General features: G+C 40.3%; 4 protein-coding genes across 12 annotated transcripts; 2 read left to right on the forward strand and 2 right to left on the reverse strand.

Annotated features, from left to right (window-relative positions):
- The first annotated feature begins 7,568 nt into the window (after positions 1–7,568).
- Positions 7,569–8,120, forward strand: LOC144710062 (dehydration-responsive element-binding protein 1E-like). The gene has a single exon (XM_078583729.1). The coding sequence runs from the start codon at positions 7,569–7,571 to the stop codon at positions 8,118–8,120; it is 552 nt and encodes a 183-aa protein (XP_078439855.1).
- An 11,134-nt stretch (positions 8,121–19,254) lies between these two features.
- On the forward strand, positions 19,255–20,029 carry LOC144710063 (uncharacterized). The gene is made up of 2 exons (XM_078583730.1): positions 19,255–19,785; positions 19,868–20,029. Exons 1-2 carry the CDS (start codon positions 19,255–19,257, stop codon positions 20,027–20,029), a joined length of 693 nt encoding a protein of 230 aa, XP_078439856.1.
- An 18,713-nt stretch (positions 20,030–38,742) lies between these two features.
- LOC144710753 (F-box protein PP2-A13-like) lies at positions 38,743–43,390 on the reverse strand. Of its 7 annotated transcripts, none has more exons than XR_013583395.1 (8): positions 43,240–43,390; positions 43,037–43,134; positions 42,824–42,931; positions 42,105–42,718; positions 40,271–40,389; positions 39,767–40,152; positions 39,060–39,152; positions 38,743–38,838 (listed from the first exon to the last, which is right to left on the reverse strand). XR_013583395.1 is itself a non-coding variant. In XM_078584611.1 (6 exons), the coding sequence occupies exons 3-6, from the start codon at positions 42,411–42,413 to the stop codon at positions 39,121–39,123; spliced, it is 843 nt and encodes a 280-aa protein (XP_078440737.1). In that variant the 5' UTR covers positions 42,414–42,718; positions 42,824–42,931; positions 43,037–43,357; the 3' UTR covers positions 38,743–39,120. The 7 variants fall into 7 exon arrangements, 2 of the variants coding, with proteins under 2 accessions (XP_078440737.1, XP_078440736.1); XR_013583396.1 differs by having other exon boundaries at positions 43,262–43,378; XR_013583397.1 differs by having other exon boundaries at positions 43,037–43,150; positions 43,240–43,374.
- A 1,757-nt stretch (positions 43,391–45,147) lies between these two features.
- On the reverse strand, positions 45,148–52,930 carry LOC144710534 (E3 ubiquitin-protein ligase BIG BROTHER-like). 3 transcript variants are annotated; one of them, XM_078584341.1, is made up of 7 exons: positions 52,283–52,535; positions 51,258–51,452; positions 50,692–50,747; positions 50,558–50,593; positions 46,296–46,417; positions 45,864–45,972; positions 45,148–45,321 (listed from the first exon to the last, which is right to left on the reverse strand). In XM_078584341.1, exons 2-7 carry the CDS (start codon positions 51,424–51,426, stop codon positions 45,286–45,288), a joined length of 528 nt encoding a protein of 175 aa, XP_078440467.1. In that variant the 5' UTR covers positions 51,427–51,452; positions 52,283–52,535; the 3' UTR covers positions 45,148–45,285. The 3 variants fall into 3 exon arrangements, with proteins under 3 accessions (XP_078440467.1, XP_078440468.1, XP_078440470.1); XM_078584342.1 differs by lacking the exon at positions 45,148–45,321 and adding an exon at positions 52,643–52,930 and having other exon boundaries at positions 45,864–46,004; positions 46,296–46,431; positions 52,283–52,543; XM_078584344.1 differs by lacking the exon at positions 45,148–45,321 and adding an exon at positions 52,643–52,899 and having other exon boundaries at positions 45,864–46,004; positions 52,283–52,543.
- Between the last annotated feature and the right edge of the window lie 5,995 nt (positions 52,931–58,925).

Genomic DNA, 58,925 nt, shown 5'->3' on the forward strand with positions numbered 1-58,925 from the left:
GGTCTGCAGGTGAGTTTCCTTCGTTACTATGTGATTCATTGTTGTTTCTTCGTGCTTCGTCTTCACTCTCTGCTTATCTCACTCTTGATCCCTTGTCTCTCTCCCTATTTCTCTCTCTCTCTCTCTATCGCTCTTCTCTTTCTCTGTCGCACTCTTCTCTCTCTCATTCCTTATCCTTTTTCTATCACTCTTCTCTCTGCTTAGCTCACTCTTGGTCCCTCATCTCTCTCCCTCTTTCTCTCTCTCTCTCTCTATCACTCTTCTCTTTCTCTGTCGTACTCTTCTCTCTCTCCCTCTCATTACTTATCCTTTTTATATCACTTTTCTCTCTGCTTATCTCACTTTTGGTCCCTCGTCTCTCTCCCTCTTTCGCTCTCCGTCTCTATCGCTCTTCTCTTTCTCTATCGCACTCTTCTCTCTCTCTCTCTCTCTCTCACTCTCTCATTCCTTATCCTTTTTCTATCACTCTTCTCTATGCTTATCTCACTCTTGATCCCTTGTCTCTCTCCCTATTTCTGATGTAGCCCAAAAGCCCATCTTCTGAGGCCCATTAGCAAGCTATGGCCCAAGAAGGAGATTCTTCTAGAACTGACAGGATTATCTCTGACAGGATTTCCTCTAACAAGATCTTGTGACAGGATTTTCCCTGACAAGATCTTCTGACAGGATTATCTCTGACAGGATTTCCTCTGACAAGATCTTCTGACAGAATCCTCTGCCAGATTCTTCTTTTGCCAGGATCTTTGCTCTAACTTGTCAGATCTGCATATCTTCTGTTTTGTCACATCAGGATCTTCTTGAGCCACACAAATATCTCCTGACAGCTTCTACAGGCCCTAGAATCTGCAAGATATCTCTGCTCAGGCCTGACAAGCTGCTTATCCTCTGTTTTAGCTTGTCAGATTTGTTTTTCTCAATGTTTTGACTTGTCTTGTCATGGGTACAGTCATTAAGGATGACCCTACACTTCTTGTGGCCTATATAAGGCCCCCATGTACCCCTGACTGAGCATTATTGAAATCTATTGTCTTGTTGAAACTGTTGTTTCTCCCTTCAGAGTGTTCTCTTTGTTAGAGAGCGCTTGTGTGCTTGTGGATTCAAGTACAACCCGTTGTGGACTCAAGGTTTGGAGAGGCTACTTCTGTGGAATCAAGACTTAGCTAATTCAAGTAGAGCAAGGCTTGTGGACTCAAGTCGTGTTCCTACATCGTTCGTGTACTAAGACTGCGTCAATTTCTCTCTCTCTACCGCTCTTCTCTTTCTATGTCGCACTCTTCTCTCTCTCATTCCTTATCATTTTTCTATCACTCTTTTTTCTGCTTATCTTACTCTTGATCCCTCGTCTCCCTCCCTCTTTCTCTCTCTCTATCGCTCCTTTCTTTCTCTCTCACACTCTTCTCTCTTTTTCATTCCTTTTCCTCTTTCTATCACTCTTCTCTCTGCTTATCTCACTCTTGATCCCTCGTCTCTCTCACTCTTTCTCTCTCGCTTTCACTCTTCTTTCTCTCTCTCATTCCTTATCCTTTTTTATCACTCTTCTTTCTGTTTATCTCACTCTTGATCCCTCGTCTCTCTCCCTCTCTCTCTCTCTATAACTCTTCTCTCTCCGTCTCACTCTCGGTATCTTCTCTCTCTTTATAGCCTCTCTCCCCCTCTCACACTCAGTCGGTCTCCTCTCTCTTCCTCTTTCCTTCTCTGTCACTCTCCTCTCTCTCCTGTTTACTCTTCACTCCCTCTCGAATATGTAGCTTGTTCCTCTCTCCCTCTCTCTTTCTTTATCATTTTTATCTCTCATGATGGCTCCTCTCTCTCTTCCTCTCTCTTGCAATCATTTGTGCAAATTTGTGCGATTTTGCAATGCAAATTTGCACTGAACAGGAGGGTTTGTGTAAAAAAAATTCACACTGCACTACACAACCTTCTCTTGGAAATGGAGAATATGCCAAGTATTAGAATGATTTGATACATGTTGATGGGTGATTTGACCTACATAAAAAAATATTATAACTTTTTTGGTGAGATTAAGAAGAAGAATACTTCTTATCCAGTTAATCTGTGAATTCTAATTCATAAGAGCTGTGGAAAGAAAAAAAAACCCAACATTCAGAATGTGAAGTCTAGACCATGGGATGCGGCATGAATCATATATGCAAGGTCAATTTTTCTGAGGTAGGGATTTTATGGATATCCAAATTAGAAATTTGGATACCACTTTTACCATCCTTAGTAACAAACTATTTTTTTGCAAACATGATATGAAACTAAAGAGTAAAAATACTGTTTTTTTAAATGAAAAACCAGCACATCCTCATTGGATGAGGTCTCTGTCTTGAAATTATTTAGATGTATACCAATGAACATAATATGTCTGGTAGAGATGACAAGACAACTAGATCATATCTTTGATGAAATGATTCAAGTAATTTCAACAAACGATTTATGAGAGATGTTGATCTCTAACGTATGGAGATCTTATTTTATGTCTAGGAATTATCGAGAACATATGGATTCTGAAATTTGGTCCACATACCTAAGTAAAGTTTGGAAATTAGTAGACACTATGAGGGGTTTGTCAAGTGTAATGAGATCTTTAATAAAGATATTTGTTAATGGACAAATTGAAATTTCAAAGGCAAAGTTCATGGAGAGATTTTCACTAACCATTATGATAAAGTTTACCCCAATCATTCTCACGATTGAAGCACACCATAATTGTGGAATCTGAGAAATGGATCAAGGTTCATATTGTTGGTTTCTAGAGGCCTTGATATGGATGGATAGATCAAAACATTCCACGGCAGAAGACTTGAACAGAATCAAATGATATCAATAAAATCATGCAACGAAGTACCTTTGCATGGATTGCTTTTGTGATTTCTTGGGTGAGACGATTTGAGCTGCTCAAGTGTGCAGCCTCTAGATGTATCCATACGATCCTCAGCACGTTGAATCTCCTCCTTCTCATCGACGAGCCCTGTTCAATTTACGTCATCATCATTACATCATCCCGATCGCATCAGGGATGGAGAAGGGGTGTGGGGAGAGTGGAGAAGAAGCGGAAAGGCCCCTGAACAATTATGGCCTTGGTGAATTTCATTCAGGGCCTTTTCCTATTTATACTAAGTGGATATTTTTCATAAAAACTCCCAAAACCTAAGTATATCTTCCGACGTCCAAAAACCATTTGCTTGTGACCCTATAGGCCCATGTATCAGTCTACTCAACAAATCCAGCGGCCCAATAACCTTTATTGACCTTCCAAATTAATTAACTATATCAAAATATAGATTAATTAATGTCAGATCGACTTAACCCAATCTATAGGTCGAGTCTCCAACACGTGGGGTGCCAAGCTACACCTCGTGATCTAGAAGATACAAAGGAGCGTGTATCAACATCAGTTACCTTGCACGTATAATCCCTCATCCACTTGACGCTCCTTCGATGACTTAGGGCATGGTTAACTGTCAAACCCTAATCGGTCATCTGAGTTAGTACTGATGCATTCGAAAATCATCAGAGAACACTTCTCCAATATTTCACTGCCTTGTCCAAGGACTTCATTGCATCATCTTCCTTGAGTTGTTACCTCTTATACCGAGGGTAGGCGATCCCATCTTAACCATTCAATCGTCTTCGTGAACTTCTTGATGCACCCCAACTAAGACCGTTTAGAATCCCATGATTAGAGACTCGTTGGCCATAGTCAAAGTACAATCGTCCATCCACAAGACGTCTTTGATGTCTAAGGTCTAAGGATCACTTACACAACCATGAAGTGAATCGACCTGATTGATAGTTTGGTATAATATCATTCATAGATTCGTGCGGATAAATTCAGTGAGCTCTTTCCACTAAAGAGCACCCACTATATATCCTTAGTGTCTCCACACTAATGGCTATGGGACCTACCATACTCATCATATGACTGAGGCCAGATAATGCTTTTCTATCTAAATACTTCGATGTCCTTCTCGTGTATCCTTTGAATAGGAATTTTTAGACCACATGCTTTAAGACTAGTGATATATGTATTGTGATCTCATCATGATTCACTAAGTCCGATCATGTATTCATGGACTTCATTTTAAGCATCACAAGTGCAATATAATGAATATGTTTTATTAATAATAATGGAATGCGATGTGGAATGTGTGATTGGCTTGCCGGTCACATATATTTCCATCACATATGATACTACCTAAAATTCTAAAAGTTTTGAGGGTCCAATTATGAACTAAAGCAAGTTTCTCTAAGTTGGAGTATGAGTTCTGATACAATGATCAAATCTCATGTCTTTATTGAGAATGATGGTGAGCCTTGGGTGCATACATGAGGACCAGTGGAAGCACAACTAGTATCATAATTATTGATCTATTGGACATTTTACTCGTTGAAAACGATGTAGAAGATTTTCTCTTGAATCTCAAATATCTCAAATATTACTTTTTTCGTAGGCAAGGCTCATAGGAGGTATAACCTATTGTTCAGGCTCATAGTAGGCCAATCACAAAATTGACGAATAAAACAGTAAATTAATGCATCTGATGTCTCCAAGAAGAAAGGACCAAGAAGAAAGGGTGATTTAAATCTTCATCACTAAACTTGGATTCATACCTTTGACAATTGGCCATTGTCACGAGAGATCAAAGATTCTATTGCACATATGTGAACGAGTCGATGTCTCATTAGTGGTTAACAAACTTGCTTAGACACTTCACCTGATCAGATATCATCTATAACATAACTCTCATAAGGGATGCTCCATTACAGGACAATATACCATATCAATTAACGAACCTATTAGCTCAAAGTCTTTTGAGCACCACCATAAAACAAAGAGTTTGTTCACTACGAGTGATTGGCTTTTGTCCAAGTGGGATATAGATGGAAATATATACAACCAAAAAGCCAATCATACATTTCTTATCTTGTTCCACGTTCATTTATACAATCTATTAATTGTAGCGTACATGTGTTGCTTATAATTAAGGCCCATGAATGCATAATCCGAGTTAATAAATTATGATGATATCATAATACATACATCACTCGTGTTTAAGCATGTCCTCTAAATATTCATATTCAATGGATATTTGAGAATGACATTCAAGTATTCGGGTAAAATAACAGGCCCATGTCGTTTGATTGGGATGGACCACTGTTCTACCCATTCAAAAAGCCAGATCGCCTCCATTTCCTCAAATAACAATAATAATTTACATTAATGATAATTCCCTGTGGAATCTGTAGAACTTTTATCTTCCCATCGCGGCCAGGAAATAAGAAAGGGAGATAGACACAGAACTGGTACTCATTATAATAACAGGAAACAAAGAAAACATGAATAATTGTGCCCAACGCCACCATTATTTTTCTTTCGCGTAAGAACTACCATTACGACAATATCAAATTTAATGAGAAAGATGGTTTTGTTGCTTGATGTTTATTCTATATGCGTTCGTCGAAAGTGTATTCAAGAAAGAGATGGAACGTTACGGAAATATAATTCATGTTCGTCGAAAGATCTGACGTTACAAACCATTGACGCATGATTAATATTTTTCAGGATGGTGTTTGCCATCTTTAACCAGCCTTTACTGTGTGATCTCGAAACAGATTGGACTTTAAAGAAACATTAATGATCTTAGCAACTTTACGAGATACGTTTCCTCAAAAGATATAACGTTTGAGTAACACTTGGCCTTGAGAAATGTATTCACTACGCTGTAAACTAATATATAAATGTTAGTCGAGAATTGGACGTCACCATATCCTTCGGAGACATAGGCGCCAGAGTGTTCCAAGTAAGATCTACGGTAATTTTTTTTCAATTATTTTAAACTTTAATTAGTTAAGAGTCCTTTTCTAAGTATGTCTGCAAAATAACTCATGCCCGCTTTCCTTTTTTTCTCACCAAAGGGTCAGGGGCCTTGATTTGGTGATTTATTAATATGCATTTTCATCATCTCCGAAGTTCTTTACATTTTCTCCAAAAAATGGCGTCTTTTTTTCTACAGGAAGGCATGGACAGAAAAACTGAAACAGAAATGAAGGAACGCCTGAAGCAACTGAGAAAAGAGATCAAAGAGAACGATGGAAAGATCGCAAGTTTAGATATAAAAATGGCGGCTATGGAAAAAGAGATGGAGCTAAGAAAAGCTTTTATGGATGCCATGGCTGTAGCAGACCAAAACCCGACTTACGAGAATATGTGCGCGGCGTACCTGGCCGAGCGTAGGCTTGAAGAATTTCTTGGGAAGTGATTTTCTATTTGCATCTACTAGATATTATGCAAGAAGTTTCTCTGTAGTTCGTATTTGAAAATAAAACGGGCTTGGCCTTCGGATGAGCCCGTCTGCCATCTGGACGTTTTTCATATTTCATAAAAAAATGTTGTGGCTTTTAATTTCAGATATTGTGAGGCTCCAATCTTGAGCTGAGAGAGAGAGAGATATATATATAGATAGATGGATGGATGGATAGATAGATAGATAGATAAACAGAGGAAGATATATATATATATATATATATATATATATATATATATAGATAGATAGACAGATATAGAGAGGGCGAAGGAGAGAGAGGGAGAGGGATGGATAGATAGGCAGAGAGAGAGAGAGCCAACTTTAGCGCGACGAATGATAAGAAGAGGAGATTACTGCTCTAGGATCATTCTCGGGTGGAAGAGAAAGGTGTTTATATCTACTGGACAGTTGATTCATCGTGAAATAAGCTTTAATTCTTCATCAATATTACCTAGCCAGGTGGTGATTTTGAGGCTATTTCAATGGTTCAATCAGGGTTTGAACTTTTTGGCCTCATCTCTGGCAAAATGGTTATTTCCTTCCCTATATAATTCCAGCGTGAAATCACTAGGAAAACATCAAATTTCCAGAGTTCTTCCTCGACCTCTTTTGGAAATTTTGTTCAAATAACGGAAGCATATAAACGGAGTAATGAAGGAATTTTCCAGTTTGGTGTCTTTCTTGCACCAAAGAGACCTAAGATGAATAATACCCTTTTGACAAAACAAGAAAAAAATTTATTATATTGAAAATTATCTCAAGTGAAAGAAAAATGAAACAATGACACAGCTTGACCAACAGTTTGGCTACGTAGGGAGACTCAAAGGCGTGTCCGTCTTAGTATTGTTGTTATTTATTTCTTTAAATCGGCTCTTGATATGTGGACATAGTTGTCATCCCATTGCACAAGAAATTTAGTAGACATGAAACAGAGTATAGTCCTTGATAAATGCCATATGTATGATGTAATTAGCAGTTGTGTGATTTATTAGTCTCAGAAAAGAACTTCCCCAAAAAATACAAAAAAAAAGCTTAAAAAAGATAAACCGGGGGCGGCCCCCAGCTGGACCCCGGCTGGGGAACCTCTGGATAACGCGCTTCTACTAACACACTACAGAACCGCTGAAACCACGCGGACAGCCGACGTGGCAACATCCGAGCCGTCGCTCCGGCGAGATCGCCCAGCTGGCGGCCGCGTAGACAGCGACACGTGTAACTCGATTTATATCCCCTTCTTCTTCTCTCTCCTCATCGAGCATGGACAGTGCGAAGAGCGACGGCGGAGCGGCGGCGGCACCGCCAAAGAGGGCGGCGGGGAGGACGAAGCTCAACGTGACACGTCACCCCGTTTACCGGGGCGTGCGGCAGCGCGGAAGCGCGAAGTGGGTGTGCGAAGTGCGCGAACCGAACAAGAGGTCGAGGATATGGCTGGGCACGTTTCCCACGCCGGAAATGGCCGCGCGGGCGCATGACGTGGCAGCCATGGCCTTACGTGGCGACGCCGCGTGTCTCAACTTTGCTGACTCGGCGTGGCGGCTGCCGGCTCTGGCCAGCTCAGCGTCCCCCGGGGAGATCCGACGTGTCGCCGCGTTGGCCGTGGAGGCCTTCCGCCCCGCGGATGACGTCATCGACCACGTGGCAGTGGCGCCGCCCGCGGCGCCGCCGGCCGCGACGGAGGACGACGGGTTTTGGTTTTCAGACTTTGGCGTGGTGGAGGACGATGGGCCCCACCTGGATGACGTGGACGCCCAGTCCGACGTGTACCTCTGGAGCTTTTCTGTTCAAACTAGGAGTGGGCCATCCACATAAACGACGTGGCCAACGTATCGGATATTACGTAGGGCCCACATAAATGACGTGGTAAAGTGTCAGAGATGACGTGGATCTATATCCGACGTGTGTATCTGGCGATTCTCTGTTTAAACTGGGAGTGGGGCACCAGAGAAATGACGTGGGCAATGTATTAGAGATGACGTGGTTAGATATCTGACGTGTTCCTCTTTGTTTATACTGAGAGTGGGGCCCAAATAAATGACATGGTAACTTCGTCAGCGAGATGCGTGGCTGGAAATCCGACGTGTCCCAGGCGCTTCGTTTTTGTTTAATTACATAAAGAACGTGGTGATTTATGATAAGTACACATGGGCGGAAATCCGACGTGTCCTCTGACACTTGTGTTCAAACAAGGAGTGGGGTCCACATAAATGACGTGGCAAGTGTATGTGCGGCGTCCCTCTGGCGTGCCCTCTAGCCGGGTAGAAATCTGACGTGTCCCTCTTGCGGTTGTGTGTTCAAACAAGCAGTGGGACCCACATAAATGATGTGGCATGAAGTCCGACGTGTCCCTGTGGACAAATGTAATGATGTTTAAACATGAGTGGGGCCCAGATAAATGACTTGACAAATGTATCAACTATGACGTGGTTGTATGTCCGACGTTGGCCTTCAGAGCTTCATTTTTAAACTTGGTGTAGGGCCCAGGGGAATGACGTGGCGACAAACTATGAAGGGCCCCACAAGATGACGTGGGTGGAAATCCGACGTGTCCCACTGGCGCTCGTGTGTTCAAACCAGGAAGGGGCCCACATAAATGACGTGGGTGAAGGTAGTGCGACGTGTCCCTGTGACGCTTGTTGTTTAAAAAGGAGTGGGGCCCAGATAAATGACGTGGCAAGTGTGTCAACGATGACGTGGTTAATTTTTTAAAGGGGAAATACTATGTATCATCACCAACTCTCTGTTTTGTTCAAAAAATAGCACCAACTTTCTGTTTTGTTCAGAATACAGCACGCGCCAACAAGAAGATGCCAAGTGGCGTCTTCTTTTTTTGCCAGCGATGGTCAAAATGCTGACGTGGATTCCACCGTGGTATCCAGGTGGACTCCACGATGGCATCCACGCCAGGTGGACTCCACGTCAGCATTTTAACCATTGCTGGCCGTTGCCGCCGCTGCCCGTTGCTGCCCGTCGCGGGCAGCTGCCGCGGGCACCCGTCTCTGGCCGCCGCTGCCCGTCGCCGGCCGCCCGTCTTTTTCTCGCCCTCGCTCACCCTCTTCCTCGCGATGGTGAGAAAAAGACGGGTGGCCGGAGACGGGCGCCGACGACGGCGGAGGCGGCTGGAGACGGACGGCGGCGACGGCGGAGGCGGCTGGAGACGGACGGCGGCGGAGGCGGCAGCCGGCGATGGGTGGAGGCGGCGGCCGGCGATGGGTGGCGGCGGCCAGAGACGGGCGCCCGCGGCAGCCGCCCGCGACGGGCAGCCACGGTGGAAGCCGCCCGCGACGAGCAGCGGCGGCAATGGCCAGCGATGGTCAAAATGCTGACGTGGAGTCCACCTGGCGTGGATGCCATCGTGGAGTCCACCTGGCTACCACGGTGGAATCCACGTCAGCATTTTGACCATCGCTGGCAAAAAAAAGAAGACGCCACTTGGCGTCTTCTTGTTGGCGCGTGCTATATTTTTGAACAAAACAGAAAGTTGGTGCTATTTTTTGAACAAAACAGAGAGTTGGTGATGATACGTAGTATTTCCCCTTTTTTAAACTAGGTGTCGGGCCCTAGGAAATGACGTGGCGACAAACTATGAAAGGGCCCCATGAGATGACGTGGGTGGAAGTCCGACGTATGCCTCTGGAGTTGCGCTCTTTGGAAGTATATACATATATTTTTAAGTGAAAGTCAAAACCTAAGAAAAATCTAAGCGAGTAAGCCAAATTATAGTTCAATTCGTTGGAATGTGGCTCAAAGGGATAATATGGATGCGCTGTTCGACAGCTCATCATCAAATGGTCAACGGAGTTTCATTTTGATGTTCACATACAAGTCAATTATACATTAGTGTGTGTCATGGCATTTCTCGATTTTCTATTTCTAGTTTTGCTTAAATCAATACTTAAAGAAAAAAAGAGTAAAAGATCCAATAATAGTATGACACAAAGAAGTATTGCATATGAATGTGAGAGAGGAGGAAAATATGTCTTTTGAATAATTTATTAGATTTTAAAATCCAATTCAGAAGAATAATCAGGTATGCATGTAAACATTATTATCAAAGCCAAGATGGTGAAAATCATGACAGTCCATATTCAACGACCGGTTGAGGTACAATTGTATGCAGTAATCTTGGTGTTGACTTGAGGAGAATTTATCATTAAATAATAATGATTAAAGGAAGAATGAACGAGAGAGGAAAAAAATAGAACTGAGCAGAAGAGAATTAAGAGATCAGTTTATAAAGAGATACAAAGAGAGTAAAAAAATTATTCTGGACAGGATTTAAAAAGAGGAAATAAAAGAGAAATTGTGGATTTAAGAAGCATTAAAGGAAGAGGCTAGTGGGCTCTATTTAAATTTCTGTTGCGCTAAATCTTAGATAGACTTTGGGTGCTTTTTGGGCTCAATACAAAGAGGATTTTCCTTGGATTTGCTGAAGGTTCTACTTGGGAATTTTGAGGAAATATAACCATATTATTTGAGGAATCCTATTGAGGTCAACTTAAGTAACATTGATAATATTATTGGGATTAATTCTAAGGAATACTATTGAGTAATCATAGGTCATTTTTCAGTGGATTGTGGTGAGGGAACCTTGGTCAGCTACTCATAGATTCCTATTGAGCCAAGTTGGTGAATAAAGTAGAATCTTGAAGCGTGACCAGATCTGAGAAAGCAAGGAGTAAGTTGACTAAGATAACAAAAAATCAAATATCCCGAAACACATGATTTGACATTATGTTTCTATCTTAATCATTGCTTTTTTATTTCATTGAATTATGTCAAGTAGTTTAGGAAATATTGAGAAATTTTTTAGACTGGGCTAGGGGGCTAATCCAGTGACCTGTGTGGTCAAACATTGAGGTTATGGTAACACATGTAACCTCATTCACTGTGCCTATGATGGGCGAGTGAAGTGGAATTTTGTGGTCAGAAGAACAGGAGGTGATGTCGGACGTCGTCGATGGCATCGTTCGACGGGTAATTCACTAGATGAAAGTAACTGTGTGGATGCGTATTACCTAGGTGAAAGTGTACGTGCAGGGCCGACGAGAGGGGATTCGTTGAGTTCCGAGCTCTGGAGCGGGCGACCGATGACAATGATGATGACCTTCTAACCCTCGTCGGAGCAACGACAGCGAGTACAACGTTTAACGGAATAATTCCATAGGGGCTCGCACGTAACGGTCGGGCTCGGCCCGTACCTTGGGAGATGCTCAAATTATAGTTTTCTTGATAATTTTCTCTCACCTGATCTAACCTGGCACAGTGGAGCGCAGTCAAAAATATACTGAAAGACGTAATGTAATTGACGAGCAAGGGAACGACGAACCTCATCGTTGGCGGTGTCCATCATTGATGTCTTTGCTGGTGCAGCGACTTTCACAGGCCAAGTTGTGGATAGGTTGTGCTGAATGGGTGCGGTAAGATTTGACAAGCGGTGGGCACAGCAAAGGAGCGTAAAGCTGGAGCAGACGAGGGTCGAAGGCGAGAACGATGGATGGGCAGCAACAAGACCACAGCAACACGGGGCACGTTCTCGTGCGGCTTGGTGGCAATAAGGCGGCGAAGCGACAACGATGCAGCGAGTGGTGTGGGTGTGGCGTCGACGCGTCCGATGGTTACAACAGCTGCGAGCGGCGTGGGTGCTACACAGGCACGAGCGCGATTGGGCGGTCGGGAGTGACGCTAAGGCGGGTGCGTGTGACGACGGAGATACGTAGGTGGCGCAAGCACCAAGGTTGCAGCAGATGGTGCGATCGGCACAAAGGTGATTCAAGTAACCAATGGACAAGAATTCACATGTCGTGTTGGTCGGGCTGCGGCCAGCTCCACTGTTGTCGACAAAGGGGACATCAGAGCTTGGAGCAACAAGACTGACTAAGGGTCACAGCTGGTCGCCATAGGGGCCCTGACGATCGCCGTGCAATGGATTCAGGTATGGAGTCTGGTGTATCCGTGGAGGGCAACGTACTTGCAGCCACGGGATTCGTGGTTAGAGTATGCTGACTCGTCGCGGTGCAATGGCGTACAAGGCGATACCGTTGGTTGACCAAGAGTACGCGGTAGGGACTCGTCGCACGTTCGGTGCAACACACTGTCGTCTGATGCCTGTTCGCTATCCGCGAAGTGGACTCGTCCGTGGCGTGAACAGAATAATCAATGCAGAGTTGTAGGCGGCAGTGTATTAGATCCACAAATCACGATCCAAGGCTTCGTTCTCCAAGGGCACATTGGATCGTCTCACCAGCAGAGTAACTCCGGCTGCGCGATGCAATCGCGTTGATCGGATTATGGCAATCTCCCAGCATCCGAAGAGCGAATGACGCTCAATGTTTGGCACTGGTGGGGACAGGAATCCGAGGGGTAGATGCTGGTGTCGCGTCCTAGGGCAATGGCGTGTTGGCGTAAGGGTAGGGTGACGATATCACGTCCCTTTCTCTTCCCTTTTCTCTTCTCCTCCCTCTCCTCTTCTCCACCATCTTCTTCTTCTCTCAAGGTGATACCTGGATGTGGGGTAACTGCAAATACAAATTCCAGATCTAAAACAGGATGTGTTCCCATCATGGCCTTATATAGGGCCATGATGGGCCCTTACAAGGAGTCCAGAAAGAGAAGTTCAATAAGAATCTACCCCCCCCCCCCATTTACAACATAAATAAGAAAATAACAAAATAAAATGATGTGAAAAATGAAAACAATACGCAACGGATACAAAAACACGGTGATACGGGTGCATCACGATGAGTATGGGGCAATCGTCGTGACGAACACAAATAGAAATCAAACGACTGAAAATAGATAATTAAAACACAGTGATACGGAGGCGGACATGCTCAACCTGGGGTATTTAAACCCGAGTGTCTTCACAGATGCTTTGGCGTGCCGGTCGGGCTGGACACGGACCGGTGGTGATGCTGAAGACGGTGAGGATGACTCCGATGACGATTTGTCGATGTCATTTGGGCACGCTCCATCAGGAGGCATAAAAGATGTGCATCCAGCAAGGCTAAGGGGCAGAGGAGTGGCAATTTCTTTGCCAACTTTTATATTATTTCATTATCTTTGCATAACCCTATTTCCGAGCATTTTCTTGGGGGTTTTGAACTTGGGATAGCTCTTTATTGAACTTCGAAAAAGGATATCCCCAGGACAGGAATAAGGGACTACACCTAACCTGTATAAAAATCATTGTATCAGTCCTTCATTTCCATTCTATTGGATATTAAATCAATCATATATAAATTATCTTACAAAACTAGAAAGGACATTTCGAATACCTAATTCACCCCCCTCTTAGGAATGAACCTAGCCATATCAGCCAATAATAAGGGATATTTTACGACAAAATAAATAAGAAAAGGTATGGTGAGATGAGAAGGTAATAAAGAATGACTTTAGATAAATATGAGAATATACAGATTTATTGAAAGATCAGAAATAAGTTATAGAATTCAAGGGATAAGAAAGATGATAAATAGGGATAGAGTTAGGTATTAATTAATGTGTATATATAGTTATATATGGAATACAGGGGCACAATGGATGATGATAACTGGTGACTTGGATATGCATCGATGGATGTGAATGGATGATTTGGATGTAAGGATGTGGATGGATGGATATGGTGTTGGGATCTGGCGCCTTGATTCAATTATAGAAAAGCACTGATCAATTTGATCTCTAAAACATATGTACTTGTTCCACCTTTGACTTTCTCCCTTTTAGATTGTTCTGAAGTTGTTCATGGTCCCACCTCTAGAAGTATCCACACAATCAAAATTTTCTTTGATCTCCACATATTCTTGTCCAACTCTTCTTGAAATCCGTGTAGACCTTCTCACCATGAAGACTCTCTTCTTGGAGGAGTGGAGAAAGGCCAGAAAGAAGAAAAGGGGGGCACCCAGCTCTGGCTGGCCTGGGTGCTAAAAAAATGTTTTGAACCCATGGCTAGGGACTCGCAAGGCATACTCAAAACATAGTTGTCCATCCACGAGAACTCTTTGGTTTCTAACGTCAATAGATCACTTATACTACTGTGACATGAATCAAACTGATTGACATTTAGATATAGTACCATTTAGTGATTCATAGGATTAATTCAGTGAACTATTTATCCAAAGAGCGTTCGTCATCTATCCTTAGTGTCTCCACACTAATTGTGCAAGATCAACCATAATTATTGTATTTGTAGGATTAGATGTGATATTCTATCAAGATAATTTGATTTCCATTTAGACTTTCCATCGAATAGGAATATTTAAAATCCATGTTTCATGATAAGTGATTACTCTTTATGATCTAATCATAATTTACTAGGTCATTGGAAGTATTCATAGACTTCATTATAAACATCACGCATGAATATTAATGAAAGAATATTTCATTCAATATAATTAATTAAAGAATATTTATGGTAGTGTGATTGACTAATGAAGAAATATTTCATTCATGATTTGCTTGACGACCACATAATATCCATCAATATCCCGCTTGGACTAGAGCCAATCACCTTTATTCGACAATCCCATTATTTGGTAGTGACACTAAAAAACTTCATAAGCTACTGGCTTTGTTAGTGGGTCTGTTATGTTGTTGGTTGGTGGAACCCTTTCTATCAGTATCTCCTCAAGCAAATGATCTACCTAATTAAGTGAATCACTTTAGAGCGTACTTTGACTACTGATTAGACTATGGCGTTTCCACTATTGTTGTTACACCATTACTGTCACACAATAATGGAATTGGTTTTGAAATTGAAGGAACAATGCCAAGCTCCATCATGAATTTCTATCTGATTTTCTATATGTATACTTAGGTCCTTCTCGAGTATCATTTGAATAAGAATATTTAGAAAACATGCTTAAATACTAGTGATCTTTGTATTGTGATCTCATAATAATTCATTAAGTCATATCATGTATTCATGAACTTTATCATAAGTATTACACATGCATTATAATAAATATATTCTATTAATTAGTAGTGCACACGACATGTAATTTGTAATGGGATTTGCAGACATATATACAATCTAGGATCTTTATTTCGTACTTTCCATATAGATCATGGGGGACATATAAAGTATATTTTTTTTGAATAAATGAATGACATAAATAGGATTATAACACACTTGAATGACATTCCAAGTCACCAATAAAAATTCTAAGCCACCATTTAATGTATCTCTCTCCATTTCCTAAAATTATTAATCCCTTAATGATGCTAACATGACAAATTTCAGATTTTGGTGGTCTCATGTTACCCAACTATGCTAACACAAATATTAGTTCAGTCTTACCATTGTTCACTAAATAAAAAATGATGGTGCTAACCATTACTTAAAACTCCCTTGAACTTTGGTGCTTTTATCTTTTTTTTCAACAACATGTAAACATATTGATAACTCTGTAAATCACTCTCATTATAAAATTAGTATGATAGAGTCTCTGGTATTTACTATTTATTCAAAGCTCTATGTCAAGTGTGAATTTCTATAATATTAATACAGAAATAATTGATCGGATCTGACCTTTAAATGTGAATAAAATTTATTAATAAATATATGACACAACATATATGATTGCTTCAGATTTTAGGAATACATTAAATCATTCAAATTTTCTGAAATCCCTCGAATAATTTATACGATTATGGAAACATGATTTCTCCTTCTCTTGGGAGTGTGTCATGAAATTAAGTAATGGTCAGTAACTAAGTATATATATGTGTGTGTGTTTGTGTGTACTTAAGCGAAGAAACCAAAGTGGCATTATTAAAGCTAATAATCTGTAAATAAAAAAAGATATCCATTTATGTTTTCATATATAAATTTTCAACTTTTTTGTTCATCTTTTTCATTCCCTATCATGACATCAGCTTACATTAGAAAAATGGGAGTAAGGAGTCAACATTGTGTAAATGAAAGTCATTAGAGGTATAAATATTCAGATTTGACTGGGTAGTTGTTTATTGTTTTCTATTGTTCAGTTGCCTAAATTACTTCTATTTGGATGATTCCTAGAAATTTCCACTTCTATGAGAGTTATTAAGAAGCTACCAGCTTCACATAAAGTGACGGAGATTTCAGTTTATAAATCATGAAGTTTTTCCAAAGAGAAATAGCAAGCAGTCAAAGAGGGAGAGGGAGAGGGGGAGAGAGAGGAGAGGGAGAGGGAGAGGGGGAGAGAGAGGAGAGGGTGGAGAAAGAGAGGGAGGGAGAGGGAGAGGGAGAGGGGGAGAGAGAGGGGGGAGAGAGAGAGGGAGGGAGAGGGGAGAGAGAGAGATCAAGGGAGAGAGGAGAAAATGGGAGAGGGGAGAGAGGAGAGGGGAGAGAGAGAGAGGAGAGAGAGAGGGGAGAGAGAGAGAGGGAGAGGAGAGAGAGAGGGAGGAGAGGGAGGGGGAGAGAGATGGAGAGGGGAGAGAGAGGGAGAGGGGGGGAAGAGAGAGAGGGAGGAGAGGGGAGAGAGAGAGATCAAGGGAGAGGAGAGAGATGGAGAGGGGAGAGAGAGGAGAGGGGGAGAGAGAGAGGGAGGGAGAGGGGAGAGAGAGAGATCAAGGGAGAGGGGAGAGATGGAGAGGGGAGAGAGAGGAGAGGGGAGAGAGAGAGGAGGGAGAGGAGGAGAGAGAGATCAAGAGAGAGAGGGAGAAAATGGGAGAGGGGAGAGAGAGGAGAGGAGAGAGAGAGAGGGAGGAGAGGAGAGGGGAGGAGAGAGGGAGGGAGAGAGAGAGGGAGGGAGAGGGAGAGGGGGAGAGAGAGGGAGAGGGGGGAGAGAGAGAGGGAGAGGAGAGGGGAGAGAGATGGAGAGGGGAGAGAGAGGAGAGGGGGAGAGAGAGAGGAGGGAGAGGGGAGAGAGAGAGATCAAGAGAGAGGAGAAAATGGGAGAGGGGAGAGAGAGGAGAGGGGAGAGAGAGAGGGAGGGAGAGGGGAGAGAGAGAGATCAAGAGAGAGAGGGAGAAAATGGGAGAGGGGGAGAGAGAGGAGAGGGGAGAGAGAGAGAGGAGGGAGAGGGGGGAGGGAGAGAGGGAGGGAGAGAGAGAGGGAGGGAGAGGGAGAGGGGGAGAGAGAGGGAGAGGGGGGAGAGAGAGGGAGGGAGAGGGAGAGGGGGAGAGAGAGGGAGAGGGGGGAGGGAGAGAGGGAGGGAGAGAGAGAGGGAGGGAGAGGGAGAGAGAGAGAGAGAGAGCAAGAGAGAGAGGGAGAGGAAGAGGGAGAGGGAGAGAGAGAGAGAGAGCAAGAGAGAGGGAGCGGGAGAGAGAAAGCAAGAGAGAGATCAAGGGAGAGGGAGAGGGAGAGGGGGGGGAGAGAAAGAGGGAGGGAGAGAGAGAGAGAGAGAGAGAGAGAGAGAGAGAGAGAGAGAGAGAGCAAACATGATATGCGTCATTTATCCGCTTCTGTTTTTTCTGTCTTGATGCTACACAGTTGTGACATCTTTTTTTTTCCAATTCATCATGAAATCGTCTCTTCTAATATACTCTGCTGACCCTGGCTTTAACAGCTGCCTCCATTCTAATCCAACACCTACTCCTTGACATGCGTTCCCCACGCGCCACTTTACACACACACACTCTCTCTGTCTCTGTCTCTCTGTCTCTCTCTCTCTCTCTCTCTCTCTCTCTCTCGGCCAAAGTACACATCACCTCCTCTACTCCCAAGTCACAACTATGACATGCATGTTAACGGCTCCTCAGAGAGCTGAAGTATTTTTCCTTGGAAAGTGAACCAGTTTCATCTACCAACTCTGAATATACTCCTCACAGCAAAACCAAATTTAAGCCAGAGAAACAACTCTCTCTCTCCCTACAAGGTCTGAAGCAAATCCGCACCGCCTTCGCATCTCCCTCTCTCTCTCTCTCTCTCTCTCTCTCTCTCTCTCTCTCTCTCTCTCTCTCCCTCCCTCCCTCTCTCTCTCTCTATCTATCTATCTATCTATCTATCTATCTATCTATCTATCTATCTATCTATATACTCTTCATCGCCAAAGGCCGTCTAGCTCCCAGAATCATCTCTCTCTTTCCCTCTCTCCCTCTCTCTTTCCCTCCCTCCCTCCCTCATTCTCTATCTTACCCACTCTCTCGACAAGTTCTGAAGAAATTCCTCACCGCCAAAGCAAGTGTAGCTCCGAGAAGCCTCTCTGTCTTTCCCTCTCTTTCTCTATTTCTCTCTTTCTCTTTCTCTCTCTCTCTCTCTCTCTCTCTCTCTCTCTCTCTCTTTCCATCTCTCTCATTCTCTCTCTCCATCTCTCCCTCTCTATCTTTCTCTCTCTCTCCATCTCTCTGTTTCTGTCTTTCCCTTTCCCTCTCTATCTTTCTCTCTCTCTCCCTCTCTCTCTGTTTCTGTCTTTCCCTCACCCTCTCTCTCACTCTTTCCCTCTACCTATCTCCCTTTCTCTCTCTCCATCTGTCTCGTTCCCTCTCTCTCTTTCCCTCTACCTATCTCCCTTTCTCTCTCTCCATCTGTCTCGTTCCCTCTCTCTCTTTCCCTCTCCCTCTCTCCCTTTCTCTCTCTCCATCTCTCTCTCTCTCTCTCTGTTTCTCTCTTTCCCTCACCCTCTCTCTCCTTTTCTCTTTCTCTCTCTCCATCTCTCTCTCGTTCTCTCTCCCTATCTATCTTTCTCTCTCTCCATCTCTCTTTCGTTCCCTCTCCCTCTCTATCTTTCTCTCTCTCTTTCCCCCCTCTATCTCTCTTCTCTCTTTCCGTCTCTTTCCCGCATCACCTATCTCTCTTTCTTTCCAGCTCTCTCTCTCTCTCGCTATCTTTCCCCCTCCCTTTCTCTCTCTCTCTCCCTCTCTCTCTTTCCCTCTCTCTCTCTCGCTATCTTTCCCCCTCCCTTTCTCTCTCTCTCTCTCCCTCTCTCTCTCTCCCTCTCTCTCTCTCGCTATCTTTCCCCCTCCCTTTCTCTCTCTCTCCCTCTCTCTCTCTCTCTATAGCACAAGCAACAAGATGCCAAACATGGAGTTCTTCCTGCAAGGCGGGGGAGCAAGGAGCGTGGTATACGCCGGGCTAGACTCCATCGTCACCTCCCTCTCCCTCATCTCCTCCATCTCCGGCGGCCGCGGCCCTTCCTCGGCCTCCCCCTTCACTGCAACTGACATCGTCGTTCTCGGCTTCGCCAACCTCGTCGCCGACGGCATCGCCATGGCCTTGGGCGACTTCCTCTCCACCGCCACGGCCCAAGACATCTCCCCCAAGCGCGAAGACCCCCCCTCACCGCCATGGAAGAACGCTCTCCTCACCTTCCTCTCGTTCCTCGCCTTCGGCAGCGCGCCTCTCCTCGCCTTCGTTGTTTCCACGCCGTTCGACGTGGGCGTGGCGGGGAAGTTCATCGCGGCTTGTTCGCTTGCTGGGTTTGCCTTGGCTTTGCTTGGCGCTGCGAGGGCGAGAGTTACTGGCCGGAGTTACGCTACTTCGGTTTTTGTTACTGTTTTCACCGGTGCAATCGCCTCTGCTTCTGCTTTCTCCATTGGCTGGATTCTAAGGAACGTAGCCCACTTTGAGTAATACTGTGAGAGTTTTAAGCGCATGGCTTGGGGATATTTTGTGGAGTTTCATCGCTGCTTGTTAGCTTGTTGGTTTTGCCTTGGCTTTGCTTGGCTCTGCGAGGGCGAGAGTTACTGGCCGGAGTTACGCTACTTCGGTTTTTGTTACTGTTTTCACCGGTGCAATCGCCTCTGCTTCTGCTTTCTCCATTGGCTGGATTCTAAGGAACGTAGCCCACTTTGAGTAGCGTGTGAGAGTTTTAAGCGCATGGCTTGGGGATTATTTTGTGGAGTTTCCTTTCTTACCTGAATGAACCAGTAGGCGAATCAATCGTTCCAAGCACGAGTTCGAATGAAGAGAACAGATGAGTAATTTTTGTAAGAAAGAAACTGAGTTTTGAGAGATCATCAGTTAAGTTATGAAGATGATATGATACGTTCTATCGGTTAGCTGGACCATCAAATGGGTCATGAAAGCTGAAAGGAAATAGGCTAAAATACCTGTGATTTGGATTAAGAAATGATGGCGCGCGTGGGGATCTTCACAGTAATGAACTTTTGGAAACCAGAATATATACATAAATTTTTGTAAGAAAGAAACTGAGTTTTGAGAGATCATCAGTTAAGTTATTAAGATGGTATGATACGTTCTATCGGTTAGCTGGACCATCAAATGGGTCATGAAAGCTGAAAGGAAATAGGCTAAAATACCTGTGATTTGGATTAGGAAATGATGGCGCTCGTGGGGATCTACACAGTAATGAACTTTTAGAAACCAGAATATATTCATGTTGGGGTTTGTCAGCCCCCCCATTACGAGAATGTGGAGGGGGGGGGGGGGTTGACTAGTCAAGCCCCAATAAAGAGGAGGGGGATATGAAAAGGCTGAACCTCCCTCTTGTCTCTTTGTGGGGAAGATGAAAGGGCTTGTTTTGGGGAATATGAAAAGGCTCAAGGCTTTTCATATTCCAGACCTTTCACATTCCCTGAACATGTAATTGGCCCTCTATATATAGAGAGCAAACCTGTTCTCAAAGGCAATTCATATGAGTTTTCTGTTCATTCTTCTTGTCTCTTCCTCTCTTCTCCTCTCCCTCTGGCCCTTGGTTTGTCTTTGTCACTCCTTGGTGGTCACTCCCTTGGCTTGGGAGTTGAAGGAGTTGCTCTGCAGCACCACACGAGAAGCTAGTGCCCTGCACCGAGAGCCTTGGACGTTGACGTCACGCCGGTGACGTAAGAGGTTCCCATATCTGCCTCTATTTTACCCGACTTATCTCGTCCGAGTTGACTCCACATTTCCACCGTAGCATTTTGGGTCGTCGTTTTCTTCAACGAGTTCCAACAATACATAATTTTTTGTAAAAAAGAAACTGAGTTTTGAGAGATCATCAGTTAAGTTATTAAGATGATATGATACGTTCTATCGGTTAGCTAGACCCTCAAATGGGTCATGAAAGCTGAAAGAAAATAGGCTAAAATACCTGTGATTTGGATTAGGAAATGATGGCGCGCGTGGGGATCTTCACAGTAATGAACTTTTGGAAACCAGAATATATACATAAATTTTTGTAAGAAAGAAACTGAGTTTTTAGAGATCATCAGTTACGTTATTAAGATGATATGATACGTTCTATCGGTTAGCTGGACCGTCAAATGGGTCATGAAAGCCGAAAGGAAATAGACTAAAATACCTCTGATTTGGATTAGGAAATGATGGCGCGCGTGGGGATCTACATAATAATGAACTTTTGGAAACCAGAATATATACATAAATTTCATTTTATCAAGACAAAATGTATAGGTTTCGCATGTGATCATATTAAAATCATGATAATGTTATTCACTTTAGTTTTTTATGATTTATCTGGACTCGATGGAATTTTCCCAATTCTTATGATGCCCTTTGATATCTAGGAGTTGAAATGGGAAATTTTGGACTCTTCAAAAACAGGGATCCAGATTGAGTTCTACGCTTTCCAAGATTGATTGCATGAAATTAAAACATTACAAATTTTTGTGGCAGATACGACAGTCAGTTTAGAATATTTTGGGGATCTGTTGAATATATTCCAAATTTCTTACAAGAGATGTGACAGAGTTCAACAGATAGCATTCTCAAAGATCATACCCATGGGCACGTAGCAAACTTTTCCCTCAACACGTGGCTCCATATTTAGGCACCACGTGCCATACAACAACACCCACAATTGGCATTTCATGAAGGCAGTGATTCATCATAACATTTCGTAGATTCTCATCTCTAGTACTATAATAAGAATTCATGTACCCTTCTAGACTCTGATTGGCTGACAAACGAGTGAGAGAGAAGAGAGAGAGTGAGAGATAGAAGCCTTTGTTCGGGAGGTTACGTCGTACACAAGAGAGAGAAGCATCAAAGGGGATATGAGAAGAAAAATGGAGGTTCTGCACTACATCAAGAACTGAAGAGAAATAGGGACGCATACTCTCGGAATGATGATCGACAGAGATTTAGGGGAAGAACGAGGCAGGCGGGAGTGAGCAATGCTTAGGAGTGGTAAAGCATTTCATCTGTTCTCTCTCTCTTCTCTTCTCTCTCTGTCAACCCACGTTTCATCCCCGTTGCTTGGATCCCCTTCGAAATTAAAGCATTTCATCAAAGTGTGTTGTTGAATCAACGGATTTGCTGAAAATGGATCAACGGCAGATGCTGTCGCCACGACGCACTGCTTAAGTGTCGAGGTAATTCTACCCTCTTTGGTGTCAGTGTTCTTCCTCTAGTGTTCCTCGATTGTTTTTCCACCGCCGTCAGATTAGTTGATCAGGCTTTTGACCTCCCCTGATTAGTTGATTAGGTGTTTTGATCAAATTATTTAAACCAAATTTTGAATGTATTTTAATGAAATTAATGAGTGTTGAATCTATTTTATGCTGAAAATGGATCAGCGGCAGATGCTATTGAAATTTGAATCTATTTTCTGAAATTAATGTATTTTAATGAAATTCAAATTTTGAATCTATTTTCTGCTGAAAATGTATTTTAATGAAAATTTGAATGTATTTTAATTAAATTAATGAATTTTGAATCTATTTTATGCTGAAAATGGATCATCTCCCTGTCTCGCTCGCCCTCTCTCCTCTGATACTATCTATCTCTTCATCTATCTAATTTTGCTCTTATGCTATCTATATTTCTATCTTAATCTCTGTCTCGCTCTCAAAATCTCTCTCTCTCTCTCTTTATTTCTCTCTTAATCACTCTCTCTCTCTATTCCTGTCTTAATCATGCTCCCCCTTTCTCTCTCTATATATCTCTCTTAATCATGCTCTCTCTCTATTTCTATCTTGATCATGCTCTCTTTCTCTCTCTCTCTCTCTATTTCTCTCTTAATCACGCTCTCTCTCCATTGCTCTCTTAATCACGCTCTCTCTATTTCTCTCTTCTTCATGAAATTTTGAATGTATTTTTATGAAATTAATGAATTTTGAATCTATTATCTGCTGAAAATTGATCAACGGCAGATGCTGTTGAATTCTGAAAATGGATCAACAGAGAAAGAGACAGATAGAAAGACATTTCTTTGTCGCTCGCCCTCTCTCCTCTGATGCTATCTATCTCTTGATCTATCTAATTTTGCTCTTATGCTATCTATATTTCTATCTTAATCTCCCTGTCTAGCTCTCAAAATCTCTCTCTCGCTCTCTCTCTCTCTCTTTATTTCTCTCTTAATCACCCTCTCTCTATTCCTGTCTTAATCATGCTCTCCCTTTCTCTCTTAAGCACGCTCTCTCTCTCTCTCTCTCTCTCTCTCTATTTCTATCTGGATCACGCTCTCTCTTTCTCTCTCTCTATTTCTCTCTTAATCACGCTCTCTCTCTCTCCATTGCTCTCTAAATCACGCTCTCTCTCTCTCTCTCTATTTCTATCTTGATCACGCTCTCTCTTTCTCTCTCTATTTCTCTCTTAATCACGCTCTCTCTCTCCATTGCTCTCTAAATCACGCTCTCTCTCTCTCTCTATTTCTATCTTGATCACGCTCTCTCTTTCTCTCTCTCTATTTCTCTCTTAATCACGCTCTCTCTCTCCATTGCTCTCTAAATCACGCTCTCTCTCTCTCTATTTCTATCTTGATCACGCTCTCTCTTTCTCTCTCTCTATTTCTCTCTTAATCACGCTCTCTCTCTCCATTGCACTCTAAATCACGCTCTCTCTCTCTCTCTATTTCTATCTTGATCACGCTCTCTCTTTCTCTCTCTCTCTCTATTTCTCTCTTAATCACGCTCTCTCTCTCCATTGCTCTCTAAATCACGCTCTCTCTCTCTCTCTATTTCTATCTTGATCACGCTCTCTCTTTCTCTCTCTCTCTATTTCTCTCTTAATCACGCTCTCTCTCTCTCCATTGCTCTCTAAATCACGCTCTCTCGATCTCTATTTCTATCTTAATCACGCTCTACTTCTCTATTTCTCTCTTATTCACGCTCTTTCTATTTCTCTCTTATTCATGAAATTAATGTATTTTAATGAAATTAATGAATTTTGAACCTATTTTCTGCTGAAAATGGATCAACGGCAGATGCTGTTGAATTTTGAATCTATTTTCTGAAATTAATGTATTTTAATGAAATTAATGAATTTTGAATCTATTTTCTGCTGAAAATGTATTTTAACGAAATTTTGAATTTATTTTAATGAAATTGATGAACTTTGAATCTATTTTCTGCTGAAAATGGATCAACGGCAGATGTTGTTGACTTTTGAACCTATTTTTTGAAATTAATGTATTTTAATGAAATTAATGAATTTTGAATCTATTTTCGACTGAAACGTATTTCGGCATATGTTGTTGAATTTTGAATCTATTTCTGAAAATAATGTATTTTCTGGACTATGTCCGAATTCCGATCATGGCCTGAAATTAGTGTTTGCCGTCCCAATATCCGTCCGATATCCGACAACCGATATCCGATATCCGGAAAAAAATGGGACGGTTCCGGATATCGGGCGATATCCGTCTATCAGGGGTTAGACGGATATCGGTACCGGATACCGGGGGGTGAGGACGAAGACGGTATCAGATACCGGATATCGGAAAACTGATATCCGGATATCGGTTTCGCGATATCCGGTATCCGATACCGACCGATAAAATAATCATCGGTCTGCCATAGTTTTACTTAGTTAATATCACATAAGTAGATTTTAATATGTATTCAATGGCCCTTATTATATAGTAACAAATTTTTTTATCTTTCCATATGGGATAAAGGGATTCTGAGTTTACCACAAAACCAGAATCCCTTTATCCCATATGGAACAAATAAAAAAAAGTAACGTGTATATAATGACTTGGTTGTATGATAAAATAACAATTTCTCCTGGTGCCCCCTTGTCAATCGTCCATATTTTTAGAGAAACATGGTTTCATGTTCTTCTCATATTTTTAGAGAGCGAGGCATGAAAAGCTAGAGAGAGAGGGAGAGATGGAGGGGGAGGGGGAGAGGGATAGAGCGAGAACGAGAGAGAGAGACTGAGAGGGAGAGAACGAGAGAGAGAGAGAGAGAAGAGACTGAGAGAGAGAGAGAGGGGAGAGGGCGAGAACGAGAGATAGAGCGAGAGAGACTGAGAACAAGAGAAAGAGAGGGCGAGAACGAGAGAGAGAGAGAGACTGAGAGAGAGAGGGGGCCGAGAACGAGAGAGAGAGAGAGGGAGAGAGAGAGAGAGGGCGAGAACGAGAGAGAGACTGAGAGAGGGAGAGATAAGGGTATTCGATGCGGATATCGAAAACCGATATCCGCATCCGATATTCGGTACCGTCATCTGTCCCCCTGAGACGGGAGACGGATGCCGGTATCGGACGGATACCGGTATCGGATATCGGCACTGTAGCAACCGATATTCGATACCGATATCCGGTATCCGGATATCGGAAAAAACAGATACCGGAAAATTCAATTCCGGTATCCGGTTCAGCATCCGTCCCGATGCCGGTATCCGATGCCGGCATCAAGACGGGCGAACACTACCTGGAATAAATCTATTTTCTTCGAATGTCCCAAAATTCCCTTATTGGTCTCGTCTCAATCCCTACTTCCTATTTTCTGAAATTAATCCAAAATTTCAGAAATTCTGATTGTCTCTATTGCTCTCATCTCTATCCCTACTTCGTATTTTCTGAAACTGTATGGACATTGAATCGTGTGGCTAAGAGGAAGTCCGCGGAAGGATCTCCACCATCTAAGCTTCTCCGCCGTCCCAATGCGTCACTATGGGCTTCATGGGAAACAAGGCAAGCAAGTCCTCCCTTACTTTTTCCCCCTCCTCCTCTCTCTCTCTATATATATAAAATCTCATCTTCCCCTACCAGGGCGCCATCTCCGTTAGCTTCTTCCTGCAAAAAAAAAGCTTCTGCTTCTTCCACTGCCATCCGTCGTCTAGCGGGGCCGCCGGACATGAGCGGCGGTGCAACCGCGTTGCCGCCAAGATGCTGCATGCATCTTGATATTTAGGTATCAAGATCCTCTCTCACCCCGCCTTCCTCCACCGCCAGCCAAGGAAAACCCTCAACCACAAGTGAGAAACATTCGCCAAATCAAGACACAAATTACATGCGAAACATATCGTAATATTATAGTCTACTTTATTTCGAATTATTTTTGTTACCGTGGCTGCCGGATAATTCTCTTGGGGGATCTGAAGTACAGCGTTTCACTGCCGGTGCCTGCAGCGAGAAGTTTGGAGGCAAAGAAGGAATGGGTGACATTGTTGCAAAGGGACCAAGTGATGTCTATTCCGTCATCCGTCGTCTATGCTACCCCCGGCATGTAACCCAAACGAAAGAGCCTTCGATTGTTTTCTTCTCCGTTGTCTGTCAACGAGCTTCAGTTCTGTGTGGTTCGTCTAAGTGGCTGAAGATGGATTTTTTTCTTATCTACCAGAATGAAAATGGCCGCGCTTTCTCTCTCTTCTCTCTCCATACAGGTTTATCCTTTTTGTTGATTTTTGAAGTTTCTCAAAATCTGGCGTTGATTTATTGATAACATTTATGATTTAAAGAATTCAAGATACTGATTTTCTTCTCTTCTCTCTCTACCCCAAGCCAGCATTGCAAGGAGGCCCCACTAGTAATACTAATAACGCCAGTAAAGGTGTAACTACTACAGGTAATTAACCCATGACTTATATTTTCAGAAAGAGTACTAATATTTCATTGCACCTTGGCAGGATTTAATCATGAATAAATGCATTCATTAAAAATTTATTACCACTTTATTTAGTTCACTATATAATTAATTAATAAACAGATGGATACATACATATATCCTATCTAGGTGTATCAATTCATATGGCCATGTTCTATTTGTAAAGAAAAAAGGAAAATTTAAGATAGCTCTGGGTCTTGAAAAACCATAAACATCAATAATACAAACCAGAACCAATCTTCACAAAAGTCAGGGAAAAGTCAGTTAATACAAATTGAGACTTGATTTCCATATACATGAAACGTCAGTCCAGGAGAAATATCTTAAATTACTGTTCATTAAATCCTTTAAGATGGAAAAGTTTTAAGAAAAAGGATTTGAGCAGAAAGAAGAAAAACTACAGGAGCAAAGTAAAACTATAACAACAAGAAAACTCCAATCTTTATGAGAAATGAATTAGAAAAGGTCAGAAAAACATAAGCAACACAATATTGTGACTTCACCAACATTTGACAGATAGAGTTGAGAGAATGGATTGTTTCTTAGAAGGCAGAATGGAGAACCAATAAGTGCAACATTGCAACTGCAAGTTTTTGTTGTCAATTTGGGGAATATGTATTCACAAATTGAGTAAAATACCACTCCAGCCACCTATAACTCTCTCTCTCTCTCTCTCTCTCTCTCTCTCTCTCTCTCTCTCTCTCTCTCTCTCTCTCTCTCTCTCTCTCTCTCGGTGGGGGAGGCATAGGGGTCGCGATCAACAGCGTGTGTGGTTGGGATGTAGTGGTTAGTGTTCAGAATGCAGGACTTGATGAGGCAGGGGATTGTGGGCGTGTATGCAGGATTGGTGAAAGCGGCTATGGTCTTTCATCTGGTCTGACCCTTGAACTGAAACAGGATCAAAAGTTTGGTACACCATCGAAAGACAGAATTATAGACAGAATCATGTATGACCAACTTCAGTTAAGAGCATGATGTTCCACAGACATATAGCCAGATGAGGTAATGCCATATAGAATAATCAAAATTTTTAAATGGGAAACATCATAGAATACTCTTGTGAAGCCACATGGCACAAAGTGGGACAAATCATAAGTGTCCATCCAAGCCATTCAAACATGCATCCAAAGCCAACTATTGGTCAATGATACTGAATATCAAGGAGAAGTATGTTCCCATCTAAAGTATGGCCACTCAATGAATTGACACTTTTTCTACCATGTTTAAATGATTATGCATTAATAAGGCTCACCATTATTTTTTGATACATCGGCAAATACTGACCAAAGTGATATTCTTTTTTAATGATTTACTTGATTACCAAAGTTTGGTATCAAGTTGGATACTAACAACTAACTGGACCAGAAATTGAGCTGATGACCAAAGGGGGGATAAATATATTACACTTATTCCAGCTGGAATATTTGAAACCCAGGGTATACTAGTAGCAAACAAGACCCTTTGAACAGCTGACCATTACATATTTTAGCAGTATGTATATCAAACAAATAAAAAACATGAAAAATGTATCACACCATCCCTCAACGTGAAGCTTTGATAGAAGTATCATCTCCTCTTTTTTTCATTTTTAGCCTGAAACAAGTCCGAGACACCTAGAATCATTGATCTGAGATGTGACTTTAGGATTGAAGAAGCAACATATAATATCTTAGCCATAAAAATTATGACAATATATCATCTTAATAATGAATAATATCTTAACCCAGTCCAAATTGATCTTCAAACCTAAATAAGACTGACCAACTGGTCCACCTTAAAATAGCGGCATCAGTTCACATGTATAATATTTCCTCAACATGAGGCTCGTCAATGACGGGGTGTATGGTTAGCGGTTAAACTCTATTCCATCATTTGGTTAGGACTTATGCGTAATGGGAATCATTATAGAACACCTTGTCCTATGTACTCACTACCATGGTTAGTGATCTCATCATTCTCTTCCTCAAGTCAAACTCCTCGAATACCAAGGGCGGTCAATCCCGTATTGACCACTCAATCACCTTAGCATATTTTTGCTATGGCAGAGCTCAGATATCCATAAATATGTCCTTGGTGTTTGAGGTCAATGGATCCCTTCTACAACCATGACATGAATCAACTTATTTTATGTTTAGGTATAATCTCGTTAAGGGATCAATAGGGATCACGTCAGTGAATTCTCTCTCTCTAAAAGGCACCAACCATCTGTACTTTGTGTCTTCACTGTAATGGCCACAAAGATCACCCTTACTTATTTTATAACTAGGATCAGATTATGATATTTTATCTAGTTTTTTTAATGTCCTTATTTACTATCTATCTAATAGGAATATTAAAAGGCATACTTCAAGTCTAGTGACCATTGTATTATGATCTCATCATAATTTACTAATTCAATGAACAGATTCAATGACTTTATTTTAAACATCACACAACAATGATAATGAATTATCATACTATTTAAGTTAACCAAAATAAAATATGGAAGAATCATAATAGATTAAGAAGATGAAGTTTAAGAGGAGATAATGGTTATTGTCAAGATGAAGAATGAGATAGAATGTGTGGATACATCTCGAGGTCAGACCTTTAAACGACTTAAAGGTGCACTTCTAGGGAGAGTGGTCACAATAGAATGCAAGGTTAGTTATGAGTTTATTTATTTTGTATTCTAAGGTTGGGAGTGTGCATGATTCAAGCAATAAGGCAAGAATAATAGAATTATAATGGCTCTTTAAAAGAGATGACCAAATCCCCTTGGGACAGATCTGATTCACAATTTCTCAAATTGTTCAAAGCGAGATATGTTGAGAATATCTCCAGATTCCTGTTGCATCCTTGTGATCCCCAATACATTCTATCTCATTCTTCATCTTGAAGATACCCATTATCGCCACATCCTCACCATTAGATCATTTTGCTTGAATCAAGAGTGGTGATTATCCCACAAGAGATGGGAGAAGAAAGATGAACACCTGGAAAATATTCCCTGGATCAATTTTTCCAAGGCCTTCCCCTATTTTTTGAGTAATGTACTTTTTTTCATAAAACACGTCATCTTTAATTGTATCTTCTAGCATCTACAATACCATTTACCTCAGACCCTCTAGGCCCATCTAGTTAACAACTGTAGTGGCCCAATAATGTTTGTTGACCTTGAAAATTAATTATCTATATTTTCATATATATTACTTAATCATTGATACACTTAATCCAATAGTTATATTGAGTTTCCAGGTCGTAGGTTGCTAAGATATAAAGGATTATAATGAATTTCTCATAGAAATTTATTGACATTGGTTATGTGCACCTATAATCTTTAATTCACTTGAAATTCCTAGGCTTACTAGGGATATGGTTAACTCTCAAACCTTAATTAGTATTATAAATTAGTACTTTTGTGTCAAGAAATCATGGAATTCCATTGTCTTCGCCAAGGACTTCATTGCGTAATCTTTGTTAAGCTGCCTTCTCCTATATTGAGGGAAAACGATCTTATATTGACCACTCAATCATTTAGAAAATATCATATTGCACCCAAGATAAGAAAATATAGAATTCCATGAATTAAAAAGTATAGGTCATAGTCAAAGTATAATTGTCCATTCCTAAGATGTCTTTGGTGTCTCAGGTCTATGAACTACTCATACAAACACAATGTGAATCAACCTCATTTATATTTTGGTATAATATAATTTAATGATTTATTTGGATAAATCCACTTTAAAATTTTTTGTATGGATCCTTTGTCTTTCTTACATTTTTCCCTCGACCTGGCCCCTACTACAATTAAAAAATATCCAAAAGTTAATCCCCTATGGAATTATAAATTAACATATCATTTATGTGTTTTTATCCCATGTTATTTTTATGACTTTGATTGGTTCCCATGCTTTTGCATCGACTACCTACCAAAGCCTGCCCTTTCCTACACCTAAGAGTGTAGGGCCAAGACTTGATCATGGCGACGATATGCTCAGGTCATGGATTCCCCGATCCGCTGGGTGCTGACATCAAAGATGCCAAATGTCGAAAAAATATGTTTACCAATAGATTGATAGAAATATATGTGGCCGGCAAGCTAATCACACATTCCATATCTTGTTTCATGTTCCTTAATGGAATATATTTATTATAGTACACGTGTGATGTTTATAAGGAAGTCTATGAATTCATGATCAGACTAAGTGAATTATGATGAGATCGGAATATGGAGATCATTAGTCTTTAAATATGTGCACTAAATATTCCTATTCTCAGGATAATCAAGAAGGATAGCGAAGTATCTGGATAGAATAACACTATCTAGCCTCACTCATATGATGAGTATGTATGTTCCAGTAGCCGTTAGTGTGGGGACACTAGAGATATATAGTTGGTGCTCTTTATTGTAAAGAGTTCATTGGTTTGACCCATAGAAATCCCTGAATGATAATATACCAAATGGTCAATCAGGTTGATTTATATCACAATTGTGTAAGCGCTTCTTAGACCTAAGACACCAAAGACGTACTGTGGATGGACAATTGTACTTTGACTATGACTTACGAGTATCTAATCATAGGATTTTAAACGGTATTGGTTTGGATGCATCAAGAAATTCATGAAGATGATTGAGTGGTCAAGATAGGATCGTCCACCCTTGGTATAAGAGAGGAGAACTCAATGAAGATGATTCGATAAAATCCTTGGCCAAGGTAATGAAATATCAGAGAAGAGTTCTCCGGGGATTTAGTGGAGCATCAATATTGACTTGCATGACCAATTAGGATTTCATAGTTGACCATACCCTAAGCCACCCTTAGATCATCAAGTAAATGAGAGACTATATATCCACAGTTACATGAGTGAGTCAATATACACTCCTGTGTATCTTCTAGAGCACGAGATGCAGGTTGACAACCACGGGTTAAAGACTCAACCTATTGATTGGGTTAAATTGATCAAATATTAATTAATCTATATGATGGTATCTTTAATTAATTTGGAAGGCCAATAAATGTTATTGAGCCGCTAGAGCCACTAACTAGACTGATACATGGGCCTAGAGGGTCACACGCAAAAGCTCTTTGGACGTCTGATAAGCCAAAAATAGGGGTGAAAATTACGCAAAATTTTTAGCCCTTGTCATTGTGAATTTTTGGCTTATGCAATAAAATTTATAAAACTCTACTTAATATGTATAGTGATAAGTATGAGTGTCGTCCAAGGGAGGCAAGTAGGAATTTCAATTTGATTTTATTTTTGGTGTTTTAGATCCTAATTAGAGTGAATTTGATCTTCAATGAGGATCAAGTCACCCTAATTAGGTGAGAATTTAGAGAGGGGGGTAGAAGAGATGAGATGAAACGAAGAAATGTGGGCTCTAGATTGAATTAATTGATCCAATTGGATGGATCAAAGAATTTAATTAGAGAGGTTGGAAGAAATTTTTGATTTAAGATTTGGTTGGTTTGAGAATTTGCTAAATCAGAAATAAAAAGGGAAATCTTAATCTCCTAAGAATTAAAACTAAATTTTTTAGAGTTTTCTTTTGGAATGCAATTGAATGCCAAGGTAAATCCCTCAATTTCTCCTCTCAATCCTAATCAGGGCTTGTACATGCCGCTCAAGCCAAGCGATTTAGAAGTTCAGATCAGAATAGAGATGAAGAAACAAACAACTTAACCTAATTCATTCAAAATGCATAAAAGTTCAAATACAATCAAGGAAAAAAAGTACCAGATAACTTGATCCAAGCTAGAGCTCCTCCCTGTCTTGCAGCTGTGATAGAGCACCATCCAGAATGAGCTCCCCCTCTCGAAATTTAGCTTTTGTACTTAGGTTATAGGGTAAAAATCACCATTTTACCCCCGTTTAGTACTTAATATTTATCTATCAATGTAGGCTAGATCTGAATAATCTAACCATACATATAGAAAGAGGGGATCAAGAAGAACAAATCCATAAAAAAATCATCTCAATCGGACTTCAGGATCAAAAGTTATTAATAAATCAATTTTAAACCAATTTAATCCATTGGATTTAAAATTGATTTATTTATTAGTTTCGTTTTTAAACACGCAATGACGTGTCGCTCTCTCATTGGCTGGCGCATTTTGAATCCTCCTTTTTGCATAAAAGTCCTTAAAAAGCCTGGAATTGCTTTTGGACGCCGCCCAAAAGTAATTGCGTATATGCCCCTGGCGCACTCTCTCTCCTCCGATTTCTCCTAAAACATTAAAAATATATATTAAAAATTGCAATAAAACCCTGAATGATTTTAAATAGGATCTTTACGCCTGCCGTGGCGACCGAGAGCTGTTTTCAGGGTCTTTTTGCAACGAAACGTTGCAAAAAGGCCCCGAAAAGTCTAGAAATTGCATAAATACATTTTTTCTCTTATAAATATGCCCTTTTTTCATAGAATAAATGCATTTCTTCTTGAAATAAATCCCAGAAAAATTCCTAAAAATTTGTAAAAAATTCTAGAAAATTCTAGAAAATTCCCTGATTAATTCCCATGTTGATAAATGTCGAAATAAACTTTTCAATGTGCCATTTTCATCCAAAAATAATTATTTCGAGCTTCAATAAATCCTTAAAAATTCATATAATTAACAGAAAATTAGGGAAAAATCAGAAATTACTTGGAAGCATTATTTTTGTGTAAATATATGATAACAACCCAAATTTAAGCCTTTTAAATGCATAAATCATGCTAATAACATGAAATAAAGACCAAAATTAGGGTGTTATCAACGTCAAAAGAAATACTTAAGTTTAGAGGTTTTACGAAAAATACCCACCTAGTATAAATAGGGGAAGACCATGAAAAAAATTCACCTAGACTAGAATTTTTCAAGGGCTTTCCCTTCTTCTCCATTCTCCCTCTGGCTTCTCTCCATTCGTGATGCAAGGTTTAATGGAGCTCGCCAAGATGGAGGAGATTCAACATGCTGAGGATCACGTGGATACATTTGGAGGCTACACACGTTATGAATCTGTTAAAGTCTTCTGATGCATGGAATCATCATGTTCATCTAGATCAGGCCTCTATAACCCAACATAGATGTTGGAAGAGTTGTTCCCACTAAATGATCGCCACTTTGCATTCTCTTTTCATGTGAAATTCAATACTATCATACACATTCATTTTGAAAAAGATATGCATTTAACATTTTTGCTTTGATCCTGAAATACTTCAAAATCACCCTAATATTGAATCTTATTCACTATGCATCCCTCCAAAAATTAAGAAGTCATCCATCCACGCTTATCTTCTTCATCAATTAAACCCCAAAAATATGATTAAGATTTGAGAATAATTGGATCAGGGCTGTATTACGCCTCTGAGATACTGAATTTTGAATGCATGAAAAATTCAACAAAGAAATTGTGAATCAATGCATGAAGTGAAGTTTCATACTAGAACGAGGATAACCTCTATAGTATAGTTATGCAAAACTTTTATGCAAAATCCAAATGACTGGATAAACATGATATTAAATTTAAATCCTTGCAACCAAAACCATCCATCAAGATAAGAGGCCCAACTAAATTGTGTATACCTTCATTTTATTGACATATACATAGACAAATTAATACACAATTATGACATGTTACTAAAATCATTTAGAGAAATATATTTTCTGTAATGTTTCAATATACTGGTTTTAATTTATAGGTTTTGAAATAATTTATTAAAATTAAAATAAATTTAGGAAATAAAATATAAATAAAATTATATCATTCATATATCTTAGATCTATCTAATAAGTTTTTTAAATTAGTTTACTTAGTGGCACATAAATTATTGTGTTGCTTTATGATTTTGGAGGTAGATGCTTATATCCATGTGCACTGTAACATTTGAGACACTAAATGATGACTCTAGAAAATCACATGCCTAAAAAATGTGTCATTAATCTATACATGACATTGGAATGTATATGATGTGTGGTATTTTGGGATAATTCTAAATGGATATTGTCAACTTGTATTTTATTAGTATTAGAAAAAAATGTGGTGTTGGGTACGACCAACCAAAGGCGCTGCTCTTGTAGACCGATCTTGTCGTGCCTTGGACACCATCTAGGGCAGTTTTATATATGCAAGGTTGAGTGTTTATAAGAGTTTATAGGTGTGGAACAAGTGAAAATATCCTAGTTACAATAGTGATACCATTGTGTGTTGTAGCGGAGACCTCAAGCACCATCAGCTCATTCGTGTCCCTCAGAGTTGGTGATGCCTAAAGCAAGTGTTATGTTTGTGCTCATCAGATACCATCTTGGAGCTCCGCAAATGGTACAACGTTTAGGTGGGATGTCATGTACTCTTGCCTCTAGCGTTCCACGGGATATGCCACTCGTGGGGGCCGCTGGGTGCAAGAGTTTGGCGTGTGCAAAGAGCTGGCAGGCCGAGTCTCCCAACATGATGGCTGCCTCGGGCCTCCTAGAAAAGATCCTCCCAAGTAATAAAGAGGGAATGGGTGCGTGAGTGTACCACATAGTTGGCGAGGGCATCCGCCGTCTAGTTTCCCTCTCGTAGTTTGTGGAAAATGCTGGTGAGGAGCGTGCGGCACTGCTTGATGTCCCACCATACACTCTAGAGACGCCACTGGGAGCATGAGCCTACATGGAGCATATCAACTAACAACTATGAGTATGCTTCTATGATGATACTAGGAAGGTTTTTGATGGCGCAGCCCCGAACACGCCATCGGAATCGTCACCATCGTCCCCGACAGCACCTGCTCCATCACCGGATACGTCTCCGGAGACGTCACCGCCGCCCTCGACTGCGCCGGCCGCCCGCGTTCAGCCCGCCCGGCAAGCCAAGGCGTCGGTACGCACACCCGGATTCAAGTACTCCGGGTAACGGACACCGTATCGTTATTTTACGTCTTTTCTTTACTCGTCTTTTGCCTTTAACCATCGTCAGTCGTCAAGGAAGGGGGGGGAACAAAGAGCTTCAAAGCCCGGCGGCTGTCAACCCGTCCGCGCGCCTGGGGATGCTCCCGCTCACCCCTCGTGCGCCGTCGCGCCCCTCGCGCCGCGGTGCGCGCTTTCGCGCGACGGCACGCCGGCCGCGCTACAGCGCGTAGTTGCACTCCCCCTGCCCTCCTGCGCGAACACTCCTCACGGCCTCCCCCTCCCAGAGTCTTCTCCTGTCCCCCGGTGTCCTGCAGGCAAGAGCTCGCCCCGCCCCGGTGCGGTTATAGTCGCCCGAGGACCCCCGCATGCTGCCTTAACGGGTTACACGTCCACCCGGCCTGCAACTCGCATCTTCAAGCAAGCAACCGACCAGCCCCCCTTCCTCCCACGGAACTCCTCCGGCGTCCCCTGGTCCTCCTAGCTCAGCTTACTGTTGCACCCTGCGAACGCCCCCTCGTCGACTGGTTGCGACCCGTGCTCGGCGCCTTCTTGACCGCCGGAGTCCGACCAGCAAGCTCCCCCAGAACAGTGCCCCAACGCCAGAGCTACTCTTCGGCGTGACGCAACTTCCCCGTGCCGTCCGCCCCGCGGCCACGCGCGCGCCTCCCGCATCTTGCGGCTTTCGCCGCTCGGCGCGCCCGCGCCAAATCGCGCGCACGACAAGTCGCGCCCCGCCCGGCGGTCACACTGCACCTCGTGCCAGCGTCGCGCCCGGCGCCCGCGCCGTGCTGGCGTACGCCTCTCGCGCTCAGCTTGGAGTTGGCCCCTTTCTCGAGCATCCGACGCGCCACACGGGAAGCGACGATACCCCGATCGCCCTACTACGTGCGACGCTGGTCCCGTTTGGCTTCCCTCATCCTCACCGCCCGTCTCCGACGGCCTACAGCGAGCCAGTCATAACTATACCGCCCCTCTCCGGACGACCTATAGGTACGCCGTTTCCCCCCGTCATCTCGTCATTTACTTCATTCAGCACCATTTCTTTTGCCTCCACTGCACTCGGGTTAGATATAGGTGAGCGAGAAAGGCGAGTGAAAACGTATGTCCTTTTGAGCGTCTCACCTGGTTCTGGTACGAGTCGGTTCGCCCGTCGCGTGCGGGCAACCTCCAGCGGGAACTCCCCGTTCGACGACCTAGCAACCTCGTCCCTCCGGACGAGGGTCGGAAGGTCCCCTCCCGTCTCCGGGGAACCCCATCGACCCCGGTCATCGGCCTCCCATTGTTCGTCGGCAGCTGCGAGTACTACACCCCTACCAGGCCTTCGTCATTGTAGCTAGTCTACGTAGGACTCCCATGCCCGACGAGCCCTAGCATTCGTCGCGTACCGCCTCCCCTCCGACACCGAGTACGAACCCCTGGTGACGGCCAGACCTCGTCTCAAACGGGGTCCTGCATCAGTTTTGCTCCTCACAAAGGAGCAAGCCATCGCATATTGCGCTAGACTTGGCTGATGTATTAGTATGAACTCCATAGAAATGTGACAAAACAAAAATAATACTCCTTGAGTGGTTTCAAAGTAGACCACCTCCACCGGTTGGGCTCGAATTCCCTTTGGCCCCATCATCCAAGTTGAGCTTGAGAGAACCCATTTGTGGTGGGTGCCAATGGATAATCTATTGCTGGTTAGTGATATAGGTCAAATTGATTGGGATGGCCCAAGTGCAAAGTGTGTCACACATAGATAATGAGCCCCGTGTGATAGGTGGTACGAGGTGATGGGTTCACCATAATCATTGCTTGACGCAGCTCATGACATCCTGTGTGCTCATGGGGGACCCTACAAAACAAGAATAGTTTTGCCCTTTCCATGTATCTCATAAGTATGGTATAGTAATGTGTAGATAAGGGCTAAGCTTGGAGTGTGTTGACAAGATAAAAATCCTGTCAAAACACTCTAGCGGTGTTAGTGCAGTATGGGAATGAAAAAATCGAACGCCAATGACGAGTAAATTGGTGCCAACGTTCTGTAGTGATCTCACGATGGAAAAATAGGTTTTCCATAATCTCAACCTGAGGAGAGAAGAGGCAACAATGACAGCGCAAACTAATTGAGTGACTAGTACGGGTCACCCAGTCATCAGTAGGTAGGCCACGGTGCATGAATCTCCGAAGGAAGAACGAGATGCGGGTGATAATAGCAGGGTGTCAAATGCGTCGACCCCAAGCCTGCATAGGGAATCTCTCTCGAAAGTTATTCCAAGAGGAATGACAAGAGAAACTCCCATCAGGTGTGAGTGTCTAGATAAGACAAACAAGGAAGGTCCCTATCTCAGTGCCAATAATCATCAGTAAGAAGTCTGACGTAAGTCCATGTTGCTCTCGTAGGAGTCTTGTGTTCACCATTACCAATTGGACCACTATCAACTAGAGTCGGTTGTGTAAAAATCCCTAACGTTGGATGAGAAGACAATCAAGATAATAAAATCCCTGACATCGTCCTCTTATTTCATATTGTCATCCTCTGTTTCTTCATCTATGTTTATGTTTTTAATCAAGGATTTACCCTTATTTTTATGTTTGTCACTTGACAGATTAAAATACATATACTTAATTTTCCACGAGTTTACCAAACATTGAGAGTGCTGTCTAGGTCAATTAGAGCTGGATGAGAAAAATCAAGATAGTAAAATCCCTAATGTTGTCCTCTTAATTCATATCTCATCCACTATTTCTTCATCTATGGTTATGTTTTCAATCAAGGATTTACCCATATTTTTATGTTTGTCAATTGACAGTGATTTTCTTTGAGTTCACCAAACATTGAGAGTGCTCTCTAGGTTCAGGTTAAAATGGCTGCTTCTTTAGGCTCAAGAGTCTAGTCCTCAATTAGTGGTTTTTAGAATTAAAGCCTTTTGAGAAGCTGGTCATATCTTGAAAACATAACTTTAATTTTTAAGCATCCATGTAAGAGGATCTTCAAAACCATAGCCGAAATCCACTTTTTGATCTCCATTGCTTCAGACCTGTAATTTCAAACCGAGATGTTCATTACATTGACAATTTCCATGGAGGAGATACTCTTTGATTCTTCATTGCTACATGGAGGGGAAAATAATAACACCTTGTCTGTTCATATATCCAAAGAAAGACTAATAATAATAAGATGATGATGATGATTATGATGATGATGACGATGAGGATGATGATGAGAAGAAGAGTGAAGCCGAAGAAAGAGAATGCATACCAGGTTTGAGCTTGGCAAAGGAGGACAGATTAAAGACGCTGCCCCATGGAGAAGGCAACCGTTACTGCTGGGTTAAGCACCTCCCATTCACTGCTGCAGCCAAAGAATAAGATGAGGATGATCATCATCATTATCACGATAATGATTGTGATACATGCTAACAACAGTGATAACGGTAAAGATAAAGATAATGATAAATGCTAATTACAACGATAACAATTATGATAATGATAATAGTAATGATAAAGATAATAGTAACGATAAAGATAAAGATACTGATAATGATAAATGCTAATGACAACAATAACGATAATGATAATGATAATGATAATGATAATGATATCAGTAATGATAAATATAATAGTAACAATAATGATAATGATAATAGATTAGATAATGATAACGAGAATGATAATGATAATGATAATAGAAATGATAAAGATAATAGTAATGATAATGATAGTGATAATGATAATGATAATGATAATAGAAACGATAATGATAACGATAACGATAACGATAATGATAACGATAACAATAATGATAATGATAACGATAACAATAACGATAACGATAACGATAACGATAATGATAACGATAATGATAACGATAACGAGAAAGATAATGATAACGATAACGAGAATGATAATGATAACGATAACGACAACGATAATGATGACCAAAAAATGAAGGGAGTCGTGGCATACGAGGTTTGAGGTTGGCAGGGCAAATGAGGATGGAGTCGAGGGAGAGTCCGCCCTTCGTGTGGGTACAGTCAATTTGGCGCATGGAGAAGGCGAGCCTCCCAGCCTTCCCACTGGCAGTGAACCCGCCGGCACGGTACAGAACCCAACTGCCAGGCTCGCGCAGATAATAGCAGAGTGGGACACCCCCAGCAAGCTGGAACTGCACCGGCTTGGCCTCCCAACCATGGACGTCGTTCGAGTGGCAGACTCTCCGACCAAGCCGCCGGCTTGTTCGCCCCAATTGCAGCCGGAAGAAGACATTGTAATCCCCCTCAGGGAACCAAAATTCTAACTCCCCCTCCACCTCCAGCCACCATATCTGCTGCAGATAAGCCACTGTCCCATGCCTGCCAAAGAAGAATCCTGGTTTATAATGGTATTTTACGGGGAACAGAAACGTAGTACTTTGATTTATTTTGATAGTAATTTGATTTAGTTGTTTGTTTCATCTGCGTGTTCTTTTACCTGGATTCGTCTGTAGGGATGTGGGTCCAGTATCTCCGATCGTCGATTCCAGTGATTGAGAGCGCTTTTGAGGATATGGAGAGGCACAAGCCCCCATGGCGCTTGTCTAGCCACAGCAGCTGCGTCATATGATCACAATCATGATTGTTATGAACAAGATGAAGATAATGATGATAATAATAAGATAGAGAACAAAGAAGATGATATTTTCACAACATTTAAAAGAAGAACATGTTGACGATTATGATGGAGAGGATAAGATAATCATGAGGATGATGATGATGATAATTGCCTGAGAAGAAGAGAGGAAGAATAAGTGGAAGATGAATGTGATGATTAGATTATAATTATGAATGTGATGATAATGGAGGAGTAAAGAAGAATAAGAGGAAGAGGAACACGATGAGAATGATGAGGAAGGAGGAGAGGTTATTGTTATTATTGTAAATATTAATATTATTACTTAAACGAAGAATAAGATGATGGTATAGAATAAGAACATGATGATCAGGATGATGAAGATAACATAGAGGAAGACGATGGTAATAATGATTCTGAAGAAGAAGAAGATGATGATGAAAATGATTATAATAGAAAAGAGTAAGATGATGATATTATAGAAAAAATAATGATGATGAGCCTTGGAAAAACAAAAAGGACATGATGATGATAACATAGAAAAAAATAATGATGATTTTTTTTTGAATAAGAAAAAAATAATGATGATGAGGCTTGGAAAAACAAAAAGGACATGATGATGATGATATCATAGAAAAACATAATGATGATGAGCCTTGGAAGAACGAAAGGACATGACGATGATGATGATGATATCATAGAAAAACATAATGATGATGAGCCTTGGAAGAGCGAAAAGAACATGATGATGATGATATCATATGAAAAACTAATGATGATGAGCCTTGGAAGAACGAAAAGGACATGATGATGATGATATCATAGAAAAAAATAATGACGATGAGGCTTGGAAAAACAAAAAGGACATGATGATGTTGATATCATAGAAAAACATAATGATGATAAGCCTTGGAAGAACGAAAGGACATGATGATGATGATGATGATATCATAGAAAAACATAATGATGATGAGCCTTGGAAGAGCGAAAAGAACATGATGATGATGATATCATATGAAAAACTAATGGTGACGAGCCTTGGAAGAACGAAAAGGACATGATGATGATGATATCATAGAAAAAAAAATGATGATGAGCCTTGGAAGATTGAAAAGACATGATGATGATGATATCATACAAAAAAATAATGATGATGAGCCTTGGAAGAACGAAAAGGACATGATGATGATGATAGCATAGAAAAAAGAATGATGATGAGCCTTGGAAGAACGAAAAGACATGATGATGATGATATCATACAAAAAAAATAATGATGATGAGCCTTGGAAGAATGAAAAGGATGATGATGATGATACAGACAGATGTAATGATGCAGATCATGGCCGCGAGCCTTGGAAGAAGGAGATGATGATGATGATAAAGAAGAAGATTAAGTTGATGATGATAATGATGGTATAGCTATGTAATGATGATGATGATGAGCCTTGGAAGAATGAGAAAGAGATAATGATGATGATGATATAGAAAGATGTAATGATGATGATCGAGGCGGTGAGCCTGGAAGAATGAGGAGGAGATGTTGACAATGGTGATGGCGATCACGATGACGATGGCACAGAAGGAGATTGAATTGATGATGATGAAACTGAAAAATGATCATAATGATGATGGTAATCAAGATGATGGCAGGAAGAAGATTTGGGCTTGAACCGATTGACGGATAGAGGAGGCGAACCTTGGAGTCACCATCAAAGGGATTTGGTCTGCAGAGCCTGGCAAAGATCTCCTTCTTGCTGATCCCCTTGCGAACAGGTTCCTGGCTGGCAATCTTCTCAAGTAGATAAGAGAAATTGCCCGGCAGCTTCGGCTCCCACACGAAGTCGGCTGATGCCGCACCGCGAAAGGCGCGATTGAGGCGAGCCACGCCGCAGATGGCCGGCGGATCAAGGTGGCAGAGCACCGCCGCTACGCAGGCCTCAGGAAGATCCCCAAGGCCAATTGCTTCGGCCTCCGGCCCCACCATGCTTGAAACTCCAGCGCCCATCCAACCCACTCGATTGCCCAACTCCAATTTCAATCTCAAACAAGGATTTGGATCATGCTCAAGCAATTGGCGCCGGATGGATGAGGTTTTCAAGAATTCCGGAGTCTAATTTTCCACTGCGTTCGAGTTTTTTCAGGAATTTTCAGGAATTCCGTCTTGATTGGATCCCAATTTCGCGCATTAACTCTCGATTTTTCTGGAGATCGGCTACGGGAACAGGAGGAATTGAAGAGTTCTAAACAGATCAAGTTCCGGTTACGGCCTGACCAGGGATGATTCCGACGTGATCAAACTCCGACTGCGGCCTAGTAAGGAATGATCCCGACCAGATCAGATCCCAATCTCCATCATGAACTCTCGAAATCTCACGGAGATCAGCACAGCAAACGAAGGAATCTACGAATTCTAACCTGATCGAACTCCGATCGCTGCCTGATCCCCAATGATCCCGACCTGATCAAACTCCGCTTGCGGCCGGATCAGCAGTAATTCCGACGTGATCAAACTCCGACAGCGGCCTAGTCAGCAATAATTCCGACCAGATCAGATCCCAATCTCCATCATGAACTCGCGAATTCTCACGGAGATCAACACAAGAGACAAAGCAATCGACGAATTCTAACCTGATCGAACTCCGATCGCTGCCTGATCCCGACCCGATCAAACTCCGGTTGCGGCCGGATCAGCAATTATTCCGTCGTGATCGAAGTCCGATTGCGGCCTAGTCAACAACGACTCTGACCAGATCAAATCCCGATTTCCATCATGAACTCTCCAATTCTCATGGAGATCGGCACAAGAAACAATGAAATTGAAGAATTCTCACTAGATCAAACTCCGATCGTCACCTGATCAACAACGATTTCGAGGCTGGCCTTCTCCCCAATCCCAATCCTTGGAGGCGGAACGCAGGCGGCGCCGCCCCCAACTTAGAGGGATGGAGAGGAAGAGAGAGAAACCAGATAAGAGCTAAGAAGCTGAAGAGAGAGAAAATTTTCTTAATTCCCAAAATACCCCTCGGTCAAAAACCAAGAGCCCGGTTTGGGTGACGTGACTATCGGCCGTAGGATCGGATTTTGGTAGGGATTTGACTTCTAAAATTGTGATTATCCCTGGCCACGTATATAATATGAGGGTGGTTATTTTCTGAAAATTGCGGTTTTTGAATAAAAGGTTGAGAGTTAATTAGGTATTATTTTTTCAATATGTAATATGAATAACATCAACATGAGATGGAGACTTTGCAAAATACCAGACTAATTCATAGGAATCTGTGGACTACACGCACGCCAGAGTATTAATTTTTTATTACCCTGGAGAATAAGTATTTTAAAGGGATACGAAAAGCAAAAAAAATGAAAGAAAGTATGGTCCATTATTTTATGGGAAAAGTCAATTTATAGTTTCAATCAGTTAAATGATTTAAAATTTTTATTGAGGATTGGGACTTGTATTTAAGTATGGGAGATATCTCAGCCATATAATAGAATATAAGGGATGAGGATTATTTTCTGACACGTCTGATTTTTTTATAATAATTGGCTGCAAGAGAATGCAGATTACAATATATTTTCCTCAGAGAATCTATGTAATGAAGGCAGAAAAACGATTTTTTTTGTTAGATATTTTGAATGAATAATCAGTTTGAGATGGTGACTTCACAAAGAGTTCTTAGTTTAAATACTAGGTTTTCATTAAAATATGAACCTTACACGGTTGATTCTTCGTCTTCAAATGAACGTGGCCCAGTGAAGGAAGAATACAAAACTTTGGACTGACCACTATAAATAAAAAAATGAGGAGAAAATGTTTCATATGCTGATACTGCTAAGTTTCAAAGTAGAAATTTCAATTTATAATTTTAATAATTTAAAATAAATTAACTATGGTGATAATATTTGAGTTATAAAAGCCCTTTGTCTTCTAAATATCTCCTAGTGATAAGATTGAGATGATCCAGAGTTGGATCTACGAGGGGAAGTGATCCCCACAAATGATATCGCAAGTCCCTCGAATCGGGGTTGGACAGGAATTGAGACGTAAGCAACCGTAGCCATCATTCTTCGCTCTCTCTACTGATCATGACTTCTTATTGCTCTACAGGCTCGACATCATCCCACTGGAACTAACTAACTCAGCGCTTAGTTCTAATAGAAATGAAAGCATAATTCTTCTGATTAAAATCAGAACCTCCCTCCTACATGTTCAAACTTTTTTTAGCGGTTTCCCCAGAGATCTTTATCATTAACGCAACCTTCATTTTGCTCATTCATGGAGTTGTATTTATTACCTATAATAAAGATGATTATCCACCGTTAGTCAGTAATGTGGGTTGGCTTGGATTACTTAGTGTTGCACGCCTAGGAGGGCAGCGTGCTTTGGAATACGGAAGAGATTTTATTGCCCAGCTCCCTAACCGAATGCACCGCGGGGAACCATAGCATGGGGGATATTCAAATCCTTTTGCCGCCGTGAGGCTGTCTCATCGTACGCAACAGGATCAAGGGAACTTCCAAGGTTCTGGAAGGCACATGAGTTCGAGCGCTATGTTGAATGTGTGACTCATACTACACAACATAGGTACCTGTGCAGGTGAGGTGTCGGTCGGTCCTAGAAAGGGCGGTTATGCCGCAAGGCGCGATTTTAAGAGCGGACGTGCTGCAACCTAAGGATCACCAGCCAGCCCTTTTTCTCCATAGGGATACATATATAATAGATATATGACTAGATAGAATGGAAAAACAAGTTTAATTATTAATTACAAACAAACTGTACCCCTCTTGAAATAAGAAACTTCTTGGCTTTGTTAAGCATGGACTTTCAGCAAGCAATACAAGTGGAAGAACATTTTTTTTTTTTTGTAGTTGTGAGGTTACCCAAAGACCTCCTTGCTACAGACAGGGCACACCTGATCACAATCAAAAGCCCACACAGCAGAAGATGTTAGCCTTTAAACGAATGCCTGACTTTAATTTGAAAGATGTAAGCATTTGGAAACAAAATAAAGAGCTTTTTTTTAATCAAGAACATCTGTCTCGATCTCTGAACTCTATGCCTATCTCTGTGCCTATATCTATCACTATCTCTAACTTGTCTTGATATTTATCACCATCTCTTGATGTATCTACCTCAATTTCTCATTCAATCTCTGTATCTGACACTATCTCTACCGCAACCTCTCTGTTCTATCTCTTCCTCCAACCTAACTCGACCTTTATCTTATCACGATCCGCTTCATCTGTTTAAACCAGACATGATTGAATTCTGGATCCACAACACTGCTACTTAAGCTTTTTTAAACCATTATTTTATCAAAAATTAAAAGCTATTATTCCTTATCCCTTCAATCATAATAATTCAGTATTGGGTTACTGAATCAAAAATATGTCAGGAGCAAAACTTTAAAAAAAGGGTGATGCAAAATAAAGCTGAATGGCCAAAAGAATCAACCTTATTAATTTTGAGCCAGCGCATGATACAAGAGGAATGATACTGATGTTGGCAAGGCAATGTGATCATCGATTCTTGATTTTCATAGGACATGCAGCAGATTACACATCTGAGAGCAGCGAAAGGCTGACACTGTCAAAACTTCAGAGAAAAGGCCAAGTTGATGTAATTTATTGGGCCAATAAAATAATGATATCCTCAAATAAATCTATGACTTTGGCAGCCCCAAAATTTTGAACCCTACTGAAATGGCATATTTAGAATTTTCATCCCTTTCAAAAATCCAAACGGTGACGAGAATCTTCAAAAATATTCAAAGAATGTTTTTTTCAGAAAGAATATTCAAAGAATAATATTTTTATGATGAGGCTGGAAATTTTATTCTAAAAATAAATATTTTCGACACATTGAGACCAAAAGAATAACTTTTACCCATCATGCTTATCTCCTGAGACAAGTTCCGTCTTGTATATAGAAGATGGCAAGAAGGAGATGAGCTCATCTGACAAACCCCTTGTTTCAGAGCCCACTGCTTCTGTAATGGATTGCAATTCCTGTCATGCGTAAACTGATTCACAATGAGAAACTGAGGTTCAAGGCCTTTTTATGACACAAAAAACTTGATGTTTGTAAATACTTCTCAACTGAAATTCACCCACACATACAGTCAAAGAAAATGAAGTGTTTAAATAATAGAAAGAGAAAAAAGAGGGAAAGAAGAAAGTATAAAGAGAGGAGATATAGGTTCAAGTCCAAATATATATGTGCTCAGTGTAATAAAACGTAACAGAATCCTTAGAGCTGCAGCATTAATATCATATGTGCCGAGCTTGGAGCACAGGTGCTCTGCATAAGGACAAGGGAGAGCCTTCATTTAACCTGCACATTGACCCTCTAATGTGACAGCCATGGGACCAAGGAGCTTAACATAAAAAAAATTCTAGAATAAATAGTAGTAAACTTCAAATAGTATTCTCCATCATTGATGATGATGAGATTACAATGACGAGTCACTATCATCTACAGCATTCGTCCTCACCAGGATCAGAAATATGATGATGAAATCGTCATCATCACTCATGCTGCGGATATGATGATCTGCAGCATTCGTCCTCACCTCTAATGATAATTTTTGCCCTCATTTGCAAACACTAACCTCAGTATACTTGGTTGTTCATAAAACAACTTATTAGAGGCAACATGCAGTACAACCTGGTGGCCATCATTCAGAACCATCGGCTTTGAGAGGATTGCAGTACAGCGAGAAAGTGATGAAACAAAAGTAATTACCGCGTGACTTGTCTCTGATATGATTCGCCAGGGGGTTTATACCGAGAAGACCCGCCAGCAGCCCAATTCATACATACAGCCCTGGCCCACTTCCTTCTCTACTTTAGCCATGCCCTCCAGGAAGGAAGGGCAAGAAGTCTGATGCCTCGTGAGCATCTCTAAATCCCTCTTCCTCACCTTTTCCGGTCATGACTCTCCCCTTCTATGTGCTTGCAAGTCCAACATTGTCCCCCTGCCGTGCAATGACTGCTTGTCGACAATCTTTCATCATCTCCCTCAACCCTTCCTGTTTCTTCTCTCCCCTACCCTGGGAATATCTCTCTCTCTCTACGTCCCTCTCTTGTCCCTCAGTGAACGATTTGGAGACTTGAAGTATCATTTTGTGTTGAACAATTGCATTACAGTGACCAACGATTTCGATCTCAACCCCTGGATTGTATCAGTTTCATGGCATGTTACTCAATTTGGCACTATATTCAGAGACAGCATATTGTTTATTACTCTTCCAAGAGATGAGATAATTCCCAACAAAAAAATTTGTTTCCAGCTGTAGACAGGCGATCCAAATAGCCAAAGACCCCCAGAAGAGTAAGTTTGAGACAGAGGGGCTTATCCGTCGATGACCTTTCAAATGATATGCATGGATTCAGCAAGAATTGGCTGAGCACACTGTTGGTAAAAGAAAAGTGCTAAAAATCTGGGTGTCCATACTGTGAAAGAGATAGAGACAGGAGAAGGGACTCAGAGAATGGACGACTCCAAAGAAAGGAAAGCAGTGGAATGGATATCTCCATAGAGGAATAGGCAGAGGGAAGGACTTCGCCGAGGGAGAGAAATAGGAGAAACCAATAACACTTGAATATGTTGCCTTCTCTGCCTTCCTAAAGGGCTACCTAATTTAAAGGGAAACAAAATCAAACTGAAATGATTTATGCCCCCTTGTTGTCTGAAAGGATGGAAATATCCTGATGAGGTTAGGGTTCATATCAAGATGTCAAGCCTTGTGATAGTCAGGTAATTGAAGCTTTCCATCACAAAACAATTTTTACCAGGGAGATCCAACAATTCACCAATCTCGGAGTGTAGCATAAACTTAGGGTCCATGAGATAGGTGTCTGGTTCAGCACCCAACAAAACAGAATCTAATTGAAGACACAAGACTTGCTTCTGCTGATGTATATCACATCCACTACGAAACTCCATGATTTTATTGGCCAAGAAGTATTTGAGGCAGCCAAGGTCATTGGTGGAAACTTTACTCCAAGAAAAGTGATGCGGATGAAGTATAAGATTGGAATTCCAAGAAAAACTTTCTTGAACCATATTTCCTTAAGTAGAAATTCAGTAAGAAATGAGAGAAATGTAAACTTGGAATTACAGTGCTTCGGATCCGGATGAAGATCTCAGATTGCAAAGTCTCTGATAGTGATGAGAGAACACGAAGGTAGAAGGAGAAGAGATCCAAGATTAAGAAAGGTCAGTCAGACCTCCCCTCTCGATGCAGGTGTCTCCTGCTTCCTAGCCTTCACCCAAAGCTGCCCAGTAGAGAAACCTCTTACTTGAAAAACAGACGTCCACCTCTCTCGTTTATTTATGGATCCCCGTTGCCATGCTGACCATCACCATTAAGTACAAAATAATCAACGAAGACCATCAGGAGATCATACCCAGATGACACGCAGAAATTGAATACCAGATGTTCTAATCCAAAAGATCAATGCCAAAACGCCAATAGAATATCACTGAAACAGCTGAATCACATGGGAGGAGATTGTCTGACAATAAATAGATTTCTGAACGTGACAGCATATCCAGATGCTTGGAAATATAATCCGATGATATTTCTCCATAAAAATTTATTTTTGCAAAGCCCCATACAAAAATGTATTTATGATATCCATCTGGTAAAAGAGGGTACAATAAATGAACTTCAAGAGATATTTAAATGCAAGCAGATGCAATGTTGGACTTGTGAAGAATATATCAGAGTAATCTTCATCAAAGGTTCGATGAAACATCGAGAAACTATCTATGACCGGCAGGCAGTTCAACAAACCACTTGCACCGCACAAGTTATTTTGATGGAGATTGAGGAACAAACCACCAAGTGGTGTCATGCAAAAGGGCATCCATTTCATCCTTCGCTATCGATCGACTATCACCGATGCATCAACACTCCCTCATCACTCTCACGAGCATCCATATGAGTAGGAAGAGCGGGTGATGTATCAGTCATATGGTGGGTCATAAGTAGGTCCTTAAAATAACTAAGAATGCAACAGTTTTGTGCAGTTAAGCAGTCCCTGTTCAATCGATGAACAATAATCATGTAGCGTCGAGTGCCCCACCCTTGTTTAGGAGGAGAGTTTGATGACAGAATAGGAGGAGAATTCAAATTAATATTTAACGGTTGGATGGTCCGACTTATGCAGATAACTGAAGTTGGATGAATTGACTAACTCTGATCTGGATCGAACCAGTTTCAGATTGTGCAAACCCTATAAAAGATGGTGCTAACCCCTGACTAAATGGGCTCAGCTCTGTGGACCAGCAGCTTCACCTTTAGGAACATTCGTAGGCACATAATCTTATAAATTTTCCGGCATTTGGGAACATTTTTTTGATTGAATAGGCGCCCTTTGTTTGTCTGGTTCTTTTTTCCTCATAAAATAAACAAAAAACTCCCGAGAAGATGGTTTTTGGTTCATCATCTTACTAGACTCAATTCTTCTGAAACTATCTTCAATCTGGAAGGGTAGAGCAGAGAGATATGCCCCTGGATTTCTTTATTTTCATTTGGAGTGCCATAGAATCCCAGTCCTACCACAAAGTTTTCATAAAGAAAAAATATGTAACATTATTGATATTATATCTCAGTGTCATAAAACTACTGGAGAAGAATGATTGCCCGTGATATTAATGACGTGCAGAGAGATGACTTTTGCTTAAATTTTAAAAATTATTGAGTGTTTTAATAAATTTCTTCACAAATGGAACAGATTGATGAATTTTCTACTAATCAGTCATCAGTTACATGCATCAATTTCCCTTGATTTCCTTAAAACTATATAGTTATCTGATGTCAAACCTTGAGGATTCCACTCAGATAGAATCAAATCTGGGCTCAAACATCAAAGTTCCTAAGCCAAACGAATCCAAGACCAAGAAACTGTAGTTCACACAGAAGAGAGAGAGAGAGAGAGAGATCCCCACACCACAGCAATTCCAGCTAATTTGGGTTAAATGGCCCAATGCTGTCTTGAGGGGTAAAGGGCCCAGCCGTCAAACTCTTGAATATGATTAATGACTTTGGTTGTGACTTATCTTTATGTTAAAATATTGGAATTCTAACTAATGTTAAAAAATTCAAATTAAAAAGTCAAGTAAATGCAGAAAAGTCGCACCTCGTAGCTCATGGCATCTGGATCTTGTTGGGTGACCTGAGTGCAATCAACATTCAGAATAGGTAGTCAGAAATATTTTCACTATGAAGACTAAATCTTTGAATTAAATATAAAAAAAAGATTGTAAAATTTACCAGATCAGATGGGCTACTGATAGGTGAATTATCCTCTGAGGAACTGGAAGAGCTTCCTAGAAGAAACATACGAAATAATGAAGATTATGTCAGGATGCTAGTTTAGAGGGGTTTAAATAATGGCAGCTTGGTAACTGTGAAAGCAGTTAGGAGTTCAAACATGAGTTTCCATTGGAGCTAAGAGGTAGAAAATCCAGTATAGAGTTTCAAAGCTAAGAGGCAGTTAATTTTTTAATGAATAAATGCCTCTAATAAAACACTGTTTTCGATTTTAAGAAAGATTTTTTAATATTTTAACAATCTTTTTTGGTCATCCCATCCAACATCCTGAGGTTGGAACAGACTGTATTGATCTTATGGCCAATCTGATCAATCTGACTGCACCGCCAACCCTTCCTTGGGCAAACACCTATCAACCAGGAATCGATGATCTGATTGTGTTGAAGCGCAACTACCCTATTTAAAGAGGAAAAGTAGCACCCTTGTTATTAGCTATAACTTTTAGCACAGTACGCGGTTGAACCTAACATGATGCAGACATTTAAAGAAAAAATAGAAACACTAACCGTTATCGGGCATCGAAGGTTCTTGAGTCGGCGAAGCTGCAGCAAGCTTGTTCTCATAGTACTGTAAAGCTTTAGCCACAGCTTCATCCAAAGCTAGCTGCGAACTGATATTGGGAGACGCCCCGTGTTGAAATTCAGAATTTGTTCGCGCTTTTCGTTTACGCCACATTTTGTTCACCTTCTATTTTAGTGTTCCTGGAAAAAAGCGAGAACCACGAAACAATGAATTTCGGCGAAAAAAAGAGATCCACGATTAATGTTTGAATTAATGATTCCTAATCAAGTCTGATTACGATTATGTGGAAAAAAAAAACTTTGATCTTTCTCTGTTCCAATGAAAAGTCAAAAGACAACTGGTCTCCCGCTTAGTGTTAGATTAGGCAAATGCAAATCAAGCCTGGCTATGAATTAGTCATAATAAAAACTTTGATCTTTCTCCTTTGCCCTGTTTCCACTTCTGATATATTTCTCGATCTATTTTCTTCAGTCGTTAATCTCAGATAGGTTATAAATTTAGATTATTTTGCTCAGAACAAGGAACGACAAAATATAAATGTAGAATAATCCAAGTCCAGTCTGGTTATGATTGCATGAAAAAAACATAGATCTTCCTCTGTTGCGCCGTTTCCACTTTCCGATATGTTTCCCGATGAGTTATCTTCGATTACTGATTTTAAAGTAGCTGTTTCTTTTGCTCAAAAAAATTACTATGAAACCGAAATATAAACAAAGATTGAACAAATGCAAATCAAGCCCCGGCATGATTATGTGAAAAAAAAACTTAGATCTTCCTCTGTTGCGCCATTTCCACTTCTGATATGCTTCTCGATGGACTATCTTCGATCGCAGATCTCAAAAAAAGCAATTTTTTTGCTTAGAAGGAGCAAGAAAACCAAAATATAAACGAAATGAATCCGAACCAGAGATGAATGAGGAACTCGTTGAAGGATTCGAGATAAATCACTAAAGTAGTACGCAAATTCTGTAAAAAACGAATCAAGTTTGGGCAAGAGACACATTCTCACCTACGAGTTTGCCATCCATGATCGGTTCTAACAGCGCGACGGAGGGCCAATATATATCGCAATTTGAACAATGAAGTAGATGGATTGTGTCGGCCTTCTTCTGCTGTCGCCCGTCGCCTTGGGGGACCTCTGGTGGTTGAGATGGCAGCGTCGTGGACTGCGCAGACTGGAAATTTGGCTCGTACGACGTCCCATCAACGTCAAGAATTGGCTTTATTTGGGCTTCACGAATCACGAGAACGACCCAATTTCGCCAGAATCCTAAATTTTTCAGAAAAAAATGAACAATTTTCTTATGTTCTTGAATTGTAGACGGGTAGATTCAGGACTGCGAGAAGGGTAGATTAAGATTCTACCCACCACCTTCAAAAATGATCACTTTTCCACGTTCTTGGATTGGACACGGGTAGATTCCGATTTGCTTGGAAGGGTAGATTAAGATTCTGCCGAACCTCGTTCAAAAATGAGCATTTTTCCACGTTCTTGGACTGGACACGGGTAGATTCCGATTTGCTAGAAGGGTGGATTAAGATTCTACCGAACCTCGTTCAAAGATGAGGAATGTTCTCCTGTTCTTGGATGGGAGACGGGTATATCCAGATTTGCCAGTATGGTAGATCAAGATTCTATCACTCTTCTTAAAAATTGAGGAATTTTCTCGTGTTCTGGAATTTGAAACGGGTGGATCCAGATTTCCCAGTATGGGTAGATAAAGAGTCTATCCACCCTTGTTCAAAAATGAGGAATTTTCTCTTGTTCTTAGATTGGAGACGGGTAGATTTAGATTTTCGAGCATGGTAGATTATGATTCCATCCAAGCTTCTTCAAAAATGAGGAATTTTCTCTTGTTCTTGGATTGGAGGCGGGTGATCCAGATTTGTTAGATTGGTAGATTATGATTTTATCCACTCTTGTTCAATAATGAGGAATTTCTCATGTTCTTGGATTGGAGACTGGTAGATTCAGATTTTTCGAGTTTCTTAGATTATGATTCTATTCCCCCTTCTTCAAAAATGAGCAATTTTCTGATGTTCTGGGATTGGAGACGTGTAGATTCAGATTTTCAAGAATGCTAGATTATGATTCTCTATCCACCCTTGCTCAATAATGGGTAATTTTATCATGTTCTTGGACTGGAGATGGATATTTTATGATTCGATCCACCCTTCTTCAAAAAGTGGAATTTTTCTCATGTTCTTCAATTGGAAACGGGTAAAGTGTGGAAGATTAAGATTCACTATCCACCCTTCTTCCAAAATGAGGAATTTTTTCATGTTCTTGAACTGGAGAGGGGTAGATTCCCATATTCTAGAAAGTTATATTATGATTTTACCCAGCCTCCTTCAATATGGGGCAATTTTCTCATGTTCTTTGATTGGAGACGAGTCGATTGAGATTTTCAAGTGTGATAGTTTTTTATTCTACCATAGGCATGTTCTTTGGAACTGAGGAATTTTCTCATGTTCTTGGATTGCATTAGGTAGATCCAGATTTGCATGTATGGTAAATTAAGATTCTTGATACACCTTTCTTGTAATACCAAACAGATAACATTCTTTCATTCAAGAGGGTTTATTTTATTTCACAACAGATTATTATCCTTAAGATAATGACTGCCCACATGGACGTTTGCTGTCCTAATCCATCATTTTTTTCACTATCTGTCAAGTGTCAGGTTCAGACAAAGCTTGACTTTGGCCAAACACCAAACTTCAGACTTGGAGAGAGAAAGAGGCATCACCTCTCCTTTGATGGACTCAAGTCACATCAAAGGAAGATGTCAATTCTCACCTTGCGTGTTTTGAGTGAGAATGACCATGCACAAGGAGAGGAAAAGGATATAGAGTTAGGGTTCACTTTGGGACTTGGTGGATTGTGATAAAGTGCACTATAGTCACGGATGGGACGATAGGGCTGTTCGAACATGTCAAATGGACAAAAATTCCATTTTATGATTTTATTTATAATTAAGATGATTTAAAATTCCTTTTGACAGCTTTATGATTTAAAACTGTAAGTTTTATAAATGGGTTTAGGTTAGTTCAGATTGACTGTTTTATTATGTGTTCAATTCAGCTACCCTATGTGTGAATAATCAGGGCAAATCTGTTGTTCCTAAAGTTTTAACCAATTTTATCGATTTTGGTTTCTCTGTAAACATCTTTTCAGTCGTTTGTGTTAAAAATTAAGGTGGCTGAATCATTCAAAAATGCATCAGAGGCTTAAGCAAGAGCATAAAAAATCTACGATACATTTATGATTTGTATCCTTAAGATTTGAACGACTTTGTGGGAAGGATTCAATGGCTGTACATTGAAATATGGAATACTGCCTGAGATTTAATGAGAGGATATTTATTTCTTAAACATTTTAAAAAATTTCTTTCAATTTTTTTCCTACTAAATGTATTTGTACTTTTAGCCAACCATGTTAGTACCCCTTGTTGTTGTCTCACTGGCTACAAGATGACCATGGAGGGGATTATAGATGAGCATTGATATTGGCTATTTGATCTTCAGGGACTATTGGAGCTGTGATGGAGTTTAGCATCGTGATGTAACTAAAGCCGTTGAAACCGTTATAATTGAAATCAAAGGTCTAGGGGCAAAGCATCCATATTTGTCCCTAGTCGTCCCTGTTGTCAGCATGTTGTCCCTACCGCCAGTATGCCATTTATGGCAACAAATATGCTGACATCCATTGCCTGAATGCCAAAAAAGCCTTAGGAATGGTCACATATTGATTGTCAATGATATTGGCTCACTCTCATCCTATGAAATCCAAAATTTGTTATCCCTATGATGATCTTGCTTCCTGAAACAAAATATAGGTCTCAAATCCAAAATAAGGAAATATCATATTCTTCCTTTACTCTCTTCATATATCTTTTTCAATTGGAGATAGTGGCATCCTGTTTGAATTGAACGAAATATGATGAGATAGTGATTGAAGAGAGGAGACTCATTAACTTCCCTGAAGGAAGACATCACCAGGCATGAAAGGTTTGAAGTGACGGCAACCCTCCAACCCCTTGAAGAACTCTAGTAAGCCAAAAGATGAAAACTCATATAAAACTTATATGAAAGATAAAAAAGGTGAATGAAAATAGAATTACAGAAAGAACTCCTACCAGTTCTCTTTTGGGCATTTCAACAAATATGGTGTGACAACCTCACTTTTTATTGTTTTAATTATTTTATCTAGAATTTTACTTCAACAGGAATCATAAAAATTATCTACATTCTCAAATCATGATACCATCTTAGTCTTTCACATTTCAGTTTATAAATAAATAAAAATCTCTTTTCAGGATTAAAAACTCGATAAATACATTCTCGCTCATTTCAACATAGTCTCCATAATTATATTAATTTCATTTATGGTATTGTCCTCATAATATATATCTCCTACCCTCTTGTATAGCTCTTTAATTGATACCATATCTAATATACCAGTCCCACTTGGGACAACCTTACTCTCTACTTTCTAAGATTTTGCTTGTGAAGATCAATCTTTTACAAATAAGATTTCAAACAGTCTAATTTTAATATAAACTTTAAGATAATGGTAACATATAAATTATTGTGACACATACATGACAGGTTTAATATTGTGCTTCTATGCGATGTGCTCTGATTTTCTACAACAGAGCTCATTAAAACTAAAGTATGAAGGATAAACCTGGATAGATTAATATTTATTTTCTACTTTTAACTGAAAAATGATATTGAAATATAAATTAAAATAATCACTTGGTATTTTTACACATCAATTAAATTGTATTAATATATATATATATATATTGAAGAAGAAGCAGAATAGAATCATAATTAATGAGATTATATAAAAACATTAGGAGCATGTCTTCATTGTGAATGACAACATAGGGGTTTTCCCAAAAATGAGTCGCTAAAAAATCAAATAACAAGCTAATTTAAGTAAATATCAATCAGGTCTAGAAATGTCATGATTTTTAAGCAGCCTTTTGCGTTGTGATACCAAAGAAACTTCATAGATAGGCTTTTGTGCTTTTGTATGATTTTCAAGTCTCTAATCACGAAATTCCAATTAGTCTTAGCTTGGATTCAACAAAAAAGTCCGCAAAGGCGGTTTTATAGACAATATGCGATCATCCACCATAGGTACAAGAGGAAACTGACTCCAGGAAGGTGAAGTGATGAAGTACTTGACAAAGAAAGTGGAAATAGTGGGGAAATTTTCTGCAATAATTTATCCATTCATCAGTACTAATTTGGACGGAAAATTAGGGTATTTATTGCATGATAACCAATGAAAGAAAGGTTCCGTAAAAGAGTTGATGAACTCTTTTGTATCTTCTAGTTCAGAACCTCATAGATATGGGAACTTGAAATATGTATTGGATAAAAGCAATGTGTGAATGTTTTATCTATACGTTGGGAATATTTATTGGTTGGTTTAGTCAATTAAGGCTTACAAGGGTCATGGAGTCATTAACTTGTCTTGTACATGGGCATAGAGGTTCACACACATAAGATTTATTTCAGGTCAAAGAATATAATTAAAAAGGTACAGATTGTGATAAAAATCCCATTGTGTCAAAAAAAAATACTGGAGCAAGTTTTCTTTTGCAGCCCGTTCTTCATCTTGGTGCCTTTCCATCAGTGATTTTGGAATGGTAAGAAGACCTGTTTTAGATATGTGAGTATGCTTATCGATTAACCAGAAATTAGGGTACAATAAGTTGGTTTTGAAGCGATAACTTATGCAACAATATTATATTTTACATAACAGCAGGTAAGTTGCTGTTAAACCATGGAGAATATGTAATGAGAGAGTGAACGCTGGTTATAATATATAATTGAATATTTTAAGAGACGTTTGTAATTTTTGGTAATTTTAGATATTTTAAAGCAATAATATTTATCAAAAAAAAAAAAAACAGGCCATGAGGTGTTTTTAATAAATTAAATAAATATTTATTTAATTTGACTTAATTCCTAAAAATGCATTAAAAAAGCTTAAATAATAAAGTTGTATTTGCATTTGATCTCTTTATATGGTCTGGATCATGTCTAGGGCATCATATTCTGGTTCATGAGGTGGCCTGGGCTCCTATTTTTCTCTCATAGGCATTCCAAAATCACTATTTAATTTCACTATGTTCTGCATTTCAAGTCATAAATCCAGAAAGATGTGATAATAATCTACTTAACTCTAAGGAATCAATTGAGGTTAGTCTCATAAATCAGTAACGTACAGAAAAATAATTATTATAAAAATAAACTTCACATAACTCATATTACCTTTAAATGGTGATAGTGCAACCACAAGCATAGTAAAAAGTGGAAAATATCCATAAATGCACACCTTATTGACTTAATTTGATGATATTATGTATTCATAATCCCAAAAATGAATAATTTGATTTTTTCTGAAATTTATGCATAAAATGCATTGCTACATTTTTAGAATGAAGTTCATATTCTTTCCATTTTATAATATTTTAATATACTAACATTAATTTCATTAAGAACATATTTTTAAGTCAGAGAATATGTATTTAAATTTATTTAAACATCTCTACATGTTTGTTATAATTTTAAAATGAGATTATGATTTTTTAAATTTTCTAGTATTTGAATGGAAATTTATGACATTCCATTCATAAAAGGTAATATCATGATTCAAACTTTATGCATCTATATGTATGCAAATAATTTTCACATTTACTGTATTTTTATAAAAATTCTGACTTCTCCGAAGTTTCAATGTTTATTGAATTTTATAAAACTAAATTCCTAAATCAAATAATTTATTTTAATATTTTAGGCATATTTTTCTTTCTTGGGTCTTCATTAAGTTGTGTTACATGCTAAAAATACAAAACATGCATTAGAGAAGTAGAAAGTTGAAGGAGAAAGAAAATGGAATGACTTGCATTGCCCAACTTGAAAGGAAGATTATCCAATAGTTCCACAGGAACTTTGATCTTAAATTTGAGGATTATTTTGTCTATCCATCCAGAAGCTCATATGTTAAATAGACCCCTTATCCTTGTATAAATGGCACTTTGATTTGTTCCTAATTTTTATTATCAGTGCGATTTTCTCATTGAAAATTTTTTATGGTCCATTCTTTCATTTCATGAGAAAGTGATTTAAGGAATTACTTTCAGATACATACTCTTGAAGAGAAACCACCACCCGGCTTGTTGGGCACTTGATAGTAAAGTAGATGTAATTATGTCTCAAGAGAGAATTCCATTAAACTTCCTAATCTAATTTTAGGAAAAAAGATAATTTAAACTTAAAATTCCCTTATTCAATAGTTTCTCCATGTGGATTTGAGGCTTATTCTTCTGTGCTTTTAAGGATAATCATAAGTATGGATGTATAAATAAGAGGTCTTAAATTACAAAATTAACCCCAATTTATTGGTTTATCACATATCTAAAAAAATGAGATTTGACATGTTGAGGAGTGTGTGAATAGTTCACGTCGAGCATTTTTTCAGCAGAAGATGACTCATTTAAGGAACCAAATGATAATAGATTTCATCAGGCATGTGTATAACCAAAGGATATAAGAGCATTGGTATATTTTTGTATTATATTAAAAGTTTATTTTTATTTTCATTTTTTACTGCATGAATAAAATTCAGA

The sequence above is a fragment of the Wolffia australiana genome, chromosome 12 (genome assembly GCF_029677425.1).
Source record: "Wolffia australiana isolate 7733 chromosome 12, ASM2967742v1".
NCBI lineage: Eukaryota > Viridiplantae > Streptophyta > Magnoliopsida > Alismatales > Araceae > Wolffia > Wolffia australiana.

Bases quoted from the DNA above. Each gene is read 5' to 3' on its own strand.
- LOC144710063 (XM_078583730.1), top strand. From the start codon at position 19,255: ATGGAGTTCTTCCTGCAAGGCGGGGGAGCAAGGAGCGTGGTATACGCC. The intron at 19,786-19,867 runs GTAGCCCACTTT...GCTGCTTGTTAG, and splicing joins TTGGCTGGATTCTAAGGAAC to CTTGTTGGTTTTGCCTTGGC.
- LOC144710534 (XM_078584341.1), bottom strand. From the start codon at position 51,426: ATGTGGCGTAAACGAAAAGCGCGAACAAATTCTGAATTTCAACACGGG. The intron at 50,748-51,257 runs GTTAGTGTTTCT...TGTTTCTTCTAG, and splicing joins ACCTTCGATGCCCGATAACG to GAAGCTCTTCCAGTTCCTCA. The intron at 45,322-45,863 runs GTTGATTCTTTT...GATTGTGATCAG, and splicing joins GCTGGCTCAAAATTAATAAG to GTGTGCCCTGTCTGTAGCAA.
- LOC144710062 (XM_078583729.1), top strand. From the start codon at position 7,569: ATGGACAGTGCGAAGAGCGACGGCGGAGCGGCGGCGGCACCGCCAAAG.
- LOC144710753 (XM_078584610.1), bottom strand. From the start codon at position 42,413: ATGGGCGCTGGAGTTTCAAGCATGGTGGGGCCGGAGGCCGAAGCAATT. The intron at 40,153-40,270 runs GTAAAAGAACAC...CTTCTTTGGCAG, and splicing joins ATCCCTACAGACGAATCCAG to GCATGGGACAGTGGCTTATC. The intron at 39,153-39,766 runs GTATGCCACGAC...CTTTGGCTGCAG, and splicing joins CCCTGCCAACCTCAAACCTC to CAGTGAATGGGAGGTGCTTA.